We start from the raw sequence: 53,151 nt of genomic DNA, 5'->3' as shown, positions 1-53,151 counted from the left end.
ACACACACACACTTGTTTTTGAGATTAAGTGGCAAGTTTGGGTTTTGGAGATAGCTTGAGGGAAGCATAAAAGAGTTTATGGGTTTCTGGGAAGTGCTGAAGATCTCCAAAGCTTTCCCTTCAAAACTGAATGAGGAAGCAGAATCAGTTGGAGTTTTTATGCTTTCAAGCTTCTATTTAGCTTCAGCCTGTATACATGTGTAAATAAACCACACATCACAACAACAACAACAATTTATTATTTATACCCCGCCCATCTGGCTGGGTTTCCCCAGCCACTCTGGGCGACTTACAACAGAATATTAAAATACAATAGTCTATTAAACATCAAAAGCTTCCCTAAATGTCACAGGCTTCCAGGATCCTCCTTCCAAGGAAACTAAACTTGGGTGCACCCCTGGATTTCTCCTCCCCTTAGAGTGGTACAATGTGAACCCTAAGAAAAAGCTGAGGTTAGAAGTTAAATAATTAATTAATTTGTGTTGTTTAGGTTGTTTAGGTACCTTGTTTTTATTTTCTTTTTTGTTTATATTTGTGATCTTGTCTTTTTTCTTTTGTTTTTTTCTCTGTTTTTCTTTTGTTGTAATATGTGTTATATCTGTAAGAAAATTAATTATTATTAATTATTTTTAAAAAAAGAGAAAAAACTGCAGTGAAGTTACATCACTCACACACAGACCTGCAGTTTTTGTGTTGATTTAACCCAGATTTTTTATTTTTATTTTTGGAATCCTAGCCTATGTGGCATAAGATGCTGTTATTACAGATTACAAATCAAGTGGACTAAAATCTCAGAGGACATCTAGAGTACATCAAGAGCGCAGAGCACTGTGCCTCAAATGAAGCCATCCCCATTCTCCACTCTTAATTCAGGAGACTGGGGAAATAACAGTAAATGTTCCCAGTCATTCAGCTAAGCTTTAAAATGTTTGTTTTCAAAAGGAAAATGTTGACTGGAAATATCTCGCCTTGTTCATGAATCAGTAAAGGTAAAGGGACCCCTGACCATTAGGTCCAGTCGTGGCTGACTCTGGGGTTGCGGCGCTCAGCTCGCTTTATTGGTCAAGGGAGCCGGCGTACAGCTTCCAGGTCATGTGGCCAGCATGACTAAGCCGCTTCTGGCGAACTAGAGCAGCGCATGGAAACGCCGTTTACCTTCCCGCTGAAGCAGTACCTATTTATCTACTTGCACTTTGACGTGCTTTCAAACTGCTAGGTTGGCAGGAGCAGGGACTGAGCAACGGGAGCTCACCCCGTCGCAGGGATTTGAAATGCCGACCTTCTGATCGGCAAGTCCTAGGCTCTGTGGTTTAACCCACAGCGCCACCCGAGTCCCTAGAAGCTTGTTAAAACATCTTGAGTTGAATCTGACATATTCAAACGAATACTGGTTGATGATGATGATGGTGATGATGATGCAATATGTACATTTTTGCAGAAAAACATTGACACAGTACTGGCAACCCCTTTCCTCCTTATTTGCCATTCAGGATATCAACCAGAATCCCAGGCTCTTGCCCAACATCACTCTGGGCTACAACATCCACGAGAACTTCTTTCATGGAAGGGTGACATGCGAAGCTCTGGTAGACCTGCTGTCTGCTAGGCAGGCAAATGTTCCAAACTACAACTGTGGGGGACAGAATAACCTGCTTGCTGTTCTCGAAGGGGCTGACACTCAGAACTCCATCCAGATTTCAAGCATGTTGGGCATCTATAAAATCCCACAGGTAGGAATGGAGAGGAGTGTGGCATTTTGCGGCTGAGCCAAATTTTGGGGAAGGCCAAAAGAGGGTGGAGTAGATGTTAAGTGTGAATGGAGACAACTTGTTATTAAACTTAATTTATTTTTAAAAGAAGACAGATGTTGGCAGGTTTTTTTATATATACCCTTTAATATACCCTTTCCTAAGAATCCATAGCATCAAATTTGCCATTTCCCCTCATACTAGGGTAACAGGAGGTATCCACTATAACCCCAAGGTCTCGTTCCTGGCCAATCAATGCCAGTTCAGCCCTATGAGCATAAATGGGTACTGGCAGGGTCTGGCAGGGTTAAGAGCCCATGAGGTGATAGTGGAATGTGTGTTTGGGATCGCAGACTTAAGTCTCTCTTTCTTTTTAATGTAATGACTAAAAAAGGGACACATGAGCAATAACTGTCAATAGCCAGTAGGACTGTCCTTTCAGGCAAAGCAACAGACATTCAGGAGTGGTCAGTGTTGGAACGTTTATATAATTTAGCAGAGTTTAAACGATTCCCTGTTTATGCAGCGACAAGCAGATTGCTAACTTGTTTAAGTCCTATCAATATTTATACCTTCCTGGTTGATAATCCCTTCTGTCCCTCTAAACAAAACACACATGAATCTGAATCATATTGACACAAACTACTTTACCTTCAGATTCATTCAGTTTACAGAGTTGTTACTGAAGGCAGGCTTTAGTTACCGTATTTTTTGCTCTATAAGACGCACCAGACCACAAGACGCACCTAGTTTTTGGAGGAGGAAAACAAGAAAAAAAATATTCTGAATCTCAGAAGCCAGAACAGCAAGAGGGATCGCTACGCAGTGAAAGCAGCAAGCCCTCTTGCTGTTCTGGCTTCTGGGATAGCTGTGCAGCCTGCATTCGCTCCATAAGACGCACACACATTTCCCCTTACTTTTTAGGAGGGAAAAAGTGAGTCTTATGGAGCAAAAAATACGGTACTTAACAGATAAACTATATACTAGATAGTACTGAGTCATGAGAAGACCGCATCCGAGCAGTAACCAGTTAACACTCCTAGCAGCAACCAACCAACTGACAAAACTGCCTGCCACATAGAGGCAGTTAGTCCTGTCTCAGAATGTTGGACTTGACTGACAGCTTTATATCCCACAGTCAGATGGTTTGCTGTGCTCTCTTTGAAAACACCTGTCCTTCCTTCCCTTTGTGTCAAATGGTGTGCTAGTGTTTGTGTGCGAGTAAAGGGGAACAGAAGTAATGTCTGTAGTATGGGTTGCTATGACACTAAATTCTGGGGTAAATAGAAGTTTCACTCAAGTGAACCCTGAAGTATTATTTTTTTAAAAAATAATAATAATAACCCTCTTAATATTTTCAAACACTCTTAGTGTACTACAAAAACACAGTCTTTAAAACAAAGAACAGTATCTTTTATTTTCCAAATCATTGCATATATATTCCAGAAACAAAGGTAATCCACACCCAACAAACTCAAATCTGTTTTTCCCAGGGACATTATGTCTGTATTCTCATACATAAACCATGGCTTATAACAATATTCATCTGTAAAGCACATTTTTATTATGTGTTCCACAAATTTGTATAAAAGCTTGGAATTGCTCTTTGGTTTTCTGGAGCATTTGTGAACAAAATAAACCTCTGCTATTCTCCAGCAAAAGTGTGGTTGTGCTTTGTTTGTCTTGCTGGACTCAATTTGTGTATCAATTTTTGCCATAAGGGCAGTACACCATTACTCTCTTGTACCAATTGTTGACGTTTGGCCCTTTCAAGGCCTTCCAGAGTGCAGTTATAATCGTACTTGCTGCCACTAGAAGAATCCAATTCGTGCTTTATCCACCAAGTCTCATTTAACTTTAGATTTAGTAACACAAGCTCTGGAGACTGATGAGTGTTTTGACTTATCTCATTAAAACTTGTTCCCCTCAAAACAGTCAAATAGTAGCATCAAACATTATAAAAAGCAAACCAGAATTACGGGAATTCCTAGAGATAAAAATAGAGCCTGATCTTATGTGTCAAGGAAAGCCTGGCAAAAAAGTTGGTGGAAGAAGAGTGGAAAAAATTTAAAGTTTATTTACAGAAATATTGTAAAATTAATGAATGTTAGAAGGATGCTGTAATGAAGTTATATGGCTCTAGCAGAAATATCATAAAGAATTAAGTAAAAATAGATTGTTAATGGGTCAAAGTGGAAATTTAAGGTTAGATTGTAATAAGATAAATTATAGAACAAAAATTAAGAAAGATGGAAAGGATTTGCTGAAATAGCTAATTGAACAAGAATACAAAAAAGGGAGGTGTGAGGAGGTCGACGATATAAGTAAATGAAAGGTAGAGATCTAGAGATACTGGATGTGTTTTTAAATGTTTTTGTTTCTCTTGTTGTTTTGCTGTGTTGTTTTTAGTTTTTTCTTTTTATTTTTGATGTATTGTGAACTTTTTATTGTTTTCTTTCTTTTTCTTTCTTTATTCTGTAACTATTAAACCCTTAATAAATATTTTTTAAAAAAGGAAAGCCTGGCAAAAACATTTGTCTTTTCAACTTCTAAAATGTTTGGAAACCGAAGTGTGGCTTCTAATTGGCTGCAGGAAGCTCCTGCAGCCAATCGGAAGCTGTGGAAGCCCCATCGGACATTCGGCTTCCAAAAATGGTTCGCAAACTGGAATAGTCACTTTGTGACATTCGAGGTTTGTTACATTCGAGAGCCAAAACGTTTGGGAACTAAACTGTTCGACTTTCAAGGTGCAACGGTGTTATGTACTGAAGTTCTCACCCTGGGCCAGCAGGGGGATACTGTAGATAGTTTTCACTCAGGTCCACGTCAGTTATTTTAGGCGGGATACCCTGGGTTGTTGTTGCTACAATGTTGACAGCTGGCTGCCTATAAAAGCAGGCCGGCTGAGCTGTTTGCTGTTCAGTTTCTGTTCCAGCTTACAAAATAAAGAGCTGCTTTGGAGAAATCGCTGTGTCGTCTGCCATGTCTACCCACTATTTAACAGACTATATTCAGGGTTAGCTATATTTTGGCTTTGATCCAAAACTAAGCAAGCCAATAACGTTTATTTTCTTGCCAGGTCAGCTATGCTTTTGTCTCTCATGTTCTGGATGATAAGAGGCACTTCCCCTTTTTCTACCCAATGGTCCCCAAAGAAGAAGCCCAGTACCCAGGGATTGTCAAGATGCTCCATCACTTCAGATGGACGTTCATCGGTCTAATTGCCCCTGACACCGAAAATGGAGAGAGATTCATGAAGACCCTGACTCCTGTGCTCATCAGGAGTGGAATTTGTGTTGCCATCTCACAAACCATCTCGGTACTGAACACTAACGGATTCGAGATCAATTTTCGCAAATTCTTAAAGTGGAGACAAGCCCGTGTGTTTGTGTATTATGCAGAGACTCTTCATGCCTTGCATGGAATTTTCATTCTACAACATTTATTTGATTACATGATAAAGCCCACTGCAGGGGAAGTCTTGGTCACAACAGCTATGTGGGACATCTCCTTCGAGTTAATGTACAGCGGCTTATCTTACAAACACATCCATGGCATTTTTTCTTTCTACACTGAAACAAATAAAAGGAAAGAATCTAACGATATTCCATCCCTTTTCTTTGCAATCAAGCAGTTTTGGGAGGATGCTTTCAGTTGTTCCTATTTAAAGCACACATGGTCGGTGAAAGGCTGGATAAGATGCAGGGAGAAAGGAAAACATGAGATGCTGCCCCAAGATGATATGGAAAGAAGCCTCTCTCTAGACAGCTACAGGATTTACAACACTGTCCAAGCTTTGGCACGTGCCTTAAATGCTGCATATTCCTCCAGGTCTCTGTGGCGGGTGACAGACAGCCTGGAACGTCAAAGGCTACAGCCATGGCAGGTATTTCCTTTCCTATTGCATACATCTCTGGCAAACATGACAACCGGCGGTACAGTTCTAGACTTGACAGAGAATATGTGAAATCTAGCGGGGAGGTGAAATTTGGCAAATTGAATTGGTCCCTCTTTCCATTCCCTTACTGAAATATACTTGGAGTCCTGCAGTGATTTCATGCTCTTTATTGCAGCTTGTAAAACAGTGACTGAATTTCCCCCAAAACCTCAGGCTTTTGTATACAATATTTACACAATGAGTCCCGTCTGATTGGCTGATTCTGCTTCCCTCCTGGAGCCTGATTGGTCTTCTCCTACAAGCCAATCAGTTGTTCCATTCTAGGATCCTACCTGACTATTGTGCTAGGATCCAAGCTTAGTACATAACACTTACACTAGTGTCAGAGGACACAGCACCTCTGGAAACAGCCCCCACCACTGGATTAGCACCCCTTTCCCTCCAGTGGCCGATTTTGAATAAGACTCCTTACATATTCTGCAAGAGTTCTTCAGGGCAAGGGCGATGCCATTACACAGACTCACTCTCCCTCCGGACTGGGGTGCCCCTACTAAGCTCTACTTAGCTCCAGCCTATGTCCGAGGGACTTTGGGTGTTTCTGGAGCATGTATTGAGTGTTTTGGAGGCTGTCAGGGGCTGGTCAGAATCGGATGCCAGAAACAGCTTTGACTCCGAAGATGAAGGAATGTAGACACAGACAGAGCAGCCTCTGACAGAAGAAGAAGAAGGGGAGAGTTTGCCCCTCCTTCCTTCAACTTTCCCAGCAGCTGATTCAGAGACTACAGTGGTGCCCCGCAAGACGAATGCCTCGCAAGATGAAAAACCCGCAAGACGAAAGGGTTTTCCGTCGCGGAGGCGCTTCGCAAGACGAATTTCCCTATGGGCTTGCTTCGCAAGACGAAAACGTCTTGCGAGTCTCGCCATTCCCCCCCCGCTTTCTCCCCCTTTTTCAAAGCCGCTAAGCCGTTAATAGCCTTTTAACAGCTTAGCTGCTAAGCCCGCTAAGCCGCTAATAGCGCTAAATCGCTAATAGCCCTAATCCGCTTAGCCGCTAATGGGGTTGCTTCGCAAGACGGAAAAACCGCTAGACGAAGAGAATCGCGGAACGGATTCTTTTCGTCTTGCGAGGCACCACTGTACTTCTTGATTCTCTATGCAGTCCAAGTCAGAGGAGATCAAGGCATAAAAAAGTCAGAGTTGGATAGTCAGTGTCCTTTCCCATATTCTAAATGCTGCTCTTTCTCTTCCCTTCCAGCTCCACCCTTTCCTGGGAAACTCCCAGTTCTACAATTCTTCCATGGATGGAGTGTATTTGGATGAGAATGGGCAATTAGCAGCCGACTTTAGTGTTGTGAATTGGCTGAAGTTTCCCAATAAGTCCATCCTTAAAGTGAAATTTGGGAGTATCAACAGACGGGGTTTGACAGACCTACAATTCACCATTGACCAGGATGCTGTTGTGTGGCCCAAATGGCTCGGCCTGGTGGGAGAAATCATCTTCCATGATCCTTTGTAACCCTGTCCCTCATTTCCATGGGGGGGGGGGGGAACAGGCTAACACATTTTTTGAATGCTCCTTTAATATGTATATATTATTAAATGCTTTACATAGTCCATTAAAAAACATCACGAGTTACCATTTTTGTTTTTCTCTGATTTCCCATATCTCTCGATAATTGTTATATCTCTGCTCTCTGAACTGTCCATTTGTTTCTAACAGTACACACAGTATAAAATATAAACCTGAAAATACCACATTCTTGTTCTTCTGTTGCTCAAGATCTAAATCCATCTCGTATTGAAAAAGAATTATTTACTTAAGTAATCCGAAAAGGGTTTCCATTCTTCTACAAACACCTCATCCTTTGACTCTCTTAGTCTAGCAGTGAGTTTTGCTGTTTCGGCATAATCCATTAGTTTGTTAATCCATTCTTCTTTTGTGGATATTGCTGTTTCCTTCCACTTCTGTGCAAATACAATACTTGCTGCAGTTGTTGCATACATAAACAATTTTATCTTTATTTTCGGTATCTCTGGCCCTATCAAACCTAGCAAAAAGGCTTCTGTTTCCCCCTCCCCCTATTGTCATCTTAATTAATTCATTGTTTACCATTTCCTGGTAAGCTTTTGCTTTCTTACAAAACCACCAGATATGAATAAAAGTTGATTACATTGATTATTAGCATTTTTAGAGATTTCAGCCATTTGAACCGGTGTTAGTTACCATTTTCATATGGTTTTCTTTCAACCCACTAGAGGCAGTAAAATTAAGATCACTTTCCCACAGCTTTTTCCATTTCACCATTTCTATAACTTTTTAAAAAATGCTCCTTATCTTTCTACTTAGACCCTACCTACTTCCCAGTGTGTGGAAAGTTGCAGCCCTGGATTCGTCAAAGTCATTCAGGAAGGAAAGCCACTCTGCTGCTATGACTGCATTCCTTGCGCAAAAGGGACCATCTCCACTCAGGAAGGTGGGTGATCCCAGTGGAAAGGGCTGACCTTGGGAAAGAGGACATTTCATTCTGATATCAGTGGCTTTTTGAAGAGAAATTTTAGAACTGATTATTGAAATTCATATGCAAAATGTGCACAAGCAAGCCACACTACACTCCCCCGTTTCTCAGCCTGTTTCTTTTCATGTTTCCTGGAGCAAGCGAAGAAGGAGCTATGTGCAAGTAACAATCTCTCTTAAATGAGATTTTTATAGCACGCATATTGCAAGATCCTTCTTGTAAGGAAAACCAAATACCAAGTAGTTTTAATCTTTATTTTTCTGACAATGGATGCAGATTTGTTTGCTGTTATTTATGGAAACTCTAAGCAGAGCTAAGTATCTGTGATTTATTCTAGCCTATGCATTCTAGTAGGGACGCAGTTGGAGCTGTGGGTTAAACCACAGAGCCTAGGACTTGCCGATCAGAAGTGCCAACCTAGCAGTTCGAAAGCACATCAAAGTGCAAGTATATAAATAGGTACCGCTCCAGCGGGAAGGTAAACGGCATTTCTGTGCGCTGCTCTGGTTCGCCAGAAGCGGCTTAGTCATGCTGGCCACATGACCCGGAAGCTGTATGCCGGCTCCCTCAGCCAGTAAAGTGAGATGAGCGCCACAACCCTAGAGTCAGTCACGACTGGACCTAATGGTCAGGGGTCCCTTTATCTTTTACGCATTCTAGTGGGGAACATTTATTTACAGGTGGATGTGGGCAGATGCAAATTAAACCAAATTTTAATGTGCTTGGAACAAACACCACTGTGCTTAACTCTCCGACAAGAGGATAAGAATCTCTCTTCCAAACCTCTCTCTCCAAAAAGAAAGACATAAATCTGTTGAGCCAGAAGCAAGAACAACTGGAGGACCTTTCGTCAGTCCATTTTTCTCACCCTGAATCATTTGACAGGGTTATTGTGGCATTGAAGGAGGGCTTTTACATTGCGGTGTCTAGCGCGTGGAAGGCTCTCCCCATTGTTTTCACTAATAAATGAAGACATACTTGCTGCCCTAGGTTTTCCCTGACCTACAATATTAGTACTGACTCCTGATGTCCTTAGTCATATGCAATTATTGTTATTGGATATAGTAATGTTTTCTTATTGTGGGAGCCACTTTGGTATTACTTTCTGCAAGGGAAAACCATTTCAGAAGGGTATAAATTTGATATTACTCTTGTTCTTTCCAGATGCAGAGCATTGCACCAGGTGTCCTGAAGATCAACATCCAAACAAGCCCAGGGATCAATGTGCCTTTAAGATTATCACCTTCCTGGCTTATGAAGAACCTTTGGGGATCCTCCTAGCTTCCTTTTCCCTCTTGTTATCCTTAACCACAGGCATTGTGTTAGGAACATTCATTAAGTACAAGGAAACCCCCATAGTCAAAGCCAACAACAGGGACCTCTCCTACATCCTCCTCATCTCCCTCTTGCTTTCCTTTTTGTCCTCCTTCATGTTCCTTGGCCAGCCACGGAAAGCAGCCTGCCTTCTTCAACAAATGGCCTTCAACACCATCTTTTCAGTTGCTGTCTCTTCTGTATTGGCAAAAACCGTCACTGTGGTGCTGGCCTTCCTGGCCACAAAGCCAGGAAACACGATGAGGAGATGGCTGGGGAAGAGTCTGGCCAACTCCATTGTCATTTCCTGTTCCAGTGTCCAAGTTGCCATCTGCACCATCTGGCTGGGAATCTCTCCACCATTTCCAGAATCTGACATGAGCTCCCAGGCTGGAGAGATCACCTTGCAATGCAATGTAGGGTCTATTGCCATGTTTTATACCGCCCTTGGCTACATGGGCTTCCTGGCCTCCATTTGCTTCATGGTGGCATTCCTAGCCAGGAACCTGCCCGGAGCCTTTAATGAAGCCAAGCTGATCACCTTCAGCATGCTGGTCTTCTGTAGTGTTTGGTTGTCCTTTGTGCCCACCTACCTGAGCACCAAGGGGAAATATATGGTGGCTGTGCAGGTCTTCTCTATCTTGGCCTCCAGTGCTGGGCTTCTGGGCTGCATCTTCTTTCCCAAATGCTACATAATTGTACTCAGGCCTGATTTGAACACAAAGGAGCATCTGACAACAAAAGCTGATTCTTAAATTACTCATTTTCGACGACTGTCGTCCCGCACAGACATACTTGCCTATGTAGCTTCTTAGATTTAAAACTTTCCTACTGTCACATAAATCCTGAAAAGTGAAAATTAATTCACAGTAGCTGTGCAATGGCCATAGGTACTTTGGGCATAAGGTTTTACATTGCTTCATCACAGGCTGATCCCGCTATATTATTGACCAACCATACTAGTCTTTATGCTGCGCATGTTTACCAGGGGTTCACAATGAATGCTTTTACACAATCTTATTTTCTGACACATAATGTTTAATGGAGGCATGGCTGCAAATCCATATTTGGGTTTCAAAGAACCAGTCACACTTATTTGTATGGTAGTTAGACTATTGGTAGTCAGACTTTCACCCCTTCTTCTAAAAGGCCTTTCTTTTTATGTGCTGCATAAGAAGAGAAGAAGAGTTTGGATTTGATATCCCGCTTTATCACTACCCAAAGGAGTCTCAAAGCGGCTAACATTCTCCTTTCCCTTCCTCCCCCACAACAAACACTCTGTGAGGTGAGTGGGGCTGAGAGACTTCAGAGAAGTGTGACTGGCCCAAGGTCACCCAGCAGCTACATGTGGAGGAGCGAGGAATCGAACCCGGTTCACCAGATTATGAGTCCACCGCTCTTAACCACTACACCACACTGCAGCAAGCCTATTAAAACTGATGTGCTTTGCTGTTCTCACCCTCAAAAGGGTCATTTGAAGACAGAACCATTTTCTCTGCATTTGTAGTTTAAAAGCCCAGCACTGGAGGCCAAGATGGGAGCTGACAGTGGCTTTGAGACTAGAGAGGCTGCACTTCCCATGCTGCTACCTCTGCTCAAAGATGTTTTGGAAACAGTCCTAATCCATTTTCCTATTAAACTGATATTTTTACATACAGGAATTGCAAAAGCGTATGATTTTTAAGACGAAGACACTCAAATGATAACATGTTTTCCAAGTTAAAAAAGCACAATTAAAAGTAAAGCTTAATCATTTAGACACGTTTTGAATCCATCAGAAAAGGAGGCTTTAAAATTGTTTTCTGTAAGTTGAACCCAGGTGTGCACTAGCTGGATACAAAGTAGTATTCTTTTGCTGAGGCATATGGATTCAACATTTGCCAGATTTGCAGCCCTTGAGATCTTAGTCCCCTTCCAGAAGCCAAGTTTGGGGCCGGGGGTCCATAGAGCTTCCTGCAGTGGCTGGGGGTGAGTCACCTCAGTTGACCTGTGTCTCAACATGGTCCATAGTCAAGTATCACGGACTGGCTGAATGAGGAGGAGTGGGGGAGCCTCCCATCCAAGAGCCCCTCAAGGAAGACAGGGAAGATGAGGACTGAAACCCTGGGTCCTGGTGGTGGGGCAATGGGGAAGGGCCGAGCTGGGAGGTGCTGGAATCAAGCGGGGTATCAGAAGAAGGAGGCCCTTCCAGGAAAAGGTTGGAGGCTGAGTGTGACGTTCCCGGTGTCATGCTTCACTTTCAGCTATGTTTGGAATTCAAAATTAATTCAGCAGTCTAATTTCACCAGCTACACCTCTTTTTTAAAAAGCAGAGACATCACCTTGCCAACAAAGGTCCGTATAGTTAAAGCCATGGTTTTCCCAGTAGTGATGTATGGAAGTGAGAGCTGGACCATAAAGAAGGCTGATCGCTGAAGAATGGATGCTTTTGAATTATGGTGCTGGAGGAGACTCTTGAGAGTCCCATGGACTGCAAGAAGATCAAACTGATCCATTCTGAAGGAAATCAGGCCTGAGTGCTCACTGGAAGGACAGATTGTGAAACTGAGGCTCCAATACTTTGGCCACCTCATGAGAAGAGAAGACTCCCTGGAAAAGACCCTGATGTTGGGAAAGATGGAGGGCACAAGGAGAAGGGGACAACAGAGGACGAGATGGTTGGACAGTGTTCTCGAAGCTACAAACATGAGTCTGACCAAACTGCGGGAGGCAGTGGAAGACAGGAGTGCCTGGAGTTATCTGGTCCATGGGGTCACAAAGAGTCGGACACGACTAAACGACTAAACAACAACAATTTCACCAGCTACACCTCTTTCTCCTCCTCCTCTGGCCCAAGCCTTGAGCAGCTGCTCTTCAAGTGGCGTTTACACAGAGGAGAGCTGCTCTGCTTAGAGAGAATAAGGGACTGAAGTCATGGAAGTGTTATTTTCTGCTTAGAAGACATACTGAGTTGGAATGAACTTTTTTTTCCAACTTCGCTGTGAGAGGGAAACACTCCCTCCAAGAAGTTGGGCTGGGCCTGGCCTGTGAAAAAGTGACTAGCAGTTCAAGCAGCGGCACCGACCTGGGGCCTATACTGTGGGTGCCCAGCACATGTGCAACACCACAACATCATGACATTCTGGAATTGATTGATTTATTGGTTTGGCGTGACCCCCGCTAATTGATTTACGGCCCCCAATTAGCTATTTATGTCCGGCACACTTCCCTGCCTCAAGACTCTGCTCCGTCTCCAGCAGCTCTTCACTCACGCCTCAGCAGAGTTGAACACAGCGGTGAAAACTGTCACGTAGCTTCACTTAGCTTCCAGACAAACACACACAGAGTCCAGGTTTGTCTATTTCTGTCCTTTATTCCGACATTCCCCAGGAAACTCCTGGACTCACCGCAGCCATGACAAACTGCGACTTTCCCTCTCAAAAGACCGAGAGGAAGAGAACGAAACTCCTCCCAGCTTCTAAAGCTGACGTCAGAATGTTGAGGCATCATGGGAACAACTTAACCTGTTAAGTTCCAAACTCCATAGACATCACACAGGCTCTGGCGCGGACACAGGCCCTGGCCCAGTTGCTACTGGGGCATGGGAGTGACAGAGGTAAGCTGGTAGAGCCCGGCAGTGGCCAGCATGTGGTGGCAGCAGTAAGGGGTGGAGGCCAGGCACTTGCAGGGGAAAAAAAATCATGGTTGCCTGGGCTCCCAGGATCCCCTGCAGTTGGTGCCCCTGAGTTCAAGTGAGGAGGGTCTGGCATCTCAGAATTGGGAGCTAGATCTGGGAGTTTTCAAAACTGTGTTTCCCCCCCCCCAACTACTACCCCTGCACATGAATATTCATAAACTGTTCAGGATGTTGTAGAGCTGCTGCTTCTTTCCTTTGTAATTATCAAAATCATAATGATTTTCTTCTATCTTCTCAACTGAGCTCCAGAGACTTCTCCACGGATCGCAGTTGAGTGCACTGAAGTAAACATGAGAATCAAGAGCAATATGAGGCAACATCTTGCATTTGGAAAAGACTGGGGTATAAATGCCTTTTGTTTGAATGAGAATTTGGGTTGGAATTTAGGTTAGCTGAGTTGGATGATGAAGGTGTGAGGTTGACTTCCATCCCCTTCAGATCTGAAGCTGTAGTTGGGCTCCATCCACATTAAGAAAGCAAAAAGAGTTTGGCTTCATCAAATGAGCCATCTCTGAGATGAGCAGTCACAAGGAAGGGAGCTGTTCCAGAATGGGATTGCTACTGCTGTTGTTGTTGCTTCTTCTTCTGCTGCCTTATGTGGATTGTGGAGTGAAGGTGAAATGCCCCTTGACTCTGGAGAGAGATGAACTAGACCCATTCAGCTATTCCAGACCAGGAGACCACCTCATGAGCGGTCTCATCTCTGCCACAATGGCTACATTTTTTCCACACACTTTCAAGGAATCTCCCTCTACCAGCTTTAGACAGTAAGTCATTTCATGGAATGGGGTTAGAGATGTTCCTTTAGCTACCAAATTCATGAGTCTCAATTCCCAGCTTCTCTCCTACTCAGAGGCCTGTGGCTAAAGGGCTTCATTCTTGGTTTTGTAGGGGCAGGCAGAGACTGCAACGTCCCTTCCATCCAAAACACAGGATTGCTCCAATGCCCAACCAGTTGGGATGATTGCTATGAGGTAGGCAAAACCACCAGGTAAGAGCCATTAGCCTGATTGGCAAATTCCTACCCAGACCGATAAAAACGGCGACCACCATAGCCACAGCCAAGTCGTTGACTATCAGCTTGAACCGAGGGAGGGTGGGCAGAGAAACCCAGCGAAGGAATGAACGGCAGTGCCCCAGGTGTGGGCTGCTTAAATGGGCTTATGCCCCCCCCCGCCTATCAGGAAGGGCACTGGAGTTCTAGTTCCCTCATCAGGGCCCCAGGAAAGCCTCTGCCGTCTCACAACGCAGCCGCACCAAGAGGGTCAACAGACCTGCTGCTCTTCACTGTTCTTCACCCTAAAGTGCAACCAAACCCACTACGAAATTTAGCAACCCAATAGCCTTAAATATCTGAATGAAACCCTTGTAAATATCTTATAGATTTCCTCTATACTGAGCATTCAGTCTGATTATTTTTCTATTTACTTTCTATTGAGCATTTGTACTGATTATTTGCATCCAACAAGAAACCACAGGAAGGAAAGCTTTCAAAAGATATGTTCCAAAGGAACCCTCCAATCTTATGACACTGCAAAGTAAAAATAGGAAACCATGAAAATGGGGAAACGACAGAAAGTTCACCTTCATTTCTCTGGCAGACTTGCCCACCTCTGCTGCTTTTGCTAAGCAGAGATCTGTCCATGGATGGGCTCCTGTGGAAGGGGAAGGAGCTGAGTTTCTTCCTCCACCGCCACCAGAATTTCTGTCAGGAAGCTGTAAGTTGTAGTTCTGGAAACAGTTTGAGGAAAGGGTCAGAAAGTTCTTTGATTTCAAGGGGGATGTTGAAGGACCTGGGTCCCTACCTCCAAAAATGAATGGTGGAGCAAGATCAGTCAGAGAGCTAATGCTGTCAAACTTCTACTAAACTTCAGCCTGTATATATATAGAAATAAACAATTTGTCCAAAAAAAGGTTGCAAACTTCCAGGAACTTCCGTTCAGTGACGAAAACATGGGTGAATCTTACACAACAATATGAATGCTAAGAAGACAAGGCTGCTGTGATAGCACATCACTCAGACACAGACTCAGCACCAGTGACTTTTTTTTTTTGCTTTTTAAAGCTTAATATCTTTGTTTTATTATTATTCTGGAAATTCTAGGGTGGGGTTAGTTGTGTCTAAAGCTGTGATGAATCCTAGGATTTACTGCATAGAGGACCTCCAGAGAACATCATGAGCACAAGACGCTGTGATTCAAATGAAGTCACTCAAATTCTCTCCTCTAATTCATGAAGGGGGCAGGGAGATAACAGTAAACGTGACCTGTCATTTAATGAACCTTTAAAATATTATATCTGGCCTTGTTCTTTAAATGAGGATCAGCTGTTAAGTTTTGTGCTTTGGCTTCCTTTACATCTTTCTATCAGTCATTATTTATCGCAGGGCTGTGCATGACTGATTCCATCACTAGAATGATCACCGGCATCAGTTTGGTTTTCCAAAGGGTAAAAGCTGTCGGTTGAACAAGACTATCCAGCCACCTACAAATCATTAAACAAGGGTTGATTGTTGAGCTTCCCAGTTTTGGTTCTGCATAAGTAAAGGTCTAGAAATAGAGTTCAGGAGTTTTTATTGCTTTGAGTTTGGGAAAATCCTTTACTGAAGTAGGCAGACCAGCTTCTTGGTCAAGGACTTTAGTACATGGAGGGAAGATGCTTTGTGCCAGAGGACAAATGGCTGGGACCCCTTCTCATCTGGCTGATAAGAGCCAAACAGGAATGTGAGAGGGAGCTGGACTAGAAGCAGGAAGATGTCGGAGGGGGGCAAACAGGCTTGATTTCTGCTTGAATCTAACGCTGTAGCTATGAGAGAAGAAAGACCTTCTGGGGTGTTAATGCTGTGAGCCCCTGCATCATAGGCTCTGGTCATATATATGTGTAAATAAATCATATATCATTAGGACACCACAGTTTCTGCTGTCCCTCATTCCAAAGCCTCTCCCGACCTAAGGAGGGGTAGGGGTTGCGGGCTCATGCCCCGGACTACATTTTCGCGGGGCTGGCGCCAGCCCCACGGGACTCAGGGATTCCCCAGTCTAATTATTATTCATTATCCCACAGCGCCGGCCAATCGGCTGGCGCTAGGGGCGGGCTTACAATAGGGCACTTAAGGTCGGGGAAGCCCTGGCTCGCCCCCTTTCCTTCCTTACAGCAGCCAGTGCCTAAAGCCAATACCACTCTTACCTGTAATCAATAAAGTTGTGGCCATTTTCGCCCATTAACCTAAGTTCTGGTGCCCGGTGTCTTTATTTATTCCATCTGTGGGAGGGGGCGGGAATTGCCACGCAAACAAACTGAAGAACGCGTATCTTTAAAAACTTGTCAGAACTGAATGTGATATATTGGTAGAATGCTGGATAATGATTGTGTGCTATGTACATTTTTGCAGGAAAACAGGAACATGTTACTGGCTGTTCCTGTCCTTTTTGTTTGCCATTCGGCAGATCAACCAGAATCCCAGGCTCTTGTCCAACATCACTCTGGGCTACAGCATCCATGATAACTTTTTTCATGAAAGGATGACGTATGAAGCTTTGGCAGACCTGCTCTCTGCTGGGCAGGTGAATGTCCCAAACTTCAACTGTGGGGAACAGAATCAGCCACTCGCTGTTCTTGAAGGGGCTGACTCTGACTCTCAGAACTCCATCCTGATTTCCACCATGTTGGGCATCTATAAAATCCCACAGGTAAGAATGGAGAGGGGTCTAGCCTGTTTTCATACCACCTTTACTTTCCTTCCGTGTGTGTCAAATGCTGATTCTATGCACTTCACGCCATGCTACTAGAAATTGGAGTAAGTGGAAACATTTTTTTTGTGAGCAAAACACTGGTATTTTGTTTATTAATTCAAAACATTTGCAACCCACCTTAGAATTAAAAATCTTGTTGCGGTGTACAGCAAAAACAGTAACACTTCAATGATGCAAAATATACAAAAGAAAATCAGGGAAACAGTAGTACAATAACAAATTTAAAAAACTGCTTTAAATTATTTCTAGAGACAGAAACAGAGTCCAATGTTATGTGTCAAGGAAAGCCCAGGGGAAAATATTTATCTTCACAATAAAGTTATTTGTTATTCGTTTGATCCAAATATTGCAGCTTTGATCCAAAATAAAAGCAATCTAACAATCTTCCTCTTCTTGCCAGGTCAGTTATGCTTTTGTTTCCCGAGATCTGAATGACAAGAGGGAGTTTCCCTTTTTCTACAGGATGGTCCCCCAAGAAGATGCCCTGTACCCCGGAATTGTCAAGCTGCTCCTTCACTTCAACTGGACATTCATTGGTCTTCTGACTCAAGACACCGTCAACGGAGAGAGGTTCGTGAAGACCTTGACGCCTCTGCTTACAAAGAGCGGCATTTGCGTTGCCTTCTCACAAGGCTTCATCCTAAAACTAGGCATTAACACATTGACCTTCAGTAGTTCTCAATTCATTGAGTGGGGACAAGTCAATGTATTTCTTTACTATGTAGAAAGTATTTATTTAGCAGCGGGGCTGACAATTGTGAAAGAGTTGATCCATGTTTTTAAAAAATCCACTGCAGGAAAAGTCTTGATCACAACAGCGATGTGGGACATCTCCATAAACCTAAAGTACAGTGGTTTAGATTACCAGCACATCCGAGGTATTTTTTCTTTTTTTATTGTGAAAAATAATTGGGTACAACCTGATGACTTTAATCACTTTTTCTTTGCTATCAAGAAGTTTTGGGAGGATAGCTTTCATTGTTCCTATGTAAAGCATGCATTGTCAGTGAAAGGCCGGACAAGATGCAGAGAGAGAGAGGATCTGGAGATGCTTCCTCAAGACGATCTGGAAAGAATCCTCTCTTCAGACAGTCACAGGATTTACAACACAGTCCAAGCTGTGGCGCATTCCTTACATGCTGCATATTCCTCCAGATCTAAGTGGAGGTTGAAGGACAGTCTGGAAGTTCAAAGGCTACAGCCATGGCAGGTATTTCCTTTCCCATCACAGACATCTCTGCCAAATATGACGGTCCAGAATTATTGAATTGGGGAAGGTCTGAGAACTTGGGGAATGTAGTGGGTGAAATTTTTGAAGTGCCCTGAATTGGATCCTCTTTGTGCCCCCCATACACAAAAGTCCCTCAGAGGACACTGCCCCTCTGGTAATGGACTCCAACCCTTCCCCTTTGGCTGCAGTGTCCCATTTGGAGCACGACCCCTAACCCCCAATGTAAGAATTCCCTTTGGCAAGAGAGATGGTGTTGCAGGCTCCCTCTCACCACATGGCAGCAGTTTTCAACCAGTGAGCTGTGGCTCCCTTGGGTGCCTTGGGTGGTTGTCAGGGGAGCTGTGGGCAACACCAGCTTCCCTCCCTCCCTCCCGCTTGCCTGTGAGTGGTGCCGCTTCCCCAGGCCAAGACCTGCCTGTTCCCCAAGGGCAAGTGAGTTGGCTTCCTGCACTGTGTGCCATTGCTTTCTTCACCTCCTTTTCCTTCCTCTGACTCTTCCTTCCCCAGCGTGGTGTAGTGGTTAAGAGCAGTGGACTCGTAATCTGGTGAACCGGGTTCGCTTCCCTGCTCCTCCACATGCGGCTGCTGGGTGACCTTGGGCCAGTCACACTTCTCTGAAGTCTCTCAGCCCCACTCACCTCACAGAGTGTTTGTTGTGGGGAAGGAAGGAAAAGGAGAATGTTAGCCGCTTTGAGACTCCTTATGGTAGTGATAAAGCGGGATATCAAATCCAAACTCTTCTTCTTCTTTTCCCGCTCTCCCCTTGCTCTCTTTCTCTCTTCCTTCCCTTCCTCCCTTCCCCCAGCAGGCAGTAGGAACCACAGTGGCAGCAGCCCAGATCCCAGGAGCCACAGCAGCCACCAGCCCCCACGACCCTCCACAACTCCCCCCTGAAGAGCCACAATGCATCTTTACATTTTCTCCAAGGGTGCCCTGAAAGAACCAGCCCTACACCTGCCCTATTGCACCATTGTCCCCCCTTTCGTGGGCCACCTTGCAGACCCCAGCAATCCCCTTCCTCCCCACCCCCCCACCCCCGCTATTTCTTTTCAACCCTTGTTCCCTCACTTAGTTCTCCATTTACCATCTCCCCCCCCCCCCAGCCATCCTCACTAACAGGAGCACTTCTCTGTTTTTCTCAGGGCCCCTCTGGCACTAGGGTGCCTAGGAACCAGCTCCCAGTCTCTAGCACTTCAGAGCTCTTCCCCTCCTCAGGGGTATGTCCACCAGGAGCCAGGCTCCAAATCCTCTCCCTCTGTGCTATCCCTAGGGGGCCCTTGATCAGGTGGTTTCACCCCATCTTCTCATCTAGTCAGTCCCTGATATGAGCCCTGCCTCTACCATGTTCTGCTGTACTGCTGCAGACGAAGAAGAAGAAGAAGAAGAAGAAGAAGAAGAAGAAGAAGAAGAAGAAGAAGAAGAAGAAGAAGAAGAAGAAGAGTTTGAATTTGATATCCCACTTTTTTGGGCTGAGGGAGCTGGCGTTTGTCCACAGACAGCTTTCCAGGTCATGTGGCCAGCAGGACTAAAACGCTTCTGGTGCAACGGGACACCGTGATGAAAATCAGGGCGCACGGAAACACTGTTTACTTTCCCGTCACAGTGGTACCTATTTATCTACTTGCGCCAGCATGCTTTTGAACTGCTTGGTTGGTAGGAGCTGGGTCAGAGCTGCGGGGATTTGAACCGCCTCACCTTCCAATTGGTAAGCCTAAGAGGCTCAGTGGTTTAGACCACAGCGCCACCCGCATCCCTATAAATTTCAATGTAGCCCACACTCAAAGCTACTTGAATCTGTACCCAGATCAAAGTCAGAGGAGAGCCAGGAATTGAAAGGTCAGAGTTGGATAGCCATTGTTGTTTCCCGTATTCTAAACACTGCCCTTTTCTCTGCCACTCTAGCTCCACCCTTTCCTGGGAAATGCCCAGTTTTACAATTCTTCCATGGATGGAGTGTATTTGGATGAGAACGGGGAAGTGGGAGCTGACTGGGACATCGTGAACTGGGTGCTGTTTTCCAATTGGACCTACCTTAGAGTGAGATTTGGGAGCATCAAGAGACAGGGATCCTCAGACCTAAACTGCACCATTGATGCTGATGTGTTGCCCAAAAGGCTCAACAAGGTGTGAGATACCATCTATTGCATTTTATCTAATCTCTAATCATGGTCTCCTGCTTCATGTGGGGCTGCCTTCAAATGCCTGTCAACATCAGCTTTGAACATTTTGACAATCTAGCATGGCATCTCTGTCAAACTGTGCATAAGTAGGAGTCAACTGTTCTGGAGTGCAACAGATAAGTTCTGTTGGAGATTGCAGTGCCAACTGACTACTAACAGAGACAACTGCCTAGTGGGAAATTTGGGGGTTTCAATAGTAGTCTTCTTCATAGAGAAGGGAAAGGTCTTTGAAGTGAAGAAGTCCTGCGCATTTTTCACCTTGCCCATCCTAGTGAGAAAATAACTAAAACTGGGCATCCTGTTTGCGTTCCATCCTGGTGTGCATGAAAGACTGTGATAGTGAGCCATTTCCCACATTTCTTCATCTATCCCACTTGGCTGCCCTGACACTGTACAGCCTGGCTGCTTCACTTCACAGCAGCTGCAGCTTCCAGATCTTCTTCATGAGTAGCCCCACAATAGTAGAACCAGAAGGTTAGCAGAGCGTGGATAACTGAGAGCAGCCTAATCCTAACCAGGAACATCCTTGGCCAGCCAACCGGCCAAAGCTAGAAATGCACATTCAGTACCACTTGGGCCACCTGGACCTCAAACAACTACGCAATTGCGATGGTCTTTTCAGCCTTATGATTAGTTGCAAGGTCCACGTGAGAATCCTGGGCCTTCCCAAGCCTCTGCCTCATTTCCATGGGGGGCGGGGCGCGGAAATAGAGGGCTAACACAATTTCTTTGCTGCTTGCTGCTTAGACCTTGCCTCCTTCCAAGTGTGTGGAAAGTTGCAGCCCTGGATTGGTCAAACGTGTTCAGGAAGGAATGCCACTCTGCTGCTATGATTGTGTTCCCTGTGCAGAAGGGACCATCTCCACTCAGGAAGGTGGGTGACGCCAGCAGAAAGGGCTGCCCTTGAGGAAGAGGAAATCGCTTCATTTCAATATGCAGGGGGAAATTTAGAAGTGATGATAACTCCAATACAGATTGGAGAAGTGGGCCCACATTAACCAAATAAATTTCAATAAGGGGGGGGGGTAATATAAGGTTCTGCACTTTGGCATGAATAACCAGCTGTACAAATATAAGATGGGGAACACCTGGCTTGCCATTAGTACCCCTGAAAAGGATCTAGGGAATTAGTAGACCACAGGTTTAACAGGAGTCAATAGTGTGATGCATAAGGAAAAACAGCTCATGCTGTTCTAGGCTGCATCAACAGAAGTGTAGTGTCCAGATCAAGGAAAATAATAGCAATGCTCCATTCTACCTTGGTCAGACCCCACCTGGAACATTGTGCCCAGTTCTGGGTGTTAAAATATAAAAAGGATATGGAGAAGCAGGAATGTGTGCAGAGTAGGCTGACCCAGACAATAAAGGCTCTGGAAACTAAGCCTTATGAGGAACAGTTGAGGGAGTTGGGTATGTTTAACCTGGATAAGAGGAAAGTGAAAGGAGATGTGATTGCCATCTTCTTCTTTTTAAAATATGTATTTATTGATTTTCCAATATCATTCCAATACCAGCCTCATTAAAACAATACCAATTTTAGCAAATTAATACAATTATTAATGACAATGATTCCAATGTCAAATTATACAGTTTAATTAAACTGGCCTTCCTGCGTATTAAAATTGATGGCTTCATTTTTCCACCTTTTTAATGCGTTCCATTACATTACATTTAGAAATAATAATTCCTTATATAACAGCTATAATATTGTGATTTCATTCATGCTGGTATATTAGGTAATTTAAAAGTTTCAAGTGAGGAACTCTATCTGTAATACCTATTCTGTCCAGTCCAGTGTGTGACAGTTTGTTTTCCGTGATGTTTTCCCATCCATATATGGTGTTATAGCCATCTTCAAATATCTAAAGGGCTGTCACATTGTTTTCTCCTGTTCCAGTGGGTAGGACCTGAACCAATGTCTTCAAGTTACAAGAAAGGAGATTTTGACTAAACATCAGGAAAAACTCCCTCTGAAAATGATGGACTCTCCTTCCTTGGAGGTTATTAAGCAGATGTTGGATGGCGTCTGTCCTGGATGCTTTAGTTAAGATTCCTGCATTGCAAGGAGGTGGATTAGATGACCCTAATGTGGCATCCCCCACCAATGGATGGCATACAAGTTGCCTCAAGTGGTCCATTATCATTGACATTATTAATATTAATTCCTGAGTCATATACAATTATTTTTATTGCATATATTTATATGTTCTTCTAGTGGGAACTACTTTGGTATCACTGTCTTCAAATGCAGTACAGAGGATATATGGTTGATATTATGCTTCTTCTTTCCAGATGCCGAACATTGTACCAGGTGTCCAGAAGATCAACATCCAAACAAGGCCAGAGATCAATGTCTCCCCAAGACTATCACCTTCCTGGCTTATGAAGAACATTTGGGGGTTCTCCTGGCTTCCTTGGCCATCTTTCTATCCCTAACGGCAGGCTTTGTGTTAGGAATCTTCATTAAGTATAATGAAACTCCCATAGTCAAAGCCAATAACAGGGACCTCTCTTATATCCTCCTTGTTTCCCTCTTGCTTTGCTTTCTGTCCTCCTTCCTTTTTATTGGCCAGCCAAGGAAAGCCACCTGTCTTCTCCGACAAATGGCCTTCAGCATCATCTTCTCAGTTGCCATCTCTTCTGTGTTGGCAAAAACCATCACTGTGGTGCTAGCCTTCCTGGCCACAAAGCCAGGGAACACGATGAGGAGATGGCTGGGGAAGAGTCTGGCCAACTCTATTGTCATTTCCTGTTCCATTGTCCAAGTTGTCATCTGCATCATCTGGCTGGGAATCTCTCCACCCTTTCCAGAGTCTGACATGCATTCCCAGCCCAGAGAGATCATCCTGCAATGCAATGAAGGGTCTGTTGCCATGTTTTACGCTGCCCTTGGCTACATGGGCTTCCTGGCCTCCATCTGCTTCACAGTGGCTTTCTTAGCTAGGAAGCTGCCTGGGGCCTTCAATGAAGCCAAGCTTATCACCTTCAGCATGCTGGTCTTCTGCAGCGTTTGGGTCTCCTTTGTGCCCTCCTATCTGAGCACAAAGGGGAAGTACATGGTGTCCGTGCAGATCTTCTCTATCTTGGCCTCCAGTGCTGGACTTCTGGGCTGCATCTTCTTTCCCAAGTGCTACATAATTGTAGTCAGGCCTGATCTGAATACAAAGGAGGATCTAATGACAAAATCAAAGGATGGTATTTGATCTTGTTCTGTGATGGTTTGATGATTTACAGCTAGTGTTCGATCAGATTCTGAATCTGGCAAATGGCGTATCCATCATGTTTCAGCAAAAGAATACTACTTTCTATGCAGCTAGTGCACACCTGGGTTCAACTTGCAGAAAACAATGTTTATGCCTCCTTCTCGGATGGATTTAAAATATGTCTAAATGACTAAGCTTTACTTTTAATTGTGCTGTTTTAACTTGGAAAACATGACATCATTTGAGTGTTGTCTTCTTAAAAATCATACTCTTTGGCAGTTATTAAAATACTAATTTAAATGAAAACGGATTAGGACTGCTTCCAATACATCTTTGAGCAGAGGTAGCAACAAGGGAAGTGCAGCCTCTCTAGTCTTAAAGCCATGGTCAGTTCCTTGAAATAAACATTGCTTGAGTATCTCTACCATGAGCTCCTATTTGACTCTGACTGGAGTTGCGGTTGCTGCTGCTCTTTTTCCACTACCATGAGGAGTGGAGAGATTCTCCCTCTTTCATCTGGGCTATCTCTGATTCTCTGTAGCTGAAGCTCTGTCTCCTGACTTCCTTAGATATGGGAGAACTTGTCATAATGGAAGTCAATCCACCCTAGATCAGTTCCAGCTGGCCCTCTGGCATATAAGAGGCAGGGCAGAACTGCTAAAATAAATGCACAGAGACACATTTAATCCATAGAAAACAGGTGGTGGGAAGCCCTAGATTGTGGAGGGTGGGAACAAGGTCACACTAGCCAGGGCACCCTCCTGCAAGGGGATCAAAAAAGATGCTCATTTGGACTCCCAGTGGAGCATGGCAAACTGGAAAGAGTCCATTGCTTGCTCATCTGCCAGCATGGATAATTATTTGGTGATAAAAGGTGGTCAGAATATCTGACTGCCAAGAATTTCTCTCCTAGGGTCAATGAGAGATTGATAGGCAGGTCTCTGAAGTTTTGAAAAGACACTCATCCATCATTATCAAGATGAAGATCAAACCTCCGAAGACATAGGGGGAGGAGTCTTGTTCAGAACATGGGGTTACAGCAACTCATAAACCAAATAATTGTCCTTTTATTAGGGCTTCAAGTTTGCATCATCATTCTTTGGTTTTTTAAAAAAATTGGAAAGAAAAGTTCACTGGGTTCCCTATTTGCCCATTAAACAGCACCTAGGGACAAAAGTTGCTAAGGGCTACAAAATAATATAAAAAACCATAACAGGCTGAAAATGTCCTCAAGAAGCATTAAATATCGGCTAACTTAAAAAGATATACCGGACTGTGACTTTATCAACTATTTATGATGTATTATTAATGTTCTTGCCCAAAGAGGAAGGTTTAATGACTCCCAACTAATAATGTCTGAAGAAAGCGCTATTGCTATCGCTCTCTCTTACACACACACACACACACACACACACACACACACACACACACACACACAATATTACATGTTACAAAGTGAGTTGTATCTTTTGGTATCACCATACTTAAATATTTAATAGATTTCGAACAAATGTGGAAATGATACTCCTTAAATGAATGGGTAAGTCAATTTTGCAGTTTGCAGAGTATTGTGATATTTAACCAAAGACATCTATCAGCATAAACATGGGAACTGTAAAATGAGGTTTAGAAACAATCAGAAGAATATCATCTGCATATGAATTCAATTTATATTCAACTGAATTGTGGACTACTCCATAGATCTCCCTATGTTGTCTAATAGCAGAAGCAAATATGAAAAAGCAAGGGTGAAATCAGAAATGCTTGTCTAGTTCCTCTAAGTTGGGGTGCTCCAATGCACAGTCCAAGAGCTGCATGCAGCCCTCAAGACCTTTGTCTCCTTCCAGAAGCCAAGTGTGGGGCCTGTGGACCATAGAGCTTCCTACAGTGGCTGCGGGTGGGACTCCTCAGTTGACCTGTGTCTCAACATGGTCCATATTCAAGTATCACGGACTGGCTGGATGAGGAGGAGTGGGGGAGCCTTCCATCCAAGAGCCCCTCAAGGAAGACAGGGAAGATGAGGACTGAACCCCTGGGTCCTGGTGGTGGGACAAGGGGGAAGGGTTGAGCTGGGAGGAACTGGAATCAAGGGGAGTATCAGAAGGTGGAGGCCCTTCCAGGACAAGGCCGGAGGCTGAGTGTCTCAATGTGAGCAGAGACACAGACAGTGAGGATTCGGGGGTACACCTGCCATCACACAGCAGAACAGTCTCAGTCCTGCTGGCTCTCCTCCTCTCACACCTTGATCTAGAAGAGTCCTACATGTTGACAGACAGACCCAGGGGAGGAGCTCACCCCCATGTCGCAGTCTCTGTCTGTTGGGGAGGGCTCCAGAGTGAGAAGCTAGAGGGGAAAGGCGGGGCTGGAGCAACTTCTTGAGCTGAAGGAGTCAAGCCAGGATGACCTCGCTGTCTCCCCAGCCTCTTCTTGACCTGCAATGGCCAGGCACTTCCCTGTCAGCCATTGTGATACAGAAGCACGACCCTTCTAAACCCTCAGCCTTAGGCATGACCCTGCTCAAGCTTGCAGTGGTGCCGCACTCTCGCGCAAGTCAGCAGGCTCCCACGAGAGCATGGCACCAAAATATGTGCATCCCGATTTACATCAGAGGAATGTTGGAGGGTGTGGAATGAGCTTCTTTCACCAAAGTTAGACTTTTTAGTTGCCCATTCTGTTATGCCTCTCAGAGTTTGAAGGCACATGTGGGAGCTTTTGCAAACATGTTTTTCTCCAGCCTGCACCTGCGCATGAAGCCATGTAAAGAACTGAGGGCATTACAGAGTCCATGCTTCTTCCCTTTGTAATTATCAAAATCACAGAGGGGTTTTTCTTTCATCACCTTTTCAACAAAGCTCCGGAGATTTGTCCAAAGATCACCTTTGAGTCCAATCAAGGAGATATCAGAACTGACAACAACATGAAGTTATTAACATATTTCACCAGAGCAGGAAAGGATTGGTACATAAAGGCCTTCTGTACCACTCAGAATTGGGGCTCAGATTTAGGACAGGCAAATTGCTATACAAGAGTGCAAGGCTGACCTCTATCCCTTCTAGGTGTGAAGCCTTAGTTGGATTCCATCAACATTATCTAATTATTTTCTAGTTCAGGGGAGCAGTCACAGGAAAGGAAGGTGTTCTAAGCAGGCACAGAATGGTACTGCTTCTCCTGCTCTTAATGCCTCATGCAGACCATGGAGTGAAGGCAAAATGCCCCTTGACTTTGGAGAGAGACTGGATTGAGCCATTCATTTATTACAGGCCAGGAGACCACATCATTAGTGGAGTCATCTCTGCTAGATTTGCTATATTTAATCTACAGCACTTCAATGAGTCTCCCTCTACCAGCTTTAAACAGTAAGTCATTTTATGGGGATGGGGTTACTGCTGCTCCATTCAATATTGATTTTTACTTATCATCATTTTGGAGCTTGGTGTATCTCTGTACTTTGGGCCTTCCAGGCTGTGATGCTTTTGGATTTAAATTTTTAATTCTTCATTTTCTTTCTTTTTTAATGTTTGCACTTCTTTTTTTTAAAACAAATCAATAAAATTAATTATAAATATAACCGGCTTGGGGGAGGGTGGAGGAGAGAGAGCAATAGATGCTCTGTGTCATTTAATGAGCCTTTAAAAACCTTTTAACTCCTATTATTTATTTATTATTATTTATTTAACTCCTATTATTATTTGAAAGTCTATGCATGTCTAATTCCATCATGAGACATTCATTCTGCTTTAGTTTTGTTTTCCATAGGATAATGAGAATTGACTGAACAAGGCTTCCCCAACACTCATGCATCATTAATTGGGAATTTGCTATCAAACGTCCGAATTTGGATCAGTGTTAGGGTAATTAAATTCTAGAAATTGAATCCAGGATTTTATATTATCCTTAGAAGCTTGTCACTGAATGCTGGAGGATATGATGTGATGTGTACATTTTTTCAGCAAAGGAGGAACAAGGTACTGGCTGCCCCTGTCCTTCTTCTTTGCCATTCAAGAGATCAACCAGAATCCCAGGCTCTTGCCCAACATCACTCTGGGCTACAATATCCATGAGACCTTTTTTCATGGAAGGATAACATATGAAGCTTTGGTAGACCTGGTCTCTTCTAGAAAGGCAAATGTTCCAAACTACAACTGTGGAGGACAGAATAACTTGATTGCTGTTCTGGAAGGGGCTGACTCTGACTCTGAGAACTCCATCCAGATTTCCAGCATGTTGAGCATCTATAAAATGCCACAGGTAAGAAAGGAGATGGAGGGATTATCTGGCTGTGCTTCTCAGGCATGAAAATTTGGCACATTATCAGCTCAGAATGAGGAAGACATTGGATGTCAAGGCATTGAAGAAAGGAGATAAGGAATGGTAGGATAAATAGCTGTGCTCTTTTGGATATTAACTGTCCTTCCTCCCTTTCGTTTGTGTCAAATGCTGATTCCTGTGTTTGTGTGTTTGTATGCCTGTGCATATAAAATGAGAAGGAAGGGAACTTCCCTCTTACTAGTGGCCATGCCACTAAAAATTGGATAAAGCGGGGAAGTTTCCTCTGAGTGAAACTGTGAAATTTGTTTATTAATTGAAAACATTCATAACCCACTCAATTATTAAAAAAACTTTTAGTAGTGCACAACCTAAAACAGTAACAAAATTGTTGAAACAAATCAACAGTATAAAGCATTAAAATAAAAGGATAAAGGCGTATTTTAAAAAATGAAAACAGGAACTGTGGGGATTCATAAAAATAAAAAGGGAATCCAGTCTTATATGTCAAGAAAAGTCTGGGTAAAAAACCAACAACGCACGTGTTTTTACAAAGCAAATATATGTTATTTGGGGTATGAATTATTTCGTCTTTGAACCCAAACAATGCAAACCAACAGTCCTTTTTTTGCCAGGTCAGCTATGCTTTTGGCTCACATGTTCTAAATGACAAGAGACAGTTCCCCTTTTTCTATCGGACGGTCCCCAAAGAAGAGGCTGTTTACCCACCGATTGTCAAGCTGCTCCATCACTTCAGATGGACATTCATTGGTCTCATTGCTCCAGACACTGAAAACGGAGAGACATTCATGAAGACATTGACACCTATGTTTGTAGAGAGTGGCATTTGTGTTGCTATCTCATTAAGCTTTCCACAACATAATACATACCGTATGAGGTCCAAAGTTCCTCCATCAGAAAAGTGGCGACAAGTCCAAGTATTCTTATATTACGTAGAATCTACTTACTTCTGGAAGGGAATGCAAGTTGCTAAAATGATATTTGACAAGCTGGTCAAACCCACTGTGGGGAAAGTCTTGATCACAACATCGATGTGGGATTTGAGTGTAGACTTAATTGAGTTAATCAACAGTGGTTTAGATTTCCAGCATTTCCACAGTATTCTTTCTTTCTCTATTGGGGCAAATAAATGGGCCAAATATGATGATATTGATGCCTTTTTCTTTGCAATTAAGCAGTTTTGGGAGGAAGCTTTCACTTGTTCCTATAAAGAGCATACATTGTCAGTGAAAAGCTGGACAAGATGCAGAGAAAGAGAGGAACTGGAGATGCTGCCCCAAGACCATCTGGAAAGACTCTTATCTCTAAACAGCTACAGGATTTACAACACTGTCCAAGCTGTGGCACGTTCCTTAAATGCTGCATATTCCTCCAGATCAAAGTGGAGGTTGAAGGACAGTCTGGAAGTTCAAAGGCTACAGCCATGGCAGGTATTTCCTTTCCCATCACTGACATCTCTGCCAAACATCACAATCAATTGTACAATTCCAGAATGGTTGCCTTAGAGATTGTCTGAGAACTTGGGGGATGTAGGGGGGAGGTGAGATTTTGCAAACCCCTTTGTGAAGTGCTATGAATTGAATCCTTTTATCTCCTCTCCGATGATAGTCTCTCTGGGAACAGTTCCCACCACTAGCTTAACCTCTTCTTTGCCTTGAAGTGGCCCATTCGACCCCCACCCCCTCCATAAGAATTCCCTTGGGCAGGGAAGATGGCATTGCACTGACTTTCCCTCCTGTTTAGGGTGTAACTTTGGCATCTTCTGAGCTCCACTAAGCTCTACCCTTTCTCCAAAGGATTGTGTGTGTTGCTGGAGCCTGTATTAAGTGTCTGAGTGACTCATCTTCTCATTATGCTAAGAGTTTAATATATGTGTACACCTGTCATATTTCTGGTGTATTTACAGTGGTACCTTGGTTTGCAACCACATTGGATTACAACCTTTTTGGATTACAACCACGTCAAACCCGGAAGTGCATGTCCCTTTTTTTGGATTACAACACATTTGTGGGGGGAGGCCCCATTGGTGAAAGTGCGCCTTGGGTTACAACCTGTTTTGGTTTACAACCAGACCTCCAGAACAGAGTATGGTTGTAAACCAAGGTACCACTATATCCTGATCCCATTAATATGCATTCAACTAAATTTTCCATTTTACATATCTTGAATTTTTTTTATGCAGAGCAGATAACAACTGCAATCATCATTTGAGGCCCTTCTTCATGTCCCTCCCTCATGAGGAGTCTGGAGGGTGGCAACACGAGAATGTGCCTTTTCTGCAATGGCTCCCCAGTTGGAGAATGCTGTCTCCAGGGAGGTTTGTCTGGCACCTTCACTGTACATCTTTTGGTGCCAGACTGGAGTCACATGCAGCTCAGAACACAGAGGCAGGCAGTTCTTAACTATTTATTCAAGAAAACCGGCATATAACTCAGCAACACTTCCCATTCGGTCTTTTATCTTTTTTAAAGTTTTTATTTATACTTTTAAAATTTATACATTTCATTAGTTTTACAATCATTTCAACATTTCAACGTTTGACTTCCATCTGCTTCTTTCTGTGGTTCTTTAAACTTGCTTTCTTATATCTTCGGCATATCCAAATTCATTTAATTTGCTCATTTAATTATGTACTTTAAATATATATCCTTATGAAACTGCAGGTTATTACAATAATCCTGCCAATGGTTTTAGATGTTTGTGATTTATCTGCAAATATTCAATAAACCATTTTTAAAAAGTTTGTTAACATGATTTATTATTCTTCCGGGAACTTTCGCCATTTCTGCATATTCCATTAGATTTTGTATCCATTCTTCCTTCTGCTTCTTTCCTTTTTTAGGAGAGTAGCTGCTGTTGTTGCATGCATAAATAAATTTCTGTACAATTTAGATACCTCTGTCCCTGGAATTCCCAAATGGTCCCTGGATTCTCCAGCAGCCTCTTCACCCTTCTCCTCTGCTTCAGCCTCAGAGCCTGAACTGCTCCCCATCACTGACTCTCCCTGCTCACTAAACCCTGTTGCCCCTTCAGCATCCAGTCCCTCATTGCAATCTTCTTCCTCTGAGCTCTCCTCAGTGTCCCACCACCAATGCCCTGGCACTGAGCCTCCTCTCCTGGGGGTTCCCTTGGAAGTTCTCTGGCTGGTGCTTCCCACAATTCCTCAGACTGCCCAACCAGTCTGTGACACTCTGTTCCCAATCCCAAATGAGAGCAAATCCAAGCATGAAGTGTGCAGAGTTGAATAGTCAATGTTATTCCATTGTTCTATATGTGGCCCTTTTCTCTGCCATTCTAGCTCCACTCTTTCCTGGGAGACGCCCAATTTTACAATTCTTCTATAGACGGAGTGTATTTGGATGAGAATGGGGAACTGGCAGCTGACTTGGACATTGTGAACTGGGTGGTGTTTCCCAATAAGTCCCTCCTTAGAGAGAGGATTGGGAGCATGAAAGGACAGAGATCCCTGGCCCTGAAGTGCAACATCGACCAGAATGCCACTGTGTGCCCCAGATGGCGCAACCAGGTGGGGAGAAATAATTTGTTTTATTTTATTCGATTTCCCATCCCATAAGCTCTAATCATGTCACTGTCTGGAATGAGCCAGCTCATAGTGGAACTTTACAGCCAGCTGCAGAACAGAGATGGTCAGATCGGACACAGACTGAACAGCAGTCAGAGGAGACTTCCCCACCCCTTGGAATGAAGGTTGCCAGGGGAACAACCGAGAGCGGGCTGGAACTCAGCCAAAGCTCTCAGAAAGCTCAAATAGGCGTGAACAGACACAGAGATATTCTCTCGGAAAAGGAAGAGGCTGGAGCTGATCCAATAAGTCCGAGGAGTTGGTGAATGGGAGGACTGCTAGACAGGAAGCAAAACAAGAGATGTAAGAGGCATCGGTTCAATATATTCTGTAGACACCAGAAGGAGTCTTCAGAAGGCTCATCTTGAGTGATAATGGTGGTGGCTGTGTTAGAACCATCCAGAGCTATCTGTTTTTGTAATAAATCTTCCTTTTTAATTACCTAAGCTTACTGTGTTATCATGCTGGGAACTCCTGACAGTCACCATGCTCAGTGTGTGGCTACCTTCAGGTGCCTTCTGCATTTCTTGAAGATTTAAGAGTAGGTCCCTGTGAAACTGTGTATATGCAGGATTCAGCTGTTTGGCTGGGTGATTTCTAGGCGGTTGCTTATTTTAGTAAGTAGAAGAGGTGGCCAATGGTTTTCCCCTTCCCCTGTCATATTTAAACCATAAAAAATCTGTAGGAGAGTGTGGCTTTTAGCAGCGTCTTGGTCTCTCCCACAAACGAGAGACGACTCTGGCTGTTAATTATTTCACATTTATTGCTAAAACAATAAACTAGGATGGAGCTCCTCTACTCATCGTCCTCACCAGAAGATGCCCAGACTGAGCTCCTCCCCCTTCCCTAGCACAGAAGTCCCCACCTTCTCTTCCGGTATCTTTTGCACGTCTCTGCCACTTTTGAGATCCTACAAGATTTGGGAGAGAATGTTTCCTGCATTCCAACATCTGGCTCACTATTGGAGCTCTCACACAGCTGCCTGTCTCTCTGGCCCTGTTTATTCCCTCCCCTTTACTCAGAGCTCAGATTACAGCTGCTCTCCCCATCCTCCCTGCCTTCCGCTGCTAACTGTTCTCTTTCTCCTGTCAGCACCTGAGCTTTGCTGACAATCAGTGCTAGCAATATTTCCTGAAATGCTCCTGTAAATCCATGTTCTATGCAGCAGTTTCCAGAAAAGTGTGCAATAGGTTTGTTTGCTGGAAGAGACGGCCTCCTAACTTGAACCCTTCAAGGAAATTTAACCACCCCTCAACTTTTGCAGTTAGTTCCTCTCCCAATCCTTTTGGTGAATGAAAAAAATATTGTTAGAAAATACTGTCCCAGCTCCAGTTCAAAATCAGGTTGAGGTGAGAGGAACTGCTTCACCAGTTTATCATTTATTTATATGAAGGGTGGCTAATATCTGGACCCCCCTCCCCCAAATTCTATGTGGCACCTAGGACCACTTTTTTAAAAAAACAAACAAAACAAGGATTATTTTCTGGAAATAGTTTTACTGTGCTGTATGTCTGCTGCAGTTATACTGTGATGCTAAAAGGTTTTGAGACACCTCCCTTTTGATAAAATATGTTTGTGCAAATATGTTTTATAAAGCTGAATCGTACAATGAAATATAAAAATGATTTAGAGTACTGGAAAATGGCTGATGGTAAAACATATTGGACTGAGGACTTGAGAGTTGTGGTTCTCAATCAAGCCCACTCTTTGGCCAAACCAACAGAAGGTTCCACTGGGGTAACTATGGCCCTCAAATGAAAACAGTTTAGCTACCTCTGATTTATACAGCAATCATGATACTGTATCAAGTCCGAGAGGGGAGCTCTATGCTTTGAGGATTTTACAAACCAAATTGAAACACAACTGAGCAGCAGGAGAAGGGATGAGGTAGAATCTTGGGTTTTGATCAAACAGGGAAACATTATCGTTAGAGGTTTTGCTGCAATCAAGCAGTTAATAAGTTTTGTTTAAGATAATTAGTCAAGTAATACATTGTTATCATCCTTAACACATCAGCCTTAACACGTTTTCCTTGATGCCCCTTTATGCTCAGCCCCTGCCTACTTCCAGGTGTGTGGAAAGTTGCCAGCCTGGATTCTTCAAGGTAGTTCAGGAAGGAATGCTGCTCTGCTGCTATGACTGCGTTCCCTGTGCGGAAGGAACAATGGCCACTCAGGAAGGTGGGTGACACCAGCAGAAAGACCTTGGGGAAGAGGACAAAGGACCTTTCTGGTGTCCAGAGTCTATTAAAGGGGAGTTTTTGAACTGATGCACTGCTACAACACAACTGGGCATCTTCCCCATTGGGTGTTCATATATGCTGTATTGACACATTGAATGACAATTAGAAGCGTCCAAAGAGTGGGAGAAAATCCTGAGATGTGGGAAATTGACAAACCTAGCACAAGAGGCACCATGAACTCTGGGATGATTATCAGTCACAAATGTTTCATACAGTTGAGTCCAACAAGGTCGCTTTTGAGTGTCATCTTAGAAGCTTTTGGCCTCAGGACTCTTATCCTAACATTGACTCTTATCCTAACATTTCAGGAAAGGGGTCACCATGGCTTAGAATTCTTTTATTCCTGTCAGAAATATTACTGAGGGCCTCCTGCATTGTGATTCCCTTAGTACAGTGGTGCCTCGCAAGACGAAATTAATCCGTTCCGCGAGTCTCTTCGTCTTGCGGTTTTTTCGTCTTGCGAAGCACGGCTATTAGCGGCTTAGCGGCTTAGCAGCTATTAGCGGCTTAGCGGCTATTAACGGCTTAGCGGCTTTAAGAAAAAGGAAACAAACTCGCAAGAACTCGCAAGACGTTTCGTCTTGTGAAGCAAGCCCATAGGGAAATTCGTCTTGCGGAACGACTCAAAAAACGGAAAACCCTTTCGTCTAGCGAGTTTTTCGTCTTGCGAGGCATTCGTCTTGCGGGGAACCACTGTATGTGGAATCCTCTCCCCATTGTTTTTACCACCAAGTGAAGATATTCTAGTTGCCTCAGGTTTTCCTGTCCCGTAATATCATTAATACCAATAAATGCACTCCCTGGTTATATGCAATGATTTTTATTGAATATAGTTAGGTTTCCTCTTAGTGGGGGCCACTTTGGTATTACTTTTTGTTAATGAAAAGCATTACAGTAAAGTTGATATTCTTTGTGTTCATTCCAGATGCAGAGCATTGCACCAGGTGTCCAGAAGATCAGCATCCAAACAAAGCCAGAGATCACTGTTTCTACAAGATCATCACCTTCCTGGATTATGAAGAACCTTTGGGGATCTTCCTAGCTTCCTTTGCCCTATTCTTATCCCTAACCACATGTGTTGTGTTAGGAATATTCATTATATTCCGAGAAACTCCCATAGTCAAAGCCAACAACCGGAACCTCTCCTATAGCCTCCTCATCTCCCTCCTGCTTTCCATTTTGTCCTCTTTGCTCTTTATTGGAAGGCCAAGGAAAGTGACCTGCCTTCTCCGACAAATGGCCTTCAGCATCATCTTCTCAGTTGCCATCTCCTCTGTGTTGGCAAAAACCATCACTGTGGTGCTGGCCTTCCTGGCCACAAAGCCAGGAAACACGATGAGGAGATGGCTGGGGAAGAGTCTGGCCAACTCCATTGTCATTTCCTGTTCCATTGTCCAAGTTGCCATCTGCACCATCTGGCTGGGAATCTCTCCCCCATTCCCAGAGTCTGACATGCATTCCCAGGCCAGAGAGATCATCCTGCAATGCAATGAAGGGTCTATTGCCATGTTTTATGGTGTCCTTGGCTACATGGGCTTCCTGGCCTCCATTTGCTTCACTGTGGCTTTCCTAGCTAGGAAGCTGCCTGGGGCCTTTAATGAAGCCAAGCTGATCACCTTCAGCATGCTGGTCTTCTGCAGCGTTTGGATCTCCTTTGTGCCCTCCTATCTGAGCACAAAGGGGAAATACATGGTGTCCGTGCAGATCTTCTCCATCTTGGCTTCCAGTGCTGGGCTTCTGGGCTGCATCTTCTTTCCCAAGTGCTACATCATTGTACTCAGGCCTGATCTGAACACAAAGGAGCATCTGACAACAAAATCTGGTTCTTAAATTATTCATTTTCGACAACTGTTGTCCAGCTCAGTAATGTTGAAAAAGACATACTTGCCTTGCAAATGTAGCTTCTTAGATTTAAAAGCATGTTTATGGCTTCTTTTCTAATGGTTACTTTTCAATCCTTTAAGAAGTGTCTAAATGTTTAAATTTTATTTTTAATTGTGCTATTTTAACTTGGAAAGCTGAATGTCTTTCTCTTAAACTTCAGGTTCTTTGGCACTTCCTGCATTTCAATATATTGATTTAATAGGAAAATTGATTGGGACTGCTAAAACAAATAGAGGAGAAAAGTGTAATTGAGTAGTGAATTTCCCCTCCCAGGAACAGTTAACAGAGGGCACAGAAACATTCTTTACAGATATATATATATATATATATATATATATATATAGAGAGAGAGAGAGAGAGAGAGAGAGACCACAATGGGAGGGTCCTTAGGAGGGGGGAATAAACATGGTAAGAATAATTTATTCCTTATTGTAAAATGCCATTTAAAGCATGTTGAACTTTGAGATATGAATTGTTCTTCATTGTACATACAATTAATGTCTGTATTTTCCTTCACAAACATTATGTTAAAAAGACTGAGATAATTGTGCCCTGATAAATCTGTTGCTCTTCACGTTCTCTCAGGACTTAGTTGCTTTTGAGCTGGCGAGAAAGAGTGCTGATTTTTTCCCTTCTTCTTCATTTCTGTTGGGAACTATCACGGCAATGATAGTTAGATGAAGGAAGTAATGGAGAAAGGAAGATCATTTCTTCCAGAGAGCCCAATGCCCTTTGATAGGAACTTGAGATAACTGCTCATGGTACACCCACTCATCCCATTTGCTTTCCATCTATTTTGCAGTTTTTGCTAAATATTCTAAAACTTCTTTGAGCAGAGGTAACAAGATGGGAAGTGCAGCCTCTCTAGTCTCAAAGCCACTGTCAGCTCCTTTGGGGGGGGGGGATGCAAACCATATCCAGCATGCGTTCCTATTTGACTCTGGCTGGAGTTTCTGCTGCTGCTGCTCTTTTTCCACTACCATGATGAGTGGAAGGATTCTCCCCCCTTCATCTGTGATGTCTTAGATTCTCTGTGGCTAAAGCTCTGTCTCCTGACTTCTTTAGACATGGCAGAACTTACCATAGTGGAAGGAAATCCACCCTAGATCAGCTCCAGTTGTCCCTCTGGCACATAAGAGGCAGGGGAGAACTGCTAAAATAAACACACAGAGACACATTTAATCTATAGATAACAAGTGGTGGGGAGACCTAGTTTGTGGAGGGTGGAGACAAGGTCACACTATCGGGCACACCCTCCTGCAAGGGGATCAAAAGAGATGCTCATTTGGACTCCCAGTGGAGCATGGCAAACTGGAAAGAGTCCATTGCTTGCTCATCTGCCAGCATGGATAATTATTTGGTGATAAAAGGTGGTCAGAATATCTGACTGCCAAGGATTTCTCTTCTAGGGTCAATGAGGGATTGAGAGGCAGGTCTCTGAAGTTCTGAAGAGACACTCTCACATCATTATGAGGATCACAAACTTGTGAGTAGCTGAGAAAGTGGAAAAGCTAAAACTAGGTAGAAACTAGGTTTTCCCAGTAGTGATGTATGGAAGTGAGAGCTGGACCATAAAGAAGGCTGATCGCCGAAGAATTGATGCTTTTGAATTATGGTGCTGGAGAAGACTCTTGAGAGTCCCATGGACTGCAAGAAGATCAAACGCATCCATTCTTAAGGAAATCAGCCCTGAGTGCTCACTGGAAGGACAGATTGTGAAGCTGAGGCTCCAGTACTTTGGCCACCTCATGAGAAGAGAAGACTCCCTGGAGAAGACACTGATGCTGGGAAAGATGGAGGGCACAAGGAGAAGGGGGTGACAGAGGATGAGATGGTTGGATAGTGTTTTCGAGGTTACCAGCATGAGTTTGACCAAACTGCAGGAGGTAGTGGAGGACAGAGGTGCCTGGCGTGCTCTGGTCCATGGGGTCACGAAGAGTCGGACACGACCAAATGACTAAACAACAACAACAACAAGGTAGCTGAGTGCATGATTTTAACTCAGGTTGCATGATGTATTCAGCAACGCCAATTAGTTCACATAGCAGAGTTGGGGTGTTAATGCCCTCTGAAACCCTGAAAAATTGCTGGGTTTGAGTCTTCTGACTGACTAGCTCCATTTGAGTCAGGACTGTGCCATAGGCACAGAAAGCAATACCAACTGAGAGTGCCCATGAGCATGTGCAGAGTACCTTCAGCTCATCCCTTATTTGCTCTTGTAAAGCTTATATAAATGTACTGCTGATCCAGGAATGATCCAGAAAGATTAATGGGTTACATGTAAAATTGAGTTATAATGGCTGGATTTTAATTAGGACAAGACAAGAAAATACCAGTAAATCAAGCAACACAGTAAGGTGTCTTGGGATAAGGATCACCTCAGATGTAGGAAAATAAACTAAATTTTATCATAGAAATTCATGCATGAAATATTCATCACAGAACAATCAGTTACATTCCAAGCTGCAACATGACAAGGAAGGAGACGGGGATCCTTTTGAGGAGGGGCGACACAGAAATATTATCAACAATGAAAGTAATCCTAATAATTTCCTAACAATTCTGATGTGCTCCAAGCTGTTTCAGGGCAGAGAAAAGAATATCTGATAGTGGGCAAATACACAGCAAAAGGCACAAACAGAAAAGGACAACAATGTGGTGTGTCAGGAAAAAAATTGAAGCTACAAATGCAGAGAAAATGGTTCTATTTTCAAATAACAACCCTTTTGCTAGCGAGAAGAGCAAAGCACATCTGTTTTAACAGGCTTGCTGTAGATCAAATAATTTATGGAGCACAAAATAAAGGCATTTAAGAAGAAGAGGAAAATGTCTGACTACCAATAATTTGAATAGACAAATAAGTTTGACTGGTTATTTGTGACCCCCAGGTAAATATGAGCAGCATAAAGACTATTATGGTTGGTCAATAATATAGCGGGATAAGCCTGTGATGAAGCGATGTACAAGCTTCTGCCCAAAGGACCTATGACCACTGCAAAGCTATTATGACTTCAATTTCAACATTCATGATTTATTTGACAGGAAGAAATATTTAAATCTAAGAAGCTACATTTGCACGTATGTCTGTGCTGGATGACAGTTGTCGCAAATGAGTAATATAAGAATCAGCTTTTGTTGTCAGACACTAGATATTAATCATCAAATCAGTTGCATAGAACAAGATCATACACCATCCTTTGATTTGGTCATTAGATCCTCCTTAGCATTCAGATCAGGCCTGGCTACAATTATGTAGCACTTGGGAATGAAGATGCAGCCCAGAAGCCCAGCACTGGAGGCCAGCATAGAGAAGATCTGCACGGCTATCATGTATTTCCCCTTTGTGCTCAGATAGGAGGGCACAAAGGAGACCCAAACACTGGAGAAGACCAGCATGCTGAAGGTGAGCAGCTTGGCCTCATTGAAGGCCCCAGGCAGCTTCCTAGCTAAGAAAGCCACTGTGAAGCAGATGGAGGCCAGGAAGCCCATGTAGCCGAGGGAGCCATAAAACATGGCAATAGACTCTACATTGTATTGCAGGATGATCTCTCCAGTCTGGGAGCTCATGTCAGACTCTGGGAATGTTGGACAGATTCCCAGCCAGATGATGCAGATGACAACTTGGACAAGAGAACAGGAAATGACCATGAAGTTGGCCAGACTCTTCCCCAGTCATCTCTTGATTGTGTTTCCTGGCTTGGTGGCCACGAAGGCCAGCACCACAGTGATAGTTTTTGCCAATAGAGAAGAGACAGCAACTGAAAAGATCTTACATCTATTCTATGGTTAGCAGAACCAGATCCATTGAGTAACTGAGCTTGTAGGGAAGGGAGGGTGAATGTTAAAGACATGGGTGTTGGTGTTACAACTGGGGTGTTAGTTGCAAGTGCTTTTGCTGTTATTTTGGAAGGCGTGTATTTTTTTGGGGTTAAAGATCTTTAGTTTGAAGTAAACTACTGGCTACTTCAGCTGCTCTGAATCTTGACTCAATATTTCTCTGACGCAGGATCTTCTGTGTACCAGATTTCTCTCCCCAGGGTCCCAGCACAGTGCAATGAATGACACTGTGCTGCTATTTATTCAGACGTTTGGACAATTACGAAAAATATCGCTTGAGTTCTGGGGAGAATAAATCACTATGATTCTGATAATTATGTGGAAAACAAAGTTCACACTACTTTGCTGGCATTTATGGAACATTCAAAGAGTATGTTGTCATTTAAATGTCAAGCTGACCTTTGACCCTCCAGAAGCTGACCCATGTAAAGACCAGGGAGCCATTTCTGTGCATTCTTGTTCTCATGTTTTCCTCCAGGTCTGCACCTGTGCCTTGAGCCACACAGAGACTCAGGTGATGCATATTCCCCTTATAATTATTCTTATTCTTGCCAAATCACCAGGGATTTAGACAAATCAGCCAAACATCAGAATCAAGGCTAAAGTGAGGTAATTTATTACACTGTGCCTGAAATGTTTCTTGCAGAAAATATACCCTGTGCTATGGACCACTTTTCTTGTCCAATCCTCAGGGCTCGGATTAATCATGAGATTGTAACAGCACCAAAAAGTTCATCCATTGAGTTTTTAAGATACCCTTTCAGCTGTTTTGGGTGAGCCAACTTTTGTTAGTGCATCAACAGATCTCTCTTCTCTGTTGATGCAATAACAAAGTCTATTGTTTCAAGGACTTTTCTTTATTCTCCTTCTGATTCCCCTGGAGCCTTTATCTAAGTTTTTTCTCCTACAAGCCCAACTTTCAGGCCCTGTGGCACAATACTCATGGCTTTTCCCACAAGACCTTTCTTCCAAATTGTCCCAAACAGTTTCAGCTGGTAAGAAGTACAGAATACACACCCTACACCACAAATGAGAAGTGACTGGTTGCTCTCTTCATTTTCACTGGAAGCCCTGCCCATACTCTGGATCATGTTTAGCTATATGATTCCCCAAATTGAATATGTCAGAGTCACACAACAAACATTTGGCGGGGGGAGGTCAGATTGTGGTCATTCTAAGCAACTGTTTCACTCTAAGCAACTGGAACAGTCTCCCTCAGGAGGTTGTGGACTGTCCTTCCTTGGGTGTTTATAAGCAGAGGTTGGGCGGCCATCTGTCGTGGTTGATTTAGCTAAAATTCCTGCATTGCAGGGGGCTGGACTAGATGCCCCTTGGGGTCCCTTCCAGTTCTATAATTCTATGATAACCCTGCAATCCTAAGTAATGGATTATTGCCCCCTCCCACATAAAATGTGACCCCATAACTCCTATTCTTGTTCAACAGTCCAATGAATGTGAAGATTATATTTGGGGTAGGTTGTGTGATACCTCTATGCCACCCTATCATTGTTCTTGATCATAAAGTTCAGAGTTTCCCTGGCCTTCTGTGTGGCCCCTTTTACTTCCCTTTCCATGTAGGGGCCCAATCACCCTGTTTTTAGTGCTGGTTGTGACTATTCTGTGTGACCATTGCAACAATTCTGAACATGGGTTTGATTTTCACTGAACTTTCATGCAGGCCCTGCACCCTCATTTTGGTTCAAGAGCCCATTTAACGAAAAGTTAGTTTTGGTGGGTTGTGCTGTAGTTAAGTGACTCATCTTAACTGATCTGAAGTAATGGGTTTGTGCTTCCACATAAACCTACATGTGGGCCCTGGATTCCCTTTTCAATTTAAAGGCCCAGTGAAACTAAATATTTCAATTATAGGCCAATTAGCCTGCTCTCAATAATTGGGAAGCTGTATGCCCGTTTCCTCAGGAGCAAACTGACAACTTTTCTAAATGAACATAATATACTATCTGAAGCCCAGGCAGCTTTTCGTGAGAACCATTCAACAACAGACCACTGTCTAATGCTGTCCTTCCTAGCTGAGAAGTATACCAGGCCTCTACAGGGTAAACTCTTCGTGGCCTTTATGGATCTGAAATCAGCATTTGACTCCATCCCCAGATCCCAGCTATGGTCCAGATTAAGTTTGATTTTGCAGGACAAACGACTTCTTTTTCTCATAAAAGCCCTGTACAATGGAACCAAACTGCAGGTCCGATGCGGTCGACAGGGACAGCTATCGAACAGCATCAAGATGACTAGGGGGGTGAGACAGGGTTGTATTTTGGCCCCCTCATTGTTCTGTCTATTCTTAAATGACCTAGAAGAGAACTTAATGGACCCAGATGGACACATTCCAAAAATAAGAATGAGAAGGACCCCTTTGTTGTTATATGCTGATGACGCGGCCATCATCTCACATTCCAGACCGGGTTTGAATTATCTGTTGAGGAAATTTTCTGATTACTGTTCTGGAAATGGTTTATCCATTAATTATGAAAATTCTCCCAGTCTAAATGGGTCTGGATGGCCATAACCTTGAACAGGTAAAATACTTCAGTTACCTAGGGCTCACATTCCATCATACAGGATATTGGAAGCACCATTGGCAAACCTCCCTTCAAAAGGCGGAGATTACAAAGCTAGCCATACATAGATTCTTCTTCACAAAGGGCGGCAAATATGTTCCAGCAGCCTTAAGGGTTTTCAACGCAAAGCCCGTCTCACAACTCCTGTATGCAGCAAATGTCTGGCATAATGGGGACCTGCCAAAGCTAGATGGCTTTCAGGCAAAATTTATACGATCTCTGCTGCAGGTACCTAACTGCGTCCCCAACTCCGTACTTCTGTTAGAAGCTGGTGAATGCCCAATTTCAACTAAAGCGTGGTGGGCTGCCCTAAAACATTGGCTCAGGATTTCAGTGTTTAATGTAGGGAAGGGTTTGTACCAACACCTGACCAATGAGGAATTTGTCAGCAAATGGCAGAAAACCATGGCTAAAAAAGCCACCTCTATTGGTCTGTCTCCCCCCCAACTGTATTAACTGGGTTATGAAGGCACCCAAAAGGTTTTTTAAAAAAAAGATATTTATTAGAATTTTACAAAATGAAAAAATACAAAATAAAAATACAAAATAAAAATAGTTTTTTAAAAAATTCCATCTTTCCATCACTTATCTTTCATTTGCTTGTTTCCCGGACCTCCTCACACCTCCCTTTTTGTATTCCCGTTCAATTTGTTAGTTCAGCAAATCCTTCCCCTCTTTGTTGGGTTTTAAAGCAAAGATTATGGGACAATGCACACAGTGACTTGCGATCTCGATCACACGCAGTCTGTAGTCCGCTGGCAGTAGGAGTCCAATATGGGTATGTGTCAGAGACTGCCTCCAGGTCTCAGCTCACAGAAGACCAACGCTAGCCAGTAGAACTGTACAGAAGTCTTTATTGACATTTAGTTTCCATTTTCAAGTACTAGCGTGCGTCTCTACGTCTAGACCCTAGACCAGTGAAGCCTCGTCTGAGTCTCCGCCCCCTGTACACCAGCTTAAGACTCTAGCCTTACTCCACCTTCTACGTTTCTCCTTCCTCCTCTGGGTCCTACTACCCCCCTGGGTGCCTTCCTTCCTGGATGCCTCGGAAGCGGACCCTTCGGACTCCTCCCCTTCTCTCCGGCGGGCTTTGGGACCCGGCTCTCTCTCCGGACTGCCCATTGCGCCCCCCTCTTGTACATTTGAACTTGGCGCGCGCGCGCTGCCCCTGACCTTCCTTTTGACCGTTACCTCGCTCTCTGATGCAGGCGTGGCCAACCCTGACTCCTGTCCTTCCGCTGACGGAATGCTGCCTGCTGCCGATGTTTGGGACTCCTCCCCCTTACTGCTCTCCGGTGGAGAAGCTGGTCCCGATTTCCAGCTGCTGCTCTCTGAGTCCCCTCTGGCCCCTCCTTCCTGGGGTGTTCCCTCTGGCAACCCCCCGGCTCTGACCACTGGAGCCCCTTTCTGTGAATCCTCTGATTCACTGGAGAGACTTAGAGACCTCGGATGGCTATCATCGCTGACTTCTCCCTCCGAACCCTCTCCCTCGGTCTCTAATTCCTCCCTTTCCTGTCCCTCTGCTCCTGAACCCCTGACATCCATCCCCCCCTCGAAGCCCCCCCTTCCCCCCTCCCCTCCTTCCGGTGCGGGTACTGGGTGCTCCGTCGTAGCGGGGGTGCTTGCAGGATACAGTTCGTCCCCCATGTACTCGTCAACGTCACTCTCCTCTGCTTCCATCTCTCTGTCTTCGTGCTCGAACCCCACGTTGTCCCCCAACACGTCCATATGCGTCTCGCCCCTCTCCCCCTCTTCGGGTGGTCCCATCCAAGGACCCCTCAGCCACTTCCTGCGCCACTGCTCCTCTGGTTGATCGTCCCACCAATACGAGTGGTCTGAGGCAGACCCCGGTGGCGAACCCACCTGGGAGCTGGGGACTGGTGCCTGTTCCTCGTCCGAGTCGAACCCCAGGAATGTGCTGGCTGAAAGAGTGGGTGTGAAGAGCCAGTCGTCGAAATACTCTGCTGGCATGGGCCTGTGCGGGAAGATGGCATGAAACTCCTCTTTGAGCAGAGGCTCCTCCAAGGCATAGTCCGGTACCCAGCTGTTGGCAGTGGCCGGGGTACCCTCTCTGGCTAGGAAATATTCTACTCCCTCTTCCCCCCATCTCGAGTCTAAAATCTCTGTGACCTCGTTGATGTGCCCCCTCCTAGGCGACCCCCCCTCTCTGGGCCCTTCTCTGAGCGGGTCTGGTGCTGTGTCTGGCTCCTGAAACCTATGAGGTGCTTTGTAGGGCGTGAGCACCGATCTATGGAACACCGGATGCATTCTGGAACCCTCCGGAAGAGCCAACCGGAAGGCCACTGGATTGACCTGTGCCTGGACTTGGTAAGGTCCTAGCTGCTTGTGCCCTAGCTTCTTCTTCGCTAACGATCTGGTCGGCACTGCTTGCGCTGCTAACCAGACCCAGTCTCCCACCTGTATGTCTTCCCCAACTCTTCTGTGTCTGTCAGCCTGCACCTTGTATGCTTGCTTTGCTAGTTCTAACTGCCTCCTGAGTTGTTCGTGGACTTCCTGCAACTCCGGCGCTAAGGCTTCCGCTGCCTGTGGCTCCCCCTCCCCCACTCTCTCTAAACCCGGGAAGGTTCTGGGATGCCTCCCGTTGTTGGCGAAGAACGGCGTCACCCCCGTCAACACGTGCTTCGTATTGTTGTAAGCGAACTCGGCGAGCGGCAGGTAGTCCACCCATGTCGTGGGCTGCTGATTGGCGTAGCATCTCAGGTACTGCTGCATGATGGCGTTGACCCTCTCCGCTTGCCCGTTGGTCTGTGGGTGTCTCGCCGACGCCAAATTGACTTTGACGTTCAGAATGCCCATCAGCTTCTGCCAGAAGTTCGAGATGAACTGTCGCCCCCGGTCGGAGAGAATAGACCGTGGCAGACCGTGGACTTTGAACACGTGGTCTATGAACAGTTTGGCGGTCTGCTCTGCCGTGGCTACCTTCGCACACGGAATGAAGTGTGCCATCTTAGTAAACATGTCCACCACCACTAGCACTGCTGTCTTTCCCCTCGAGCTGGGCAGATCCGTGACGAAGTCCAGGGCCACCCTCTCCCACGGTCCAGACGGTGTCTGCAGCGGTTCCAGCAGTCCCGCCGGCGGTCTGTGAACTGACTTGGCCCTTTGGCAGGTGTCACATCTCGAGACGTAGTCCGCTACTTCCCCCCGCATCTTGGGCCACCAAAAGTCTCTGGCTACGAGTTCGACAGTCTTTTCTTTGCCAAAGTGCCCGGCGGTGGGAGCGTCGTGTAGCTGCTGCAGGACCCTTGCGCGGAGGTCGTCTCCCGGCACGTATAGTGCTCCCTTGTGGAGGAGCAACCCATCGCGTATCTGGAACTCGTCGGCCCTCGCCGTGCCCCTGTGCACCTCCTCCATCTTGGCCCGTGCGAAGGGGTCTTCCCGCAGCGCGCGACGTACGGCGTCCAGGTCCACGGTTGCCGACGCGCATGCCCACGCTTCCGGTGCGAAAATGTGCTTGGCCGCCGACGGTGCCGCCTCCTCCAGGTATTGCGGCTTTCTGGACAATGCATCCGCCATCACGTTGTTGTCGCCTGGGATGTACTCTATCTTGAAGTCGAAGTCCGCGAAGAACTCTGCCCATCTAATGTGTCTCTGGTTGAGGAACCTAGCCGTGCGCCAGTACTCCAGATTCTTGTGGTCCGTGTGGACCTGCACTGTATGTCTGGCTCCGATGAGGAAGTGCCTCCATGCCTTGAATGCTGCATGTATGGCTAGCAACTCCCTGTCCCAGATAGTGTAATTCTGCTCCGACTTGCTGAGCTTCCTCGAGTAGAAGGCGCACGGCCTCCAGTCCCCCTGCTGGTCTTGTTGCAACAGGACAGCTCCCACGGCTCTGTCTGAGGCGTCTGTCTCCACCCTCATGGGTCTGCTGGGATTCACATGCAGCAGCTGCTCTTCGGACGCGAAGAGACGCTTGAGTTTCTGAAAGGACTGCTCCGCTTGCTCCGTCCAGATGAATTTCTTCTTCTTGGAGCTGAGCGTGTCGGTGATGGCCGCTGTCTGCATGGCAAATCCCTTGATGAACTTGCGGTAAAAGTTGGCAAAGCCGACAAACCGCTGGACTTCCTTCCGATTGCGTGGGCTCTTCCAGTCCAAAACTGCGCGAACCTTGGCGCTGTCCATGGCGAGCCCCTTGTCCGACAACTTGTAGCCCAGGAAATCCACCTCCGTCACGTCGAACTGGCACTTCTCCAGCTTGGCGTACAGCCTGTGCTCCTTCAGTCTCTGCAGAACTTCCCTGACATCCCTCTCGTGCGCCTCTCGCGATTCTGAAAAAATCAGGATGTCGTCCAGGAAGCATACGCACTTCTTGTAAAGGAGCCCCGCCAGCACGTGATGCATAAAGGCTTGGAAAGTGTGAGAGCCATTTTGTAATCCGAAGGGCATAACTCTGTATTCGTAGGTGCCCAGTGGCGTGAACATGGCCGTCTTCCACTCGTCGCCGTCGCGCATGCGAATCAGGTTGTACGCCCCACGTAGATCCAGCTTGGTGAAAACGCGTCCTTTCCGCACCGTCGCGAGCAGGTCGTCTATCTTGGGCATGGGGAAAGCTGAGGGCTTGGTTTTCGAATTTAAGATTCTGAAGTCCACCACCAGCCTCCGTTGGGGCGTGTCCCGCTTCTTCACAAAGAATACGGGACTGCCTCCCACCGCTTTCGACTCCCGGATGAACCCACGCTTCAAATTGTGATCTATGAACTCCCTGAGTTCTTGCAGTTCATCCTCAGACATGGAGTACAGTTTCCCAGTTGGCAGCGTCGCCCCCGGCAGGAGGTCAATCTTGCAATCATAGGGTCTGTGAGGGGGTAGCTTGTCCGCCTCCTTCTCGCAGAATACCTCCAAAAACTCCGCATACTTGTGGGGTACTGCTTGCAGCGTGCCCAACTGTAACTGCGGGTCCTCCTCTTCCCCTTCTGGGCTGGGTATAATGCAGTGTTCTGCACAGTAGGAGGAGCCAAAAGTCAGTTGGCGCTGGTACCAAGCCAATGCTGGGCTGTGTCTGTGCAGCCAACTCATGCCTAATACTATAGGCGTGTCGGACAGTTGGGTGACATTGAAACTGATGACTTCCCGGTGATTCCCAATTTGCATCACCATAGGCGGCGTCTGCTGCACCACCTGCCCCCCTAGCAGTTCCCTGCCATCCACCGTGACAACCTTCAGGGGCAGTGTGGCTGGCAGTAATGCTACGTTGTGTTGTTGAATGAACTCCAATCCTATAAAGTCTGCGTTACTGCCAGAGTCAATTGTAATAGGCACTTCTAAGGTGAGTCCATTGGGCAGCTGAAGCGATGCGGTTAGCTGCACCACTGGCTTGGGCGGGAGGGGGTCTGTGGGCTGCAAAATCTCTGGGGACTTCCTCACTGACTCGTCTGGCTGGGCCCCAGTGCCTCCTCTTCCAGCCAGACTTGGTCGTTTCCCTGCTGTGGTGCTCTCTGCTGAGTTGTTTCCAATACTGTCACTGAAGCTGCAGTGTGCTTGAAGATCCTCTGGGGACACTCTTTCGCCATGTGCTCTGCACTCTCACATATATAACACTTCCTGTTCCTTCTAGGCAGCTTCGATTTTACTGCTCCCGGTGTTAAGGCTCTGGTAGCTGAGGGAGCCCTAGCACCGCCAATCTCCATCTGCTCCTTGCCCCCTCCCTGTGGAGGCGTGGACTGCGCACGCGCTGCCTCTCTGGGCAAGAGGGAGGGCACTCTCGCTGGTGAGCGTCCCCAACGCCCTTCTTCTTTGCTCCACGGGCGTTCTTCCTGCCTCACCCCAATAGACAACGCTCTTTCAACCACTTGTTGAGTGGTTGTGGGTCTCTCTCCCCTTGCCATCTCATCCTTGATCTGTGCATTCAGACCCTCCCAAAAAAGGTCTCTAACCGGCGGAGAATCCTTATCCCAATTCAGCGCGTTGACCAATGCAAAAAACCGGGAATGATACTGCCTTACGCTGGCTTTCCCTTGTCTTAGCCCAAATATGTCCCTCCGGGCAATGTCAAGGTCTATTTTGGATAAGAAACAGGAGTCCATCGCCTTAATGAACGCATCTGCGCTTTGGAGCGCTGGATCCTTATCCCTCCACAGGTTGCGCAGCCATCCTTTCGCGTCCCCATGCAGATGAGACAAAATAAACCCCACTTTCTCCCGCTCATCTCTAAAGTCTCTTTCCATCAGCTGCAGCGCAAACAGCACATCTGCTCGGAAATTGGGGTACTGCTGCAAATTCCCATCAAAATGAGATACAATGCTGCCTCCTCTCTTCCCCAAACCGATCCCCTCGGATCTGGGTACTGGGATCCCCTGCTTTACAAGCCCTTCCAACCTGACTTGAAGATCTCTGCAGGCAGCTGCCGCTTCTTCCTCTCTCTTCCTGGATGCGATTATTTCAGCGTTGAGTAGTGTCACCGCTTCTTGCAGGGAAGCTATTTTCTGTTCTGTAGTCATCTTGCCTGACTCTTGTGAGCTCGCAAGGCACCAGTCTTCTACCCTCCCTGCCTCGCTTCCTTAGCGATGCTTGAGGCGAAGAAAACCGATGATACGTGAGACGAGGCTTACTGTCAGAGACTGCCTCCAGGTCTCAGCTCACAGAAGACCAACGCTAGCCAGTAGAACTGTACAGAAGTCTTTATTGACATTTAGTTTCCATTTTCAAGTACTAGCGTGCGTCTCTACGTCTAGACCCTAGACCAGCGAAGCCTCGTCTGAGTCTCCGCCCCCTGTACACCAGCTTAAGACTCTAGCCTTACTCCACCTTCTACGTTTCTCCTTCCTCCTCTGGGTCCTACTACCCCCCTGGGTGCCTTCCTTCCTGGATGCCTCGGAAGCGGACCTTTCGGACTCCTCCCCTTCTCTCCGGCGGGCTTTGGGACCCGGCTCTCTCTCCGGACTGCCCATTGCGCCCCCCTCTTGTACATTTGAACTTGGCGCGCGCGCGCTGCCCCTGACCTTCCTTTTGACCGTTACCTCGCTCTCTGATGCAGGCGTGGCCAACCCTGACTCCTGTCCTTCCGCTGACGGAATGCTGCCTGCTGCCGATGTTTGGGACTCCTCCCCCTTACGGCTCTCCGGTGGAGAAGCTGGTCCCGATTTCCAGCTGCTGCTCTCTGAGTCCCCTCTGGCCCCTCCTTCCTGGGGTGTTCCCTCTGGCAACCCCCCGGCTCTGACCACTGGAGCCCCTTTCTGTGAATCCTCTGATTCACTGGAGAGACTTAGAGACCTCGGATGGCTATCATCGCTGACTTCTCCCTCCGAACCCTCTCCCTCGGTCTCTAATTCCTCCCTTTCCTGTCCCTCTGCTCCTGAACCCCTGACAGTATGTCTTTAAGTTAACACCTTACATCAAAAACCTGACAGTACCTAACTACCGAAGGCTTTTCACCAAAGCCAGACTAAATGTCTTCCCCTCTGCAGTGTTGGATGGTAGGTTGAGAGGAGTTCCCTACCAGGACAGACTTTGCTCGTGTGCTCAAGACATCGATTCCATAAATCATATTTTGTTGCACTGTGCAAAATACGAGCAGGCCAGGGCTGAACTGATACAACCCTTGCTGGTACCTTTCCCGGGAAAATCAGATGCTCACTATGTCAGGTTCCTACTGGAAGACCGGACAAAAGCTAGAACGTTAGCAGTGGCAAAGTTTTTATCAGTGGTTGCAAGAACAAATGAGCCCTATATTCTAAACAAAATGCTTGATTAACCTGGAGGTAGGCTGTATGAATTGTGTATTGATTTGTAATGATTTGTTGGGTCTCTGGACCGTAATAAAGATTGATTGATTGATTTTTGGAATGTCATGTAACTTTTCTACGTGCCCAGCCTATTGACTTGCTCCTAAACAACAGGTTTCATTTCTGTCAAGTCATCTATGGGGCCCTGGAAACCTGACATGTCATCTATGGGGCCCTGGAAACCTATGAAGAATATATTGCCTTAGGGTGTTGTCAGAGCTGCCCGAGGTCCCAGCTCACAAAGGACCAACGCCACTTCGTTGTTATATACAAAAGTCTTTATTGAAGTTCAGTTTCGCTTTCACAGCCGCGGCGCGCAGCTCTACGTCTCAAACTCTAGACCGCCGAAGCTCCGTCTGAATCTCCTCCCCCCAGACACCAGTTTAAGACTCTAGCCTTGCTCCACCTCTTCCTTTGCTCTTTCCTCCTCTGGTTCCCCCTGTCCGCTGGGGTCTTGCTCTTCCTAGACTCTTCTGACGCTGAGTCCCCTGAGTCTTCCCCCTGCCTCCGGCGGGCTTTAGGACCTGGTTCCCAATCCGGGTTTTCTGCTGTCCCGCGCGCCTGTACATTTGAACTTGGTGCGCGCGCCCAGCCGGCCACCTTCCTCCTGACCGTTACACTGCTCCTGTCACTGCTTCCCCCTTCGGGGAGGCTAGCTGGACCTGACCTCCCCTCCGTTCCCCCACTCTCCGATAGAGGCGTGGTCAGCCCTGACTCATCTTCTCTCCCTGCTGGAGGAGACGCTGGCCCTGACACATGGGACTCTTCCCCCCCACTACGCTCTGGTGGGGAAGCTGGTCCTGATCTCCCGCTGCTGCTTTGGGAGTCTCCGCTGGCCCCCTGCTTCTGGTGTGTCCCCCCTGGGACCCCCCTTGCCCTGGCCATCGGCGCCCCCTTCTGGGAATCTTCTGATTCGCTGGAGAAGCTCATGGAATCTCTCGGGTCACTGTCATACTCCCCTACGCTGCCTTCAGATCCTTCCCCTTCGCTCTCCATTTCCTCTCTGCCCTGTGCCTCTGCTCCTGAGCCCCTGACAGGTGTATTGTAAACCCTCCATGATCCAATTCCATCATCCATGATTCTGAGGGAAATGATTTTTTCTCTGTATCTTTTCAGGACCCAAAAGGAAGTTTGAGACTCAAAACCGTTTTGGGGAGTGTTGGGAGGTATCTGATAGTGGGGTAGACATGTCACAATACAGAATTCTTTTTTTTAAAAAAATGTTGTTGTTGTTTAGTCGTGTCCGACTCTTCGTGACCCCATAGACCAGAGCACGCCAGGCACTTCTGTCTTCCACTGTCTCCTGCAGTTTGGTCAGACTCATGTTTGTAGCTTCGAGAACACTATCCCACCACCTCGTCCCCTGTCATCCCCTTCTCCTTGTGCCCTCCACCTTTCCCAACATCAGGGTCTTTTCCAGGGAGTCTTCTCTTCTCATGAGGTGGCCAAAGTATTGGAGCCTCAGCTTCACGATCTGTCCTTCCAATGAGCACTCAGGGCTGATTTCCTTAAGAATGGATGCATTTGATCTTCTTGCAGTCCATGGGACTCTCAAGAGTCTCCTCCAGCACCATAGTTCAAAAGCATCAATTCTTCGGCGATCAGCCTTCTTTATGGTCCAGCTCTCACTTCCATACATCACTACTGGGAAAACCATGGCTTTGACTATACGGACCTTTGTTGGCAAGGTGATGTCTCTGCTTTTTAAGATGCTGTCTAGGTTTGCCATCGCCTTTCTCCCAAGAAGCAGGCATCTTTTAATTTCATGACTGCTGTCACCATCTGCAGTGATCATGGAGCCCAAGAAAGTAAAATCTCTCATACAAATTAAATAAGCAGGGAGACAATATACAGCCTTGCCGTACTCCTTTCCCAATTTTGAACCAATCAGTTGTTCCATATCCAGTTCTAACTGCAGCTTGTTGTCCCACATAAAGATTTCTCAGGAGACAGATGAGGTGATCAGGCACTCCCATTTCTTTAAGAACTTGCCATAGTTTGCTGAGGTCGGCACAGTCAAAGGCTTTTGCATAGTCAATGAAGCAAAAGTAGATGTCTTTCTGGAACTCTCTAGCTTTCTCCATAATCCAGCGCATGTTTGCAATTTGGTCTCTGGTTCCTCTGCCTCTTCTAAATCCAGCTTGCACTTCTGTTAAAAAAAATAATTTTTATTAAATTTTCCATTTTAACAATCCAATCAAATCACATTAAGTATTCCAAATTATACAAATACATATCATATAGTCCAAATATTCTGCCAAATATAAATTTTTGTTGGGGCTTCCCACAGTTTAACCCACAGAGCCACCCACGTCCCTGTTGTTTGTGTAGGAGCAGGATTTTAATCACAATTGTAATGTAACAAACATTGTGAATAATATGAAAGAATACAAAATGTTATTATGGAATAATATGCAGTTGTAAATGTTGGCAATAGGACCCATGGAGGGGATGGGGGAAATCTCTTTATATGGTTATGTAATGTGATAACTTTTTACTTGTAAAATCAAATAATGTTTTTTTTAAAAATGTTGTTTTTGTTGGTTTCCACAATCCCTTTCCAGAGCGCAGACTCAGAGTGTGACATTCCCCATGCCATGCTTCATTTGCAGACATGCTTTGAATGCAAAATTAATTCAGCACTCCTGAAGGGGGTTCCTTTAACCAGCCACACCCCTCTCTCCTCCTCCTCCTCCTTGCCTTTGATTAGCTGCTTCTCAGGTAGCATTTACACGGAGGAGAATTGCTCAGCTGAGTGAGAATAAGGAAGTGAAGTTATGGGAGCATTGTCTTGTCTGCTCAGAAGACCTACTGAATTGCAATGAATTTTGGTTCCAGCTTCCCTGTGAGGGCAGCCCTCCCTCCAAGAACATGTCAAGTGTGAGGCAGTTAGGCCTGGCCTGCCCCAAAGTGACTAGCAGTTCAAGTGAGGAGGGTTTGGCATTTCAGAGTTGGGAGCTAGATCTGGGAGTTTTCACAAACATCCCCCCCCCCACTACTACGCCTGCACATGAATTTCCATAAATTCTTGAGGATGTTGTAGAGTTGCTGTTTGTTTCCTTTGTAATTATCAAAACCACAGTGGTTTCCATACATCTTCTTCTACTTTGATACTTGGGCCATACCCACTGAAGGTTCAACATGGGTTTCTGTGGTCGTTCGTTAAAAATAATGGTTAGCCACCTCCTATTCAGCAGTGGTCTTTATTGGCGCAACATTTTACAGGGCAGAAGAGTAGAAGTATCTGCTTTTGAGTGTTTACAACCATGGAAGCAGAATCATAAGAGGATTTATCACAATCAGGTAGTACAGAAATTTTGTCATAGCTATCAGTTTGTTAGAGCAATCAAGTAAATTCACCATTCACCTTCTCTATTTTCCATGGTGTGTTACATGGAAGATTGACAAATGAATTTCCATCTGCAACATGCTATGCTAATCGACTGAACTATCCTGCAGATCTCAACATTCACCATGGC

At 45.3% G+C, this 53,151-nt stretch overlaps 3 protein-coding genes across 3 annotated transcripts; all 3 read left to right on the top strand.

Annotated features, from left to right (window-relative positions):
• Positions 1-1,397: 1,397 nt before the first annotated feature.
• On the top strand, positions 1,398-10,231 carry LOC114591128 (vomeronasal type-2 receptor 26-like). The gene is made up of 5 exons (XM_077923612.1): positions 1,398-1,730; positions 4,828-5,634; positions 6,902-7,129; positions 7,994-8,120; positions 9,327-10,231. Exons 1-5 carry the CDS (start codon positions 1,398-1,400, stop codon positions 10,229-10,231), a joined length of 2,400 nt encoding a protein of 799 aa, XP_077779738.1.
• A 3,881-nt stretch (positions 10,232-14,112) lies between these two features.
• On the top strand, positions 14,113-23,518 carry LOC144326788 (vomeronasal type-2 receptor 26-like). The gene is made up of 6 exons (XM_077923611.1): positions 14,113-14,126; positions 16,544-16,841; positions 17,305-18,114; positions 20,038-20,259; positions 21,063-21,189; positions 22,608-23,518. Exons 1-6 carry the CDS (start codon positions 14,113-14,115, stop codon positions 23,516-23,518), a joined length of 2,382 nt encoding a protein of 793 aa, XP_077779737.1.
• A 1,532-nt stretch (positions 23,519-25,050) lies between these two features.
• Positions 25,051-35,460, top strand: LOC144326787 (vomeronasal type-2 receptor 26-like). The gene is made up of 6 exons (XM_077923610.1): positions 25,051-25,058; positions 27,469-27,766; positions 28,420-29,235; positions 31,104-31,331; positions 33,442-33,568; positions 34,556-35,460. The coding sequence occupies exons 1-6, from the start codon at positions 25,051-25,053 to the stop codon at positions 35,458-35,460; spliced, it is 2,382 nt and encodes a 793-aa protein (XP_077779736.1).
• The last annotated feature ends 17,691 nt before the right edge of the window (positions 35,461-53,151 follow it).

Source organism: Podarcis muralis, chromosome 2 (genome assembly GCF_964188315.1).
Source record: "Podarcis muralis chromosome 2, rPodMur119.hap1.1, whole genome shotgun sequence".
Taxonomy (NCBI): Eukaryota; Metazoa; Chordata; class Lepidosauria; order Squamata; family Lacertidae; genus Podarcis; species Podarcis muralis.
This window is presented reverse-complemented; position numbering and strand designations above follow the sequence as displayed.

Coding starts and splice junctions, on each gene's coding strand:
- LOC114591128 (XM_077923612.1), top strand. CDS start 1,398: ATGATGATGGTGATGATGATGCAATATGTACATTTTTGCAGAAAAACA. Junction 5,635..6,901: donor AAAGGCTACAGCCATGGCAG/GTATTTCCTTTC, acceptor CTTCCCTTCCAG/CTCCACCCTTTCCTGGGAAA. Junction 7,130..7,993: donor GGCCCAAATGGCTCGGCCTG/GTGGGAGAAATC, acceptor CTTTCTACTTAG/ACCCTACCTACTTCCCAGTG.
- LOC144326788 (XM_077923611.1), top strand. Junction 20,260..21,062: donor TGCCCAAAAGGCTCAACAAG/GTGTGAGATACC, acceptor CTTGCTGCTTAG/ACCTTGCCTCCTTCCAAGTG. Junction 21,190..22,607: donor GACCATCTCCACTCAGGAAG/GTGGGTGACGCC, acceptor TCTTCTTTCCAG/ATGCCGAACATTGTACCAGG.
- LOC144326787 (XM_077923610.1), top strand. Junction 27,767..28,419: donor GCATCTATAAAATGCCACAG/GTAAGAAAGGAG, acceptor TTTTTTTGCCAG/GTCAGCTATGCTTTTGGCTC. Junction 31,332..33,441: donor GCCCCAGATGGCGCAACCAG/GTGGGGAGAAAT, acceptor CTTTATGCTCAG/CCCCTGCCTACTTCCAGGTG.